Source organism: Gossypium arboreum, chromosome 13, assembly GCF_025698485.1.
Source record: "Gossypium arboreum isolate Shixiya-1 chromosome 13, ASM2569848v2, whole genome shotgun sequence".
In the NCBI taxonomy this organism is placed as follows: domain Eukaryota; kingdom Viridiplantae; phylum Streptophyta; class Magnoliopsida; order Malvales; family Malvaceae; genus Gossypium; species Gossypium arboreum.
In genome coordinates, this window is record NC_069082.1 from 110,362,000 (window position 1) to 110,434,088 (window position 72,089).

The window sequence follows — 72,089 nt, forward strand, 5'->3', positions numbered from 1 at the left end:
AACCTTTGTTTGATATCTGCTAAGATCAGGCTAAGAACTGATCTATCATTTGTATTTGCATGGAATTTCTTTATAATCGTCAATGAGTCTCCCTCAATCTGGACGCGACGAAAGCCAATATCCTGTGCAAATCAAATCGCCTGCTCGTATGTCCGGGCTTCTACAACAAAGGCATCGGCAATATTAATATGAGGGTAAGTACAAGCCCCCATAACTAGCCCTCTTTCATTTCTTGCAATAATGCCTGAGATGGATGTTTTCTCCTGTAAATTAAAAGATGAGTCAAAGTTAACTGTTATAAAATCCAAATCTAGTGGTCTCCAGTGAATTTGCGTAGAGGAGCATCTAGGGTATCCCACTATTTCAAGGGCTTCAATTTTAGCCAAGTAACCTAAAACGAGCACCACCAAATCACTCAACGTTTGACTTGTACACTCGTGAATTAATTTATTTCGTGCAAACCAAATAGACCAAACAGATAGAGTCACCAGCTTTCTATTTCTGTCGTCTGTTGTTTGGAAAACCTCTACTGGCCAATATTTGTAATCTAGATGTTTCGACATAAAGCGCACAGTGAATCGCAAAGAAGTCAAAAACTGGCTTGTTACTGGGCAAAAACGCAGTAGGTGGTCAACAGATTGTAAATCTGTGTGACACAACAGACAAAGAATAGGAGTAGAAATATGTCGTTTGTTTAAGTTAGCATACGTAGGCATTAAAATTGTTGTAGAATTTCCACATTGTAATTTTAATCTTCGCTAGAAGTTGTAATGCCCATAAATCCGAGAGAAGTTCTTTGCGGAGGTAGTCATAGGAGTAGACGAATCTTTTTGTAATTCTGAATTTCCTTGTATAAGTACCTTGTAACCACTCTTCACAGTATACGCCCCCGATCCGTCCAGCCTCCAAATCCTAGAACTCAGGGGCGAAGCTAGAAAAGAATTTTTGGAGGGGCCGAAGGAAATTTTAATTTTTTATAGTCTATATATTTATAATTTTTAAAGGATTAAATTGAATTTTTATAATTTTAGGGGGGGCCAAAGTACAATTTTACTTTTACTAATTTAAAATTTTAAAAAAATCTAAAGGGCCTAAATGAAAATTTTCCATTTTAGGGGGGGCCGGGGCCCATGCCTACCCCCCCTGGTTTCGCCCCTGCTAGAACTAGGTAGTTTTGTCCTGGCCAGGGTTATAGACAAAATGGCTTGCATTGATCCTCAACTTCTATTTCACAAATGGTTGTGTCATTCCAGGTACCCCATTCATGGTTAATTAGTTTAGACACCCTCGTGTACTTTATATTAATTTTTTGATATCGAATTCGACTATATCCAAGTCTTTGAATCCAAGGATCATTCCAAACATTCACAGACTCTCCATCACCAATGCACCAGCCCATGCCTTTCTCCAACAAACCTCGAGCACTCATTATGCCTCTTCAGGTAAGAGAAGGGTAAGAACCTAATCTCGTAGATAAGAAATCATATACGGAAAACAACATGCCAAATGTGCCAACACTATTTAGTTAATAAAGAAATATTAAACAATGCTAAATCATGAAAACCTAAGCCCCCAACGGACTTAGGCAGGCATAAATACCTCCAAGAACTCTAATGAATGCCTTTTAACGATTTAGAAGCTCTTCACTAGAAATTATCAAGTACGTTTTCTAATTTAAAACACAGTTTTCGAAAAAAGAAAACATCGCATCGCATATACAAGTAGAGCTTGCAAAACTAACTTTATCAAAGTTTATTTCCTACCCATAAATAAGAGCCACAAATTCCAACTCTCCACTCTACTATGAATTTTATCCACTTAATGCGCAAAAGTCCATTTTTATTTCCTCCCCACCATCATAGGCAAGCTGAGATATTTTTTAGGATTCAAAGACACCCAAACCCTTAATGTACTACTTACAGTGTTTCTGTCACTTTCATACTCATTTGTTCATACTCATTTGCCTCGAAATATATCTAAGACTTATCATAGTTAATCGTTTGACCAAAAGCTTTCTCATATTCTGATATCACTCTATGGACATTCTTCGCTTGTTCCTTTATAGCTTCCCTAAAAATGATGCTATTGTCTGCAAAAAATAAATGATTAATGGTCACACGCCCTCTCCCTACACAAACCCCTCGTATTAAATTTTCTTTTTGAGCAACGACCAGGATCATTGATAACCCTTCAACACATAGCAGAAACAGAAAAGGACTGAGTGGATCTCCCTGGCTTAAACTCATTGACAGAACAAAACTGTCACTACAGCCTCCATTGATTCCCATTGTGTACGTGACAAAAGCTACACATCTTATCATCAACGTCACCTAATCTGCATGAAATCCCAACCTTAGCATCATCACGACCTTGCACATGTTGAGTTTTAGAGCAAAATTACCTTTCTTACCCCATTTCTTTCTTTTCAAAATGTAAAGAATCTCATAAGCGACCAAGATATTATCAAAAAATTGCCTACTCTATATAAAAGCCCCTCGTGGCTCATAACACAGAAATTTAGGAAATCACTCATTCAGTTTACAATGACCTTAGCAATAATTTTGTATATAATAGTACAGAGGCTAATAGGTCTAAATTGCATAATAGTGCGTGGTTTACTAACCTTGGGAATCAAAATGATATGTGTGGCATTAATATCCTCAACTACAACATCACCTCGAAGCACATTAAGACAATAAGAAGTAACCTCTAGTCATAAGATGTACTAATATCTTTGAAAAACAAAGATGGAAATCTGTCAATCCCGAGAGCCTTTAATGGCCCCATAGTCTTGACTGCATTCCAGACCTCCTCTTTAGAAAATGGTTGTAACAGTTGTTCATGCATTTCATCTGATATCCTACATTATACATTTTTCAAATATACGTAAAGTCTCTCCCTCTTCGGATGTCGTGAATAGCTTATTGAAATACCCCAGATACTATTTTTAGAACACCATCATGATCAGATAGCCATCTTCCATTTTCATTCTCAAGCCCTTTAATTATTTTTTATTTTTTTCCTCCCTATGTCCACTTTGTGAAAGAAAGTAGTATTGCGATCTCCATGAGAGAGCCAATTGGTTCGAGCCCTTTGTTCCCAAAATATTTTCTCCTTGTCTGTCTTTAGATTCAAGCTTAACTGGATTTCGGTAAAATTTAGCAAGATTATTATTAGTCGGTTCTACCTTATGTAGTTCCTTCATTCTATCAACTAGCTTTGGCTTATGTGCTTTTCGATTTCTCTTTATTATTGAATTCCAAACAATTAGTTGTTTGCCCAACCTTCAAGTTTTGTAGGTAGTTTCTCCGAAATAGACTCCCAATAATTCCTAATTACTTTCTCGTTGTCATCTTCTAAGCACCAATTCACATTAAATCAAAACTGCCTTTTATTATTCCCATGATGTGAATGATTCTGTCCCCTTGTATTTACCAAAAAAGGACAATGATCAGAAATTGAGTGACATAAGTAAGCTACAGAAAATGCAGAGAACTGTTCCCACCATGCCTAATTAGCAACCTTTGCTCGGTCTCACATATATTTGTTTCTGCAAATATGCCTCTTTTCCAAGTATACCACCTTTCAAAAAAACCAGGTCATTAAGATTCCAATCGGATAATGCCAAAAGAATAGCTAACATATTTTTCTCTACCCGTATACGATCTCCATTTTTCTCGAAAGAAAAAGCAATTTCGTTGAAATCACCAACAATCAACCAAGGGAGACTTTGATCACTACCCAACTGATAGAGCAAATCCCAAGAATATCCTTTCAATCATTCATCTAGATTTCCATAGAACTCGATAAATTGCCAGCTCAACTCATCCTATTCTTCTTGGATTTCAATGTCGATATGGTGATGTGAAAAACTTCAAAGAATGACCATATCATGTTACTTCCACCCTAGACATAACCTACATTTCGAACCCTCAACACCTACTTCATACTATTATGAAATCCACATTTTCGTCAAACACCTTTCATTTTCCTCGCACTTATTTTTGTTTCCATCAAAAACAAAATCTAGGGACGAACTTCTCTCAGGTGATTCCTAAGATGGTGAATTGCCCGTGGATTTCCCAGTCCACGAACGTTCTAGCTGAAAATTTTCATAATGCCCGACTGTCGTGCCTAGTAGAGCCAATGATAAATCATGTTGTCCATGTGACACAATTGAATCTCCTAAAATCACAGAAATGCTAACCAAAGTCCCTTGATGCTTTTTTACGTCATCAATATGAGTGGGACTACTTTCTCCATTAGACTCCAAATCCATGAGCCCAGTAATAGTATCTCCGGGATCGCTTGGCCCCATTCCATCTTTAGGACCCACATTAATTATAGACAACATCCCCACATTAGTGGCAACAAATCCCTGATTAGAATAAGAACCCATATAACATAAGAAATCCCTTGAATTATGCATGGTCAAACCTCTTTCCTTTTTTGGAATCTGGCTACTCGTTCTATCCGGCTACTACAATCATCTGTTAGTCTTCGTCAACCCTCCCCTTGTTGATGTTCTTAGTGTGATATCCCAGTCGAAAACAATCTTATTTGAGTCTACACAAACTTTTATCGGACAAAAACTTTCCCCATGGTCAAGCTTTCCACAAATGAAACAAAATAGACTCAGTTTTTCATTCTTAAACATGGCATAGTACATTTTATCCCCCAATTGAACCTTTTTTTTTTCCATTTAAGGGCTAATCTCACATCCAACCGTGCCCTTATTCGCATATACTAGTGTGTCCCTAAAGATGGGATCTTGGTATCATACCCGAGAAAGTCGCCCAAGAAAGATCCAAATCACCTTGCCATTGTTTCTGCCTTCAGACCCGATGGCAAATTATGCATTTGTATCCAAAACACAACATGGTTGAGATTGATTGTTAAGGGATCATCATTTAGTCGTATTTTGTGAAGCAGAAGAAGATTATTATTTAAAAAAACCACGACAATCCATCTAACACCCTTTTCATATCAACTGCATAAAAAAATTTAGACGGATATCGTTTTTCACCCAAATCTGTAATGGCAATTCTTCCAATTGGGTGCCAGAGGTCGACCATTGTGTTTCAAGAAGATGGAAAGTGGACAACAATGTCCATTAGGCAAGTTCCAACGAGATGGAATTGAAGATCATGATCAGACGCCTTAGGATCCTCCTAGAAGGCAACTTCTTCCTCATTAACGAGACAAAGATCCGCCATCTCGTCCTCCATTGGACCCTAAAAAACTACACAAAATCGAACTAAAACCGCAAAAAAATTGAAAAGAAACAAGCATGTCAACGAGGACGGATGAAAACCCATGCTAGAGAATGGCAGACAAAATTTAAATTTAATTTCAACATATAAATATATATAATAAAATTTAAAACATAATATAATAAAATTAACTATGTAATCGTTCTATTTTAATTTTTCTACCGCATAAATATATTCTCAATTAGGTATTTTAAAGATTATGATATTTATATAAATGTTTAATTTTACTTACTTATTTTAAAATTGTAATTATAAAATTTAAAATTATATTTTATTATTAAATTTTATATTATATACCATTTATTATTTGATGCATAACATTTTTCACTTGTACTAAAAATTATTTAGGTTCTATCAAAAGAAAATTATTTATGTTAAAATGTGCTATATGTCCATGTACACTTCACAAATTTGGAATTTAGTCCCTATACTTTTATTTATAAGAATTTAGCTCTTCTACTTTTATATTTCAAAATTCAAGTCCAATTATTAACACTGTTAATTCTTTTGTTAAATTTATTAGTATGACATTTTGAAATAAATTAAAACACTTGGTAGTAATGTAATTTAAAAAAATAACGTTGCATTGAATTTGTATTTTACAAAATAATCTTAACAAAGATTAATAGTTAAAGTTGAATTTTGAAATCTAAGAAGTAGAGAACTAAATTTCTAGAAATAAAATTATAGAGACGAAATTCTAAATTTACAAAATATACATGAACTTATGGCATATTTTAACCAATTATTTATTACTACTTTTGCATTTATGTTATTAATTGATTATAAAATTTTATTATTTAATACTATAATATACATAATTTAATAATTAAATATATGTTGATTGAGTTTTAATTGATTGACATTGGTATTGTTGTCGTCAGGGATGTAGGTTCAAGATTGGGGAGGGTTATGAATAGCTCTAAACATTGTATCTAAAAGAGTAGATACAATAATATTAATGTTAAAAATAATTATCACTTAAATTAATAAAATCTAAAGTATTCCGCTTAGTATATTATAGAAAATATGGTACATAATTAAAATTTATTCCGATGCAATCAAACGTGTATTATTATAACATCTTTTCTACATTTTTGTTAGCTACTATTAACATTACTTTATTTATAAATTGTTTTAATATTATATTTATGGGATAATGACAATATTTATCCCTGTACTTTAATAAAAAATTGTCAATGTGATACTTGTACTTTTAAAATTTTGATTTTAGTAATCGTACTTTTTTCTATCTAACACTTTGGAACTCCGATGTTAATTCCTAACAAAAGTTGACATGTGGACCAATCACGGGCTACTACTTGGCATCGTGTCTAGAAAAGAAAATTCAACTAGTCAAAGCTAAGGACTTAAAAATAATTACATCAACAATTACTTTAAAGTGAAAAAATTAAATATTTAAAAATTTTTAAATTAATTTTTAATTGATGATTAGTTAATGCAAGTAAACGATCAGTCAACATTAATTAACGATAGTCAAAGTCAATGGTAAATTTCTAAATTTTTAAGTTATTTTTATTTTTAAATATTTTGGAGAATTTAAATATATTTCTAATTTCAATACATATGGGAAGCACATGATACATTTTAATTGGTTGAAATAATAATGTGAAATGTTGAATTGGATCACACGTCAGTCGGTTTTTTAATGTCATTAGACTAAAACAGTTAACAGATTGTAACTTTAGATAACATTTTAAATAAAAACAAAAGTTTAGATATTAAAATTTAAAAGTAATATAGTTTAGAGGGAAACCATGTTTTAAGCTTTTTTTATATTTATCCTATGTTTAGTGTAATCAAATAATTTATTACCTTTCATATAAATAAAGTTAGTATAACAAAAACTTAAATATTAATATCAATAGGAATTAAATATATAATATTTCGCTATTTTATTTTTATTTGTATTCGTATTTTATGTGATTATTTAAAATATGAATATTATAATATTTAATAATAAAAGTATATTAATTAATTTGATGTATTTTTAATCAAGTATTATAAATCTATAAAAATATTTTTTAGTCAATTAATTAATAAGTTATATTTTATATAATCATTCCTTTATACATTTGTCTACTATAATTTTATTTATAAATTATTAAACGTTGAAAATTTTCTTCTATTAAATTTTATAAAAAATCAAATTAAAAGTTTAAAAGTTTGGAATTTAATATCTAAGTTTTACGTTAACAGAGTATATTTTAATGTAATTATTTTTACATAGTTAAATGGATAAAAGTTATTAATTTGAAATTACAATAAATATATTAAAGTTTTATATTTAAATTTTATTAATTTAAAGTAAATTATATTATCTCTACTCTTTTTAAGTCTACATGGAGAGTATCTTGATTGTAAAAAACCACGTTCTTTAATATTAATTAATTTAAATTTAAAAATAATAATTAAATTACATAGATAACATAATTTTATTAACTTTAAAAATTATATATTTAAGTTGCTCACTTTTAATAATTAATTTGATGTTGACATCTACATATACATAGAAGATTGTTAAGGAAAATCGACTCCTCTAAGAGTAGTCTTTGAAGTGTCGTTATTTAGACAGTTGATTTAGACCACAACAATCGAATGTATTGTCCTCGTGTTGAGGTTTTGCTTCTAACCTTCGCGGAGAACCATGTATGGTTCACGAAGGGGGATGCCTCGTTTGTTAGAGATAGATATCTGTAATACTTGAAATAGGTGTTAGTATTAGGTGTGTGAATTGCAAGTATCTATCTCCACCGACAGAGGTGCCCCCTTCGTGAATTGTATATAGCTTTCCACAGAGACTGAGGACAAAACCTTGACATGGAACAATACCTTTGATTGTTGAGGTTTAGGTCAGCTTTTGAAGACTACTCTAAGAGAAGCCAGTTCTACCTCAACAATGATTGATATATATATACATAAGGAAAACTACACGATTGTTTTATGATGGAAGAGAGATTAGTGCTCTATGATGATCATCTTTCTTAAAATATAAGATAAATTACACAATTGGTCTTCAAACTTTCATGAGTTTTTATTTTTAACACCCAAAAAAAAAAAATTTAAAAACTATTTTCATTTTAGGCATTATTGTTAAAAACTATTCTCATTTTAATCATCCACCATTAATTCAATGTTATTGTGCACTCATTTTAGTCACTCAACTTTAATAAAATTTCATTTCAGTCAATAATTTCTTTTTCAATTATTTTATTTTTATAAAAAGATTTTTTTTTTGAATTTTTACAAAGAACTGAGCTATTCAACTGCGAAGATGAAATCACCAGTTTTTTCTTATAACTCTATTCCTTGTAAAAACTTAAGTTTTCCTCTGTACAAACCCAGGTAATTCATTGAAAAAACCTAAGTTTTTCCCTTGTTACTTGAAAAAAATACTAATTTTTTTTTTTAAAAGAGGGAAAAAGGTAATGAAATAGATAAAATATTTTTCTTGTAAAAACTCAAATTTTTCTATAAAATTCCAAGTAATTCCTTGTAAGCCTCTAAGTTTTTCGATTTTACTCTAAAAAGTTTAAAATTAATTCTACAAAATGAAATATAATCAAAAGATAAAATAATTATTATTTTTAATAATTAAAATAAATTACAGGTTTTTGATAGAGGTGTTCATTTATTGGGCTCAACTAAAACTCGTGTTCATTTATTGGGCTCGGAATCGGCAATGAGCTCAAAAATAGGCTTAAAATTTTGCCCAAACTCGGCCCGAATAAAAATACTAAAACCTGGGCCCGGCCCGCCTACCAGTATTAATTTTTTATATTATTTTTATATTATTTATATATATATAATACATCAAAAATACTAAAAATATCAAAATAAATATTTCCCAATAAATTGAAAATAAATTTTTAAAAAAATATTTAGACTTAAATAAAACTAATATAAATGCAACTTAACAAGCAAATGCTTCTAAAATAATAATAAAAATTAACAAATGCCTTTAAAATAATAAGAAAATTAACAATAAAAGAAATTTTATACAATATTCAAACAATGACAACAAAATTTTATACAATATTCAAACAATGACAACAAAATAGTAGCTACATAAAAGTAAAATGGTAGCAAAATAGGAAGAAAACAACAAGAAAATAACATTCAAAAATTTAAAAAAATGCAGATTTTTTTTGTCCTTTAGTGAATTCAGGCCGGGCTAGGGCTAAAAATATCTTACCTGAAGCCCGGCCCATTTTTTAAACGGGCCTTATTTTTTTGTCCAAGCCCGTTTTTCGGGCCAATATTTTTGCCCAAACCCTCCCACATTTCGGACGGGCCTTCGGACCGGGCCGGGTAGCCCGGCCCATGCACACCTCTAGTTTTTGATGATTTTTAACTTTTAATTATTAATTTTTCAAAGTTAGAATAAAAATATTTTTTTTATTTTTTTATTTTTTTAATATATTAAAAGTAATCATATTTCATATTTTTGCGTATTGACATTTACAAATATTGAAAGCAAATATATTTTAGGATAAATTGCACAATTAGGCACTCAACTTTCAAAAGTTTTATTTTTAGTACTGGAAAATAAAAGTTTTCATTTTAAGCACTGTCATTAAAGAGTCCATACATGTTTTCAATGACTCTAACTTCCTTCCTAGAAAAGAATTTTTGTGATGATGATGACCATGTAGAAATATCGAACAATGATGAGAAAAGTGATCAATCATCAAATGAAAGAATCCAAGAACAAACGCAAGACGCTCTAAAGGAGCTCACCTTAGAGGAAAGGGAAATCCATCATTCAAGAGAATAAAACTATGTGAAGGATGGTAAGATTTTGGGAGATCCATTCAAAGGGGCAACTACTAGATTTTCTCTTAGAAATACATGTAATTATGTAGCATTCATTTCATGCATTGGGTCTAAAAATATCAAAGAAGCATTAAATGATGAATATTGGATATTAGTCATGCAAGATGAATTAAATCAATTGAGAGAAGTAAAGTATGGACCCTAGTTGAAAGACCTAGTGAAAAAAATCTAGTATAGGTACTAAATGAGTTTTTAAGAACAATCTAGATGAAAGTGGTAACATAGTGAGGAACAAGCGTTAGACTTGTAAAATAAATCTGAAATAAAATTTAATAAACCAGGATCTATCATGTCAAATCATCAAGAACAAAACTAAATGCGGAAGCGTACTTGAATCTATGAATTTCTTGAAGTTTTACCGAATTTTGGGGATTTGATATTCCAAATTAGCACATAAGAAATTTAGAGAATATCTGCTCTCTCTTTCCTAATGATGAGATATTAGGAAAGATATCTTGTGTATAATTTGGGGACCATAACCCTAATATTTATAACCTTGGCATATTAGTTCTAATCAAATTCTAATTAGACCATCATTAATTAGAATTTGATTAGAATTCAATTACTAAAGTATCTACACATATTTGACCCATACTATATTTAATAATTAAAGCCCAATAATATTTTAACCAAATTAGATCACTTTTAATTTGGACTAACCTATCATGATAGTAAATAATAACATGTAATTACCCTTATTATATATGTGATATCCATATTTTCCAACAATCTCCCACTTGGACCACATATATATACTAATTACTCTATAATTACAGGTCATTATATAACCTTATGAGCTCAAAATTTTACTATCATATCCAAAAGGTATTCCGAACAATCTCATCCATTAGTTATGTTAACATAAAACCAAGGAGACTTTCGTTACATATATCGTAACTAAATCCATCCATGATCACGTATATTAACACAACCAAATGACATAGATCAAGTATGGATGTGTAGCATGAAAATTACATGCAATATGGTCTAAACATGTCTATTTCCAACTGGTCCTCTTTAAACTTAAGTGAGGTCAGTACCAAAATAATAAACATAACGAATAGACTGAATACTTTATTTCTGATCAGAAAATAACCAAATACATAAATGTCTAAAAATAAACATAAAACAAACAAAATATAAACTCCCACTAAATCATGATATCCTCAAACAATGTAACACCCATATGAGCAGTGTGCTCATGAAGACCTTGGGTGGTAAACTTTTGTGAGCGGATCCGCTATCACGGAGTTTGTCCTAATGTGTTCAATGGATATTTGATGATTTTGCACTCTTTCTTTTACAACTAGGAACTTTATGTCAATATGCTTTGACTTAGATGAACTCCTATTGTTATTGGAATACAGCACTGCTGACTTATTGTCACAAAATAATTTGAGTGGTCTTTCTACATTCTCCAAAATGCGCAGCCCTGTGACAAAGTTCCGCAACCATATTCCATGGATTGATGCCTCATAGCATGCTACAAACTCTACTGCCATAGTGGACGAAGCTACAAGTGTCTATTTGACACTTTTCCAAGATATAGCTCCTCCAGCTAATAGGTAAATATAGTCTGATGTATATTTCCTACTATCTTGGCATCCAGCAAAATCAAAATCAGAATATCCTATGACCTTCAAAAGATCTGATCTCTTATAAGCAAGCATGTAATCTTTTGTTCTCTGAAGATATCTTATAACCTTTTTGGCTGCTATCTAATGGTCTATACCAGGGTTGCTTAAATATCTGCCTAACATCCCAACAATGTACTCAATGTCCGGACGGTACAAACTTGAGCATACATTAAACTCCTAATATCTGATGCATAGGGAATCTTTTGTATTTCTTGAATTTCAAGTTTACTTTTAGGGCATTGAGTAAGACTAAATTTGTCTCCTTTAGCGACAGGGGTGTCACCTGGTCTACAACTCTGCATGCCAAACCTTTTGAGTACTTTATCGATATAGCTCATTTATGATAATCCAAGAATACCTCAAGATCGATCTCGATGTATCTGAATTTTTAAAACAAAATGTGCATCCCCAAGATCTTTCATCTTAAAATTCTTAGATAAAAATCTCTTGGTTTCATGAAATAAGCCTATATCATTAAAGGCAAGTAAAATGTCATCAACATATAGAACCAAAAATATGTACTTATTCCCATTGAATTTGTGATACACACAATCATCAACAATATTCATCTCAAAACCAAACGAAACAATTATTTGATGAAACTTGTAGTACCATTGACGGGAAGCTTGTTTGAGTCCATAAATGGATTTTGTTAATTTGCAAACCATATTCTTTGAGTCTTCCGACTCAAAATTTTCTAATTGCACCATATAAATTGTTTCTTCAATATCGCCATTAAGAAACGCAGTCTTAATATCCATCTGATGTAACTCAAGATCAAAATGAGCAACAAGCGCCATGATTATCCTGAAGGAGTCTTTCGATGAAATAGAAAGAAAGTCTCTGTAAAATTAATACCTTCTTTTTAAGTATATCATTTAGCTGCAAGACGCGCCTTATACCTCTCCACATTACCATTTGCATCCCTCTTGGTTTTAAATATCCATTTACAACCAATTGGTTTTGCACCTTCAGGTAATAGGACAAGTTTCCAAACTTTATTGTCTTGTATAGATTTATACTCATCTTTCATGGCATCAATCCACTTTTAAGAATTAGAACTTTTTATGGCTTGATGAAAGTTGATTGGATCATCTTCTATCATTTTATTATCATCCTCATGTTCTTGGATAAATACAATATAATCATTTGGAATAGCATTTCTCATTTCTCTTGTGGACCTCCTTAATGGCATTTGTTCTTGAAGTTGTTGAGTTTGTTCTTCTGGAACAATTACCTCATTTTGAATTGGGAGTTTTCAACATTGTCTTGTAGAGGTTCTGGATTCACTTCTTGATTAATGATAGGTATAAGAACCTGAACATCATCAAAAGTGATAGTAGGAATTGAGTTAGAATCTAATTCCTCCTCAAAAGTAATGTCTCTAACTTTATTTCTCCCCCCAAACCCAACTTCCTCAAAAAATGTTGCAGTTCTCATCTCAAAAATATTTATTATTATGGGATCATAAAATTTATGTCCACTAGATCGCTCATAATAATTAATAAAGTAACTGCTTACTGTTTTGGAGTCTAATTTCTTTTCATGTGGCCTATAAGGCCTTACCTCAACTAGACATCCCCAAATGTGAAAATGCTTTAGACTAGGCTTTTGACATGTCCAATGCTCATAAGGTGTTTTTGCAACTACTTTATTAGGTACTCTATTCATAATGTAAGCTGCTGTCTTTAATGCTTCTCCCCAGAGGGACTCAGGTAAGGTAGAATGAGCAATCATACTCCATACCATATCCTTAAGGGTTCTGTTTCGTCTTTCAGCTACACCATTCATACTAAGTGATCCTAGCAAGGTGTAATATGGGACAATATCACATTCCTCTAGGAATTTCGCAAATGGTCCTGGACATTGTTCACCTGAGCCATCATATCTACCGTAGTACTCACCACCATGATCAGATCTGAGGTTTTTAATTCTTTTGTTGAGTTGATTCTCAACTTCAACTTTATAACGTGAGTAATCATTTATGAATGTTATGAAATATTGTTGACCATTCCAGGATGTCGTAGGGAATGACCCACAAATATCTGTATGAATTACTTCTAAGACGTCTGAAGATTTGTTGGCATCCAATCTCTAGGTTTTGGTCTATTTTCCCTTAATGCAATCGACACGACATCAAAGTCTGTGAAGTCAAGAGACTCTAAAATACCATCAGACACAAGACATTCAACTCTAACTTTTGAGATATGACCTAAGCGCCTATTCCATAATGATGCTGAATTTTCCTTATTTAATTTGTGTTTAATACCACTTGATTCTACATGCAAGTTTTCATTATAGGATGCAACTGTTTCTAGCAAATAAAGGTTGTCATAAGTATTTAAATAAGCAGTTTCAATAACATTTGAATTTAAAGACAAATTAAATCGATTGTTTCTAAATGAACAATAATATCCAAACTTGTCCAACGAAGAAACATAAACTAAATTCGTCTAAATGACAGTACAATAAAAGTGTCTTTTAAATCCAAATAAAAACCAGTTCCTAATAACAACCTAAAATACATAATCACTTCCACTTCTACTGATTTTCTATCACTCACAAAGATGTGTCTTCCACCATCACTTGGCTTTCGGTAACTCAGACAACCCTGCATAGAAACACTTATGTGAGTAGTAGCACCAGAATCTATCCACCAAGTATTTCTAGGTACTGAAGCTAAATTAATCTCAGAACAGACTAAATTAAGAATTATAACTTTCTTTGCACGCCAAGTCTGATATTTGGTACAATCTTTCTTTACGTGTCCAGACTTGTTACAAAAGAAACAACTCACTGTAGTTTGTTGTTGTTTCTTTTAAGCTGGACCCTTAGCAGCTTCATTCTGATATTTTCTTTTCTTGCCCTTGTCTTTAAGGGTATTGGCCAAATGAGCACTTTCAGACTTATCACGCTTCAACCTTTCTTCCTCTTGCACACAATGAGAAATGAGCTCATTTAGGGTCCATTTCTCCTTTTGACAGTTATAATTAATTTTAAATTGATTAAACTGTGCAGGAACCGATACCAAAACCATAAGAACAAACAATTCCTCAGAAAGCTCGATCTTAAATGCCTTAAGTCTTGAAGCAATATGGAACATTTCCATAATGTACTCCCTTACGTTTCCTTGACCTTTATACTTCATAGACATCAAAGAAGCCAGAAGTGATGTCATCTCAACCTTATCGTCTTTAGCAAAACGTTTTTCAATTTCATCAAGAAAACCCTTAGCTTGGGTAATCTAATCAGATTCTGTGCCCCTAAAGGCTTCTGGAATGATGTGTTTCATGATCATTAGACTCGTGCGATTTGAACGATCCCACCTCTCAAAATCCCTCTTAACATCAGGGGTGCTTTCCGCAGTGAGAGGTGCAGGTTGTTCTTCCCTTAGTGCAAGGTCTATGTCCATACAGCCAAGCACTATAAGTAAGTGCCTTTTCCATTCCTTAAAATTAGTCCCATTAAGCATGGGTATAGAATTTATATTAGCAGATATTGTGGCAGCAGAAGATGAATTGGCTGAATATAGAACAAAAACAAGTTTAAATTAATATTCATAAGTAAACAATAAATTCAAGATAATGGTTAATCCCATCTCAAGATACCAAACACAACATTAATATCAAGTCTTTGGACAGTAATATTAACAGTAAGCGGTGCTCTTGTTGTATCAATCAAACATTGACAATAAATTATGTCAAACAATAAATTAATCTTTGGACTAATTATTACTCACATAAAATACCTTATAATTGTCACACATTTATCACCACAGATGTCATTGAAATTCTGCCAAAAATTAACTTACCTTTGGGTCACTTAATAAACGCATAAATCACAAAAACATATAATTATCTTAATATTTCAAATAAACTAATCTACACAAAAGAGATCACTTTGGCGGCATTTTGTTTCAACTAATTTATTTAAAATATTAGGTATCCTTAATGAAAAGTCAAAATCAATTTATTTGTTTCAAAATATTTACCTTAATTTCATCTTTCAATCAAATTAAAAGATAATTATATATATTTATATAAATTTTAGAACAACATGCATTTATTATATATTTATATAATCAATATATATATATATATGAATTAAGTTATGCCTATTTACTTTTTAACTTTTTTAATCCATCAAAAAATAAAAGAAAAGGAAAACCTTTAAAAATTTTATAAATTAAAAAATATATACTTTAATATAAGCCTTCAAATATCAATATATATCCGAAATATAAAACCCATAAAATTTTATGAATCAATCATTTCAAGAAGAAACTTTAATAAATTCCCAATTATTTAACATGACAAGGCTCAAATGCCACTTGTTAAGTTTGTAAAATAAATCTGAAATAAAACTTAATAAACCAAAATCTATCATGTCAAATCATCAAAAACAAATCAAGAACAAAACTAGATGTGGAAGCCTACCTAAATCCATGAATTTCTTGAAGTTTTACCGGATCTTGGGGATTTGATCTTCCAAATTAGCACATAAGAAATTCAGAGAATATCTGCTCTCTCTTTCCTAATGATGAGATATTAGAAAAGATATTTTGTGTATAATTTTGGGACTATAATCCTAATATTTATAACATTGACATATTAGTTCTAATCAAATTCTAATTAGCCCATCATTAATCAGAATTTGATTAGAATTCAATTACTAGAGTATCTACACATATTTGACCCATACTTTATTTAATAATTAAAGCTCAATAAAATTTTAACCAAATTAGATCACTATTAATTTGGGCTAACCTATCATGATAGTAAATAATAACATGTAATTACCCTTATTATATATGTGATGTCCATATTTTCTAACAACAAGGCTAAGCTTGTTACTCAAGGTTACACTCAAGAAGAAAGAATATATTATAATGAAACTTACACCACGTTTGGTTAAAGGGAGTGAAATAGGGTTGTAATGAAATAGATTTTGTAATAGCATAAAGAAAAATGTTTAAATGACCGAGTACCCTTAGCAGATTTTTCCTTTACGTAGATGATTATTGTTATTGTTATTAAATTTTAATAGGATTATTATTAAATATAATTTAATAAAATAATAATAATTAATTTAATCATATTTTTATATAATTAATATAAATATTCATATTACTTGAATAAAATAGTAAAATATTTAATAAATATAGTAATTTTTAATTAATATGTAAGTTATTTTTCCTTTTATTTTTTTACTTTTTCTTGTTCTCTCTCTAGTTTATTCTCTCCCTGAAATGCTCTCTCCCTCTCACTTTGAAAAAGATGAACGTTCGTCTTTTTTCAGAAAACCACCGTTCACCACTATGCACCGTCGCACCAACCAACCCTATGTCGCCATCGTCTAGCAACCTTTCTTTCACAAATTTTCAGATTTGGATGATTTCAACATCCTTTTCTTTTATTCTTTTATTAGTTTTCTCTAAATCAACCCCTAATACAATAGATCTACAAAAAGATTTTGAAGTTGTCACACACATTCTATCATCTTTGGTCGCTTCGACAGCCACAATTTTTTGACATTTTATTCTCCCTTCCCATTATACCTCCCTCCCTAAGCTACAAGCCCCAAAACAAGTAACCAAAAGCAAACCCAAAAAATCATTAAAGAAAAAATCAATAAGCTTCAAGCCCCTCTCTCTCTGTTTTAGATTTATTTCTTATTTAGTGTTCGGTACCATGGAACCAAAAGTCTCTCTTCTTTCTCTCTTTTTTTTCTTTTTTAGATTTTTTTTATTTAGTTTTGTGCACCATGTCGAATCTCTCTCTTTTTTGGTTTAGATTAAATTAACTAAAAATCTCTCCTATTTTTACTTTTCGTTTCAGATTTATTTGTGATTTGAGTATCATGTTCAATAATGGTGAAATGTAGGTTGGAAATTAATGAAATGGTGATGGGTTTTTTTAGAATCAGAAAATATTTTCTTATTTGTTGAAGTGTCGAATGGCTATTCTGAGAGGAGAGATCAGAATAGTCATTCCGTGATTTTGTCGAATGGCACTGAATTAGGGATTTCATGGAAATTGACCAAACTCTTGAATAACAAGACTATATGGATTCATGCGTGATTTGGTTGTCTATTACAACAAACCACACACACTGTTATGCTCTCATAGCTAGGATGGAAGCCATTAGGATACTTTTAGCTTTTGCATGCTTTAATCATTTTAAATAATATCAAATGGATGTAAAAAATGTCTTTCTAAATTATTTTATAAATGAAGAAGTGTAGATTGAACAACCACCTAGTTTTGAAGATTCAAAATTTCTAAATCATGTTTTAAAACTTGCAAAAGTCTTATATGGCTTAAAACAAGCTCCTAGAGCTTGGAATGAAAGACTATCAAATTTTCTTGTTGAAAAAAGTTTTTGTAAAGGGAAGGTTGATACAACATTTTTTTCTCAAAAGAAAAGACATATTTATTAGTGGTACAAATTTATATTGATGACATTATCTTTGGTGCTACTAATGATTTTCTTTGTGAAGAGTTTTCAAAACTAATGCAAGGTAAATTTGAGATGAGCATGATGGGAGAGCTAAACTTCTTTTTGGGACTCCAAATCAAGCAAATGAAGGATAACATCTTCATCAATCAAGCTAAGTACACAAGGGAAATGCTCAAGAAGTTTGGGATAAACAATCTCAAATCACAAGCTACACCCATGAGCTCTTCTACAAAGCTTGACAAAGATGAAAAAAGTAAATGTCTAGATATAAAACTATATAGGTCAATGATTGCTTCTTTATTTTATCATACCGCAAGTAGACCCAACATTATGTTTAGTGTTTGTTCGTGTTCTAGATATCAATCTTGTCCATAGAGATCTCAATTACAAGTCATTAAAAGAACCTTTAGGTACCTAAGAAACAAACCTAATTTAAGCCTTTGGTATCCTGGAGACTCATCATTTAGCTTCCATGCCTTCCTGGATGCAGATTTTGGAGGTTGCAAATCAGATACGAAAAGCACATGCGATACTTGTCAATTCCTAGGCAACATGCTCGCATCATGGTTATCAAAAAAATAAAATAGTGTTGTAACACCCCAAACCCGGCCTAGACGTTATGGCCGAATCTGGGAATATTACGAAGAAAAGTTATAATCCAACCATTTTCATTTTGAAATCTTCGTGTAACTTGTTACTAAAAGAGTCCACATATTTAAAACATGTTGTTATACTTATCAATTTAAACCGTCAATTATTTACATTTTCTAATAAATAAGATAATATGCAGCAAAGTTTAAGTGAACTAAATTATACAAAAAACTGAAACAAAAAAAAAAATAGTCTAAAAAGTCCAAAGAGTCCAAATTATACAAAACTCTCAAAACAGAAAATTCAAGTTAACCAAATTAAAGTAAAGTAGTTTTACGACAACATGGATACAACCGAGCTCCTATCGCACCAATCCGCCTAAGTCTGAGGGATACCTGAAATTATCAGACAGACAAAGAGTGAGCTTTGATAAATCAGTGTGAAACGTATACATAAACATAAATTCAGATTCAATCTCATGGGAAAACAGATGCAGGCATAAATCTTTTTCAGAATCAGAATTATAACAGATTCACACAGATACGGATATGCAAAATCCTACCCCCATCCTCTACACACCAACTCCAACCATCCCAACAAACCACGGGAGGTATAAAACACCCACCCAGCCCTACACACCGCATAATGTTTATACAACACTTTCAGAATAATCACAGCATTGCTGCCAGTATATTGGTGAAATATTTCCTTTCACAGAATACTTCCTCCTCATAATACATAACCCGCCCCATAGCCAAATACAAACATACCATCAAATAAAACAGAATAACATATACCAGAACTTATATCACACGTATGCTTGTATAACAAATACTAAACATGCTCATACATAACAGAATATCTCATACATATCATAATACACAATACTTGTGTAGATGTTATTTTTGTCAATTTCAATCTAATAGAGTGACAAATTTCATGCTTTAAGGCTTATACCACGCATGTCGACCAGGACGACATGTACGACCCTAGGGAAAAATTCTGAAATTTGGGTCCATATGCCCAAAATGACCTAGCCTTTGTGGCCCCTATACATGTGTGGTCCACACGGCATAAAATGGCCTAGGCCGTGTGTCGTACACTATCGTATAGCGTCAACAGGCTCCAATTAAATTTTCACTGATCGTCATTTTTCAAGTTTTTTGTTATACACCTAGCTCGATTTTGATACGGAAGCACCTATAAGACTACCAGTACATAAAAATTGACAATAAACGTTCCAATTAGCCATCTTTTCCCCCAATTAAGCAACATAATACACTAACCACAACGAAAATCTCAAACGTTCAAACATTTACCCAACTTCCATAACCATTCTTAGCACCACTAATCCACAAGGAGGAAGTTTCGATCCTCACAATTCACCGCTGTCAACAAGCCCAATAATATAATCAACAAAAAGATAACAACACCGATTCCACAATGAACTTCAAAATTACCCCTAAAATGAATGAAACCCCATAAACCCCACTTACCAAACCGCGAGAAGAAACAAAAGAGTCCATGTCACAATAATTCAATCGAGTAGAAAGATGACAGAATTAAAGAAAGCAAACAAAAAGAAGAAGCTAAAGGAAGATAAAAAAGAAAACATTAGAGGAATTTAACATAAAGAAAAACATGGAAAAGAGAGGATTTTTCAGAAAAAATAAAAATAAATTTTAAAATAATTCCATCAACTCCCTACTATCCTCACTAACCACCAAATCCTTCAAAATTCTCCTCCAACTACCACAGAATATCAATTCCATCCAACTTCTAGTACACAAATGACACACACATGCCAAAGTAAAAATTATTGCCAAACGTACACTTAGGGAGTCGAACACAATACCATAAAATAAGCTAACACTTTACCACCGAACAAGCAAGCTCATTCTGACATGAGTTGACCAAAAATATAATATAAGTGAAACTTGAACCCAAGACCTTCAATACACACCCACAACACCTAACCACTAAAGCAGATACTTACTTATGTCAAAATTTATAGAAAGAGGGTTTAATAAATCAAGGCATTAAAACTCTACCCCCTAAAAGAAATTTCAACCTCGAAATTTACCTGATTCAAACAGATACGAATATTATAGACAGATTGAGTCCTTAGGTTCCCACATGGCTTCCTCAGTGCTATGATTCCGCCATAGAACCTTCACTAATGGAATAGATTTCCTCATCGAAACCTTAATGTCTCGATCTAGAATCTGAACCAGCTCCTCCTCAAAAGTCAATTCTGGTCTATCCTCAATTTCCTCAACATAAACTACATGAGACGAGTCCGATTGATATCGCCTTAAAATAGAGACATGGAACATATCATGGATACGATCTAACTCTGGAGGTAGCTCTAACTGATAAGTAACTGGTCCTATAAGCTTTAGAATCTGATACGGCCCAATGAACCTAGGGCTCAACTTGCCCTTACGTCCAAACCGCAAGACCTTCTCTTATGGCAATACCTTGAGAAACACATAATATCCCACAGAATACTCGATGTCTCTCCTTTTCAGATTAACATAAGACTTCTTCATGTCAGAAGACACCTTAAGATAATCCCGAATCAGTCTGACTTTATCTTCAGTCTTAGAAACCAACTCAAGACCCAAAACCTGTCACTCACCCAACTCAGTCCAACAAAAAAGAGTACGACACTTAAGAACATACAGAGCCTCGTAAGGTGCCATCTGAATACCAGACTGAAAACTGTTATTGTAGGTAACCTCGGCTAAAGGCAGAAAATCCTCCCAACTACCTCGAAAATCTATCACACAACTCTGAAGCATATTCTTCAGCATCTGAATCACACTCTCAAACTGACCATCAATCTGAAGATGGAACGCAATACTGAAGTCCAATCTCAAACCCAGAGCCTCATGAAGTTTTTTCCAAACCCAAGAACTAAAGTCAGGATCTCAATCTGAAATAATCAAAATCGGTACTCGCATGAAGTCTCACAATCTCAGAAATGTATAGCTCAGCCAACTTCTAAAGAGAATAATCTGTCTAAATAGGTATAAAGTGAGCAGACTTGGTCAATTGATCTACAATGACCAATACAAAATCTTTCTTAGTAGGTGTTAAACGAAACCTACTAACGAAGTCCATAGTCACACGTTTCCATTTCCACATGGGAATCTTAACGGGTTGAAGCAAACCCAAAGCCAACTGATGCTCAGCCTTAACTTGTTGGTACATTAAACAATGAGAAACAAAGTCTGTTACCTCCCATTTTAAACTAGACCACCAGTATAACTCACGAAGATCCCGATACATCTTATTCCCACTGGGATGCATAGCATAAAGGCTACTATGTGCTTCCCTCAGAATACACTGTCTGAAATTAGAATTATTCAGTACACAAACCTATCCTCTAAAACACAGAACCCCATCACTATTTAGCCTCAAATCAGAAGTACTATCATCCTCCACTTGACGAAACCATAGAACTAGATAATCATCCCCTAACTGTTTATCCCAAACCTGATCAATCCAAGTCGACTTAACTTGCAACTTGGCTAACAGACTCCCATCATCAAATAGACTTAGGCAAGTAAACATCGCCCTCAAATAAGACATTGCCCTACGACTAAGAGCATTGACCACTACATTGGCCTTACCGAGATAATACTTTATAGTGCAGTCGTAATCCTTAAACAGTTCAATCCATCTACACTGCCTAAGGTTCAACTCCTTTTGGGTAAGGAGATACTTCAGGCTCTTGTGATCGGTGTAGATGATACACCTCTCACCATACAGATAGTACCTCTAGATCTTTAAGGCAAAAACAAGGACAGCTAACTTGATATCATACGTCAGATAATTCCCATCATGTGCCTTAAGCAGTCGGGACATATAAGCCACAACCATTCCATCTTCCATCAGAACACAACCCAACCCAACATGTGACGCATCACTATACACCACGAACTCCTTACCAGATTCAGGTTGTATCAAAATAGGAGCTTGAGTCAAAATAGATTTAAGCTTCTGAAAGCTCTATTGTTGTTCATCAGTCCATACAAAAGGGGCGTTCTTATGCAATAGCTTAGTTAGAGGAGCTGCAATCAACGAGAACACCTTGACAAATCTTCGATAATAGCCAGCAAAACCCAGAAAATTGAGGATCTCAGAAACATTACTAGGCTGTTTCCAATCAAGTACAACCTCAATCATTTTAGAATCGACTCAGATCCCTTCAGCATAAACTACATGCCCTAGAAAAGCTACTTCCCTTAACCAAAATTCACACTTGCTCAACTTAGCGTAGAGTTATTTCTCTCATAGAATCTAAAGAACTACTCTAAAATACTCATCATGATCATCTTCAGTATTAGAATATATGAGAATGTCGTCGATGAAGACTATGAAGAACTGATCCAAATACGACTGGAAAGTTCGGTTCATCATATCCATAAATACAACCAGAGCATTCGTCAAACCAAATGGCATGACTAGGAACTCATAGTGTCTATAACGAGTCCTAAAGCGTCTTGTGAACATCAACTTCCTTAATCTTAAGTTGATAATACCCAGAACAAAGATCTATTTTTGAAAACACAGATGCCCCAAAAAACTAATCAAACAGGTTGTCGATCTTAGGAAGTGGGTACTTGTTCTTCACAGTTAACTTGTTCAACTGATGATAGTCGATACATATTCTCAGGGTTCTATCATTTTTCTTTACAACAAAACTGGTGGCCCCTACAGAGACACACTAAGACGAATGAACCCACGATCCAAAAGCTCTTGAAGCTGAGCTTTCAGCTCATAAGCTCTTTCGGTCCTATGCGATAAAGAGTAATGGACACTAGAGCTGTATTCAGTAGAAGCTTGATACCAAACTCAACTTCCCAATTCGAAGTCAAACCTGGTAATTCCTCAGGAAAAACATCTGAAAATTTCTTAACTGTTCACATGTTCCCAACAAAAGAGTCCATAGAAGTTGAATCACTTACAAAAGCCAAATATGCTTCACATCTTTTTCAAACTAGTTTTCCAGCCACAAGAGCAAAGAGCACATTGGATAAGTAATTTCGACGCTCACCGATCGTAACCACTTCCACATCATTCTCATATCTAAAAACTACCCTCTCAGTAGAACAATCTAAGTTGACTCGATGCTTCACAAGCCAGTCCATTCCCAAAATCAAATTAAATTCTCTGAACTGTAGTTCTATTAAATTAGCTGAAAACACAACCCATTGTACCTCCAATGGTATATTCCTATACAGTCTATTCATTCGAATAGATTGACCCAACAAGATTAGTACAGAAATCTCACCAGAAGTGCTCTTAAGAGGAATCCCCAAGTTTACAGAAATAGAACTAGGTACATAGGGGTTGACCCTATGTCTATCAGTGTAAAATAAGAGGCATCAAATATAAAGAATGTACCCGTAATCACATCAGCAACGTCTCTATCCTCATGACATCGAGTAGCATAAACCAATGTAGGTTGCTTCGCCTCAGCTTGATTAGTACCTCTGCCCAATGCTCTCTGTGCTCTCTGTCCTCTACCCATGCCATTACCACCTCTGGCCAGACGATGGTCTCTGGGCAGCTGCTGAACTGCCTGCTGAGGCTGAACAAAACCCAATGCTAAAGCTCGCATCTGATCAAAATGTTGTGGGCAATCTCTAATACGGTGCTCCATCGACCCATATCGCAGACACAGTCCTAACCTCCTCTAACACTCACCTGAATAGCGTCTACCCCAATCACTACATGGCTGAGACACAATAGGAGCAACTAGAACTCCAACTCTAGAAGGCCCATCAGATCTGACCCACTTCTTAAGCCTCTGAATAGAACTAGAGGCCTCTGAATCCCTCTTATTCTTACCCTTCTCACGGTCACTATTATGGCGCTCAATGTGCTTAACCTTCTCTGCGATCCTCGCCTTATCCACCAAAAAGGTGAACTTCTGCTCCCTCTGCGAAGTTATCAAAACTCTTAGATTATCCTTTAAACTATCCTCAAAACAGACACATTTCTCATACTTAAATGCCACCATCCCATGAGCGTAACGGCTCAATCTCAGAAATTCAACTTCATACTCGACCACTATCCTATCCCTCTGAGTGAGGTTCATGAACTCAAGTCTGCGAGCATCCACAAAACTTGACCCCACATATTTCCTCTGAGGCGGTTTAAAAATATTCCCAGTTAACCCGATCCGGCTGAGTACCCTCCTCAACCGTTAACCACCACTGGTATACCTCATCGCGAAGTAGAGATACTGCACCCTTCAATTTCTATTTAGGGGTGCAGTCAATATCATTCATTATCCTCTTAGTGGCCTCCAATCAATATTCAGCCACAAGTAAACAACTCAGCACCATTAGACTTGAGTTGTTCAGTTACTAACCCACGGCTCCCAAAACCAAAATGGGGTCCAGCGACCCTCTCCAACACTCTAAGCATGGCTTGAGACAATGCGTCGTCCTCAGCCAAGCGACTTTGAGACCTAGTCTCAGCTGTAGGTGTAACCGATATCTCGCTCATATCTAAATTAAGCATACTTCCCATCAAGAATGACTTAGCTCGAGTCCTTCTACGGCACCCACCACACCCATGAGTACCACGACCATACGTTTTACGAGCACTTATTGTTTTCAAAATTTTATCTACATTACAAAGTTTTATACGTCAGTTTCAGTGTTTATCAGCAAGTATTTTATGCTTCAAAAAAATTATCAGAAGTTTCAGAAGTTTTCAATCTCTAACTAATTCAGTGCAGTTTTAATCATTTCAGAGTTTTCTAACTAAAGTATAACTAAGTTAGAAGTACTTACAGGATCGGCGCCAGAGACTCGGTATACCACATACTCACTATTCAGATTTAAAAATAAACATACTCGAAAATATAATTTTTGCAAATACAATTTTGAACCCAAAATTTTCATAGCCCGAGTTTTGTAACTTGACTCTGATACCACTAAATGTAACACCCAAACCCGGCCTAGACGTTATGACTGAATCTGGGAATATTACAAAGAAAAGTTATAATTCGACCCTTTTCATTTTGAAATCTTCGTGTAACTTGTTACTAAAAGAGTCCACTTATTTAAAAATGTGTTGTTATCCTTATCAGTTAAAACCTTCAATTATTTACATTTTCTAATAAATCAGATAATTTGCAACAAAGTTTCTTAAAACGTTATATTTTGGTAAATCGATTTTGTTTCCTTGAAAATAGTTATTTTCAGAAAATATTGTTGTTTTCATAAAAACCGTTTTATCAATCGTTATGCTAGAATACCAAAATAAAAATCTGAAAAAAAAATAGTCCCAAAAGTCCAGAGAGTCCAAATTATGCAAAACTCTCAAAACAGAAAATTTAAGTAAACCAAATTAAAGTAAAGTAGTTTTACAACAATATGGACACAAATGAGCTCCTGTCGTACCGACGCGCCTAAGTCTGAGGGCTACCTGAAATTATCAGATAGACAGAGAGTGAGTTTTGATAACTCAGGGTGTAATGCATACATAAACATAAATTCAGATTCAATCTCATGGTAGAACAGATGCAGACATATATCTTCTGCAGAATCAGAATTATAACAGATCCACACAGATACAGATATGTAAAATCCTACCCCCATCCTCTACATACCAACTCTGACCATCCCAACACACCACGTGGGATACAAAATACTCACCCAGCCCTATACACCGCATAGTGTTCATACAACACTTTCAGAATAATCGCAACATTGTTGCCAGTATATTGGCAAAATATCGCCATTCAAAAAATACTTCCTCCTCATAATACACAATCCACCCCATAGCAAGATACAGATAGATCATCAAATAAAACAAAATAATAGATACCAGAACGTATATCACATGTATACTCGTATAACAAATACTAAACATGCTTATACATAATAGAATAGATCATATATATCATAATACACAATACTTGTGTAAATGTTATTTACGTCAATTTCAATCTAACAGACTAACAAAATTAATGCTTTAAACCTTATACCACACATACCAACCCTACAGAAGGCCCAAAAATTGACTGGGACGACATGTACGACCGTAGGGAAAAACTATGAAATTTGGGCCAACATGCCCAAAATGGCCTAGGCCATGTGTCACATACAACCTATCACATGACCTTGTGCCGTACGGCCAACCACACGGCCGTGTGGCGTCAACAAGCTCCAATTACGGCTTTCACCAATCGCCTTTTTTGAGTTTTTCATTATACACTTTGATTAATTTTGATATGAAAGAAACTATGAGACTACAGTACTTAAAAATCAGCAATAAACGTTCTAATTAACCACATTTTCCCCCAATTAACCAACATTATACATTAGCCACAACAAAAATCTCAAAAGTTCAAACACTTACCCAACTTCCATAACGATTCCTAGCACCACTAATCCACAAGAAGAAAGTTTTGATCCTCACGATTCACCACTGTCAACAAACCTAATAATATAATCAACAAAAAGATAACAACACCAGTTCCACAATGAACTTGGAAATTACCCCCAAACTGAACGAAACCCCATAAACCCCACTTACCAGACTGCGAGAAGAAACAAAAGAATCCAGGCCACAACGATTCAATCGAGTAGAAAGATGATAGAATTGAAGAAAGCAAACAAAAAGAAAAGGCTAAAGGAAGACAAAAAAAAAATGTCGGAGGAATTTGGCAGAAAAAAAAATAGAAAAGAGAGGATTTTTCGAGAAAAAAATAAAAAAAATTTTAAGATAATGCCCTCAACTCCCCACTATCCTCACTAACCACCCAACTCTCAAAATTCTCCTCCAACTACCACAGAATATTAATTCCATCCAACTTCTACTACACAAACGGCATACACACGTCGAAGCAAAAATTATTGCCAAACGCACACTCGGGGATTCGAACATAGGACCATAGAATAAGCTAACACCTTACCACTGAACCAGCAGGCTCATTTTGATTTGAGTTGACTGAAAATATAATACAAGTCCCGCAATTAAGAATAAAGCTAGGAACAAAAATAACAAAATTTACAAAAATGAAACTTGAACCCAAGACCTTCAACACACACCCACAACACTTAACCACTAAAGTAGATACTTACTTATGTTAGAATTCATAGAAACATGGTTTAATAAATCAGGACGCATTGTCCATCACCGAAGCAAAATACATTTTCCTGGTGATATGGTCGTAAACCAACTAAAAATCTGACTAAGGTAAGTGCACCTATCAATTAATAGTATAGCTATGGTGAGCAAAGATATTATTCCCATGAAGACTAAAAGTACTAATAATTATTGTCTCTCTATTATTTAACCAATAAATTCGGGCGATTGATTAAAACTCAAATTAATTAGATTAATTAACTATGAATGCGACAGAGAACAAATTAAGAAAATAATCGAATAATAACCAAAAAGTGAAACAACAGCCAAGAAAGAATTCACCTAGATTTAATCTGTCATTATCAATCTAAATTACATCATTTCTTCACTTAGTATTTTGATCAGTAGAAATCCCTAAATTATGCTAATATCTCTCTTCAAGAATCATAGTAATTAAGTCTAGGTTGATTAATTGAAATTTATTTCTAATTAAAACACTTATTATCGCATTAACTCAATTTATGGATTCCCCTATTAGATTTAACTCTAATCCGATAGATTTATGTCGTCCTATTTTTAGGATTACATGCAACTCCACACAATTACGCTAGATCTACTCTTATACAGGGTCTATTACTCCTCTGATTTAAGCACATCAAACATGGATCAATAGTTTAGAAATATTAAACCAAGAATTAAGCACACATGATTGAGAATAAGATCTAAGTCTTTATTGCTTAAAATAAAAACCAAACGACAGAATCCATCATACGGTTTATCTCCCTAGGTATTTAGAAAATTAGTAGCAAATAAAAACATCCAAAATACAGTATAACCACAAGAAACAAAGAAACTCATAATAATCTCCAAATAAATCAAAAGGGAATCTTCAACCTTAATGGAAATCACTACTTCAGAATCGCTTCAATGGTGTTTTTCGAGTTGTTTTCTTGAATATTCTATAATGGCTCTCTCCTATCTCCTTATTTTGTCATATATAGGTCTTAGAATACCCGAAAAACCCTGAAAATCGCATTTTTTTACTATTTAGATTGCAGTTCATGAAATCAACACGGTTTGCCACATGGCCATGTGAAATGGTCTAGCCCGTGTGGCTCTTGTAACTTGCTCCGATTTTCTAATTTTCACTTGTTTTTCACTCCTTTTGCTCCTAAATGTTCTCCTAAGTATAAAAATATGAATTTAAAGGATTAGAAGCATAAATTTCACCATTAACATCAAAAATAACCCAAAAATGCATTAAGAATGTAACACCCCTCACCTGTATTCAATGCCAGAATAGGGTTAGGGAGCATTCCCGAACTTATCATACATTAAATATACATTTCATATACAACTTAAAAAATTCATATACATTTCAATCACAAACAATCATATTGTCCCTAATATGAGCCTACGAGGCCCAAAATATGCATTGGGAGTGGTTCGGGACTAAACCGATAACTTTGAAAACTCATAGAATACTTAGAAAAATTTCTTTAAAAATAGGGGACACACGCCCCTGTGGCCCAGCCGTGTGAACAAACACGCCTGTGTCACAAGTCGTGTGGACATTCGAAATAGGAGCACATGGTCGTGTCCGACCCTGTGTAACTCTCTGACTTGGGTCACACGGCCAACACACACACCCATGTGGATAGCCCGTGTGCCCTAAAAATAGCCATACACGCCCGTGTACTAGGCCATGTGCTAGGCCATGCCAAACCTGTAGGGTATACTGACTTATGCCACACGGCCAAGTCACATGCCTGTGTGAGAGGCAGTGTGGAGCATACTGACTTGATTTCAATTTCAACACCAGTGGACACACGGTCGTGTACATAACCATGTGTCACACACAGCTGAGACAACTCATATGGCATAAAACATAGCATCAATAGACATATATTTCAATTCCAAATCAATTATAATTTATACCATTTCCAACACCAACAAATACAAAACATAATTATCACATTATGCCATCTAAGTTCATACCAATCTTTATCTTCTCAAATCATCAAAATGACCATTAACAAATATGCATCATTTAACCTAATTTTCCAAGAAAACCAATATCCACAAATCAACCATTTGTTACACATAATGCCTAATACCATTAAGCATCACACAACTATCATATACCTATCCATGAACTCACAAACCAAGCCATATATATATATATACATGATTCAAACATATCAAAACAACCCAAAATGAGCCATCACTCATGGCTATATATATATAAACCAAAACACATACATTTACAAGCCAATTCAAATGGCTAAATTCACTTCCAACACATAACCAAAATGACCAAAGTTCCTATACATGTCATATACTTAAAACATAAGCTCAAAAGTACCAAATTGAAAGTTGGACAGTGTGACGATGTCTCCGACGATCCTCGAGTTCGAGCCAGCTTTAAACTCACTATAAAACATGAAAAATTAAACAAAGTAAGTTATATAACTTAGTAAGCTCGTATGAAATAAACTCAATCTTAACATTAATATACAAATCATCAATTTGAACAGATCAATATGTAATTCATGTAACTAACAAACTTTCATATTTTCAAACATAATCTTAAACATGAACTTTACAACTCCTTCTATTTAAGTTTATACGGTTCATGTACATACATGTGCCATCTCGTATCAATCTCATACACAATCACGTCTTTTTTTTACCAGTTGAACCATTCAGAATACTATCAGATACTCAAAAATCTCACACACTAAGTTCCAATTTCATAGCCCGAAGCTAACTCAATCTCATATCACAATTACTGCTCACACTAGAGTTATCAACGGGCCCGCTCACACAAGCTTTGGGTTAAGACATAGCTACACGGTGCTACTCACACAAGTTGTCAAGTAACCGCAACAAATGACGGTATACTCAGCCATCGGTAGGATGTACAGGACCAGCACCCGGATCACATAATCATAATAATCCTCTAATGACATGTCACTAGTATTGTAACACCCCAAACCCAGCCCAGACGTTATGGCCAAATCTGATGTGTCACATTGGAGTTAAAAATCCGTGTTTCATCTTAGTGTTTTAAAAGCCATATATTTTGCTGAGTTAACAAAGTGTATGGAAGCTAGGCACCAGGTAGGTATCCGAGGCAGAGGAGGTGAGCCATGAAGGCTGCTTAAGTACCAAGCTCTTTGATTGGATCCAATCCTAGACATGCCCACAACCATAGCCACACTTTGTTATATCGAGTTTAAATTTGTTTAAGTGAACGACTTTGATAAATCGATTAATCGTGGTGTTGAACCCTTTTGAAAACAAGCCTAAGTCTAGCCCATTTGAATAATTATCAACCAATTTAAAGTTGTTAAAATTAAAATAATCCCGAAAAGAAAAAAAAAGAAAGTTGGAATGGCCTTATTACAACCCAAAAATAAGTAATAATTAAAGGAAATTAAATGAAAACCAACGCTTATTTAAAAGTCCAAAGACAATCACCGTGGCCACTCTGAATCCCTTCCGGGCCAAGTCCCCACATCAAGGCTCACCTGCAAGGTTAAGGAAAGGGGGTGAGTTTGGAGACTCAGTGTGCAACAAGCCCCCTTCAGAGCCCAAAACAATAACTGCCTGTTGGGTCTAAGCCCAAACCCAATCTCAAACATATACTGGGCCATAACCCTTTTCATATTTCATATTTCATAACACTGGGCCGAAGCCTTTTCAAGTTTTATATTCTTGGGCAAGCCTTTTATCAGAAACGGTATGGCCCATAGGCCCATTTTATATCACATGTAATGTCAAATGAAAGAATGCAACCCATTTGGGAGACTACTCAACCCACCATCCGCTACTCTCCACCGTACCAACCAACACACCATGTGGGATTAACTCAACCCACCCCGCCATAACTCTCCCTTGGCAAAGATAGTTGCTTTATCATATAACCGAGGCCTAGCCTCTTTTAATAATCGGGCAAAAGCCCTTTGAATAAGCAGGGCATAAGCCCTTTTGATAACTAGGGCATAAGCCCTTTAATAAGCAGGGCATAAGCCCTTTTTGCACTTCCTCCATCCATATAAATTCCCAACCCAATGCATTTATGAACATCTCATGTGCATATCATACATATCATGTGCATATCATACATGTCATGTGTATATCATACATATCATGTTTATTAAAATCCCATGCATTAAGATCATACATAAACCCTAGGGGTATAATGGTCATTTTACCTAAGGCAAAAGCAGTCATTTTCATACTATAAGGGTAATCTTGTAATTTTACCAAAATTAGGGTTTCCATGTTCATTAACGGTTACAAATAATTCATGGGTGCAAACAAGTGATTCGGCCCATTTTATGCGAAACGAGTTATTGGGCCAAAAACCATTAATGGGCCCTACTTAGCCAATTTCGTCATCCAGCCCATTTAGCCTATATTCCATAATGGTTTTATCGGTCTCGATCATAATTTAACTAGTTTTCATATTCTACCAATTTTACCCAAATGGGCGAAAGCTTTGTTGGGCCCTATTGCAGCCCCTCGAGGCCCAACTTACCGTGAATGCCAAAAATCATGTTCTTACCGTTTCCAATGTTCCCGATCATCATCTCAACGAATCTAACTAACTAATGAGCGTTCGCTTGCTCACGAGTCCTCGAAATGCGAATTTGGCATTTACTTTTAAGCATTTATCGCTTTAAGCGATGAAAGGGTTCGTTTACACACCTGATTTGTGATATTCCTCGATGAGATCTCCTACACGATTTCTCCTATCATCAGTTGTTAAATAGATCAGCTCGCAATAATTGAACCAAATCAAGAACTATCCAATATTAACACTTACACATTCGGCCACCATCCATAATGGCCTTAGGCACCTTACCTTTGTCGCGATTGATGACTAGGCCTAGCTACTCCGGTGATCCAAGATACTCCAAGTCGACACTACACCTTGCTGCTCCTTCAATAAATAAACCAAAAATATTAAAAGAAGACCCCATAAATTCTATGCCCATATTCGGCCATCTTCCTAAATTTGGGGTTTCAGCTTTTGGCCAAAGTTACACTAGGAATTGTTTAGAGTTTGAACACTTACCACAGTCTTTCTCCTCTTGAATTCGGATGCCTAAAAGGTAAAGGAATCGAACACTAACTATTGAAAAGAAAAGAAAAGGTTGCTGGTCACAAAGAATCGGCACCCCTATCTTTCTTGATTTGACTTTTGCGGTATTTGGTAGAAGTAGAGATTAAGGAAAGAAACAATGGTGAATGGAGGAAATAGTGGGCTGATTTGAAAGAAGAAAAGGAAGAAAAAATGAATAGGAGGAGGTAGATTCGGCTGGAAAAGAAAAGAGAAAAAGGCTACACACCAAAGAAGAAATCGGCACAACTAAGACCCTAATGCAAATTACTAACCTAATACCCTTCTGCTGAAAATCCCTCTCCAATCTCCCTTATTCGCCAACTCTATCTCCATATCACATCCCTAAAATCTCTCCCTTATCCCTCCTTAATCTATGCATTTGACTTGATCCAACTCTCCTCTTCTGAGAATCCACTTAGGTTCCAACACTAACCCTTCCCGCACATAAAATAAATACTCTTATTTGCCAACACAGGAATCGAACCCAGGTCTTCCTCTATGCTCCACACGCCACCTTTTTAGGTGCTTAGTGGCGTCACCCTTGCCACTTTACCAAAGCTCTTTTTGTGATACATTTCACCCACAACTTAATATAAGGGCACCTAGCCAGAACCCCTAACTCCTAAGTCCAAAATTTAAAAATTCTACCGAATTTTGGCCAACTCATGGGTCTTCCATAAGCCCATTTACATACCCAAATTATGAATTCTATAATCACATACCAAATTTTAGAAATTTACTTAAAATATCAAGAATTACAAAAAACCCGAAAATCAGGATGTTACAAGTATCCAAATTTATTCCTAAGGTTCAACAGGGATTTCAAATACCGAATCATCGTTGAATCATTGCCGTACATGTCCGTAGTCTCGTAATTATTGTTTATGCAATATCAAAGCATTTAAAATACATCTATAACAAAATTTATTACATACAAACTTACCTCAGATGCTAAAACAGCGAAACGAGTTAACTATTCTGTGACTTTGTTCCTTCCCCGATCTAAGTTCGTATTTCGCCTTTCTTGATCTAAATATAATCAAAATTAACTTATTTAATCATATCTCTATTCAATTTAGTCCAAAATTCACTTTAAATCACTTTTACTGTTTTCCCCTAATGTTTCACAACTTTTACAATTTAGTCCTTATTTCATAAAATCACAAATTAATCCAATTCAACCACAACCCATGCTAGCTGAATTTCAATTAGGTCCCTAGCAGCCCATATTTTTCATTTATTTCACATTTTACCTCAAATTTTCCACATTTCACAATTTAATCCCTAATTTATATTTTCACTAAAAATCACTTAACAAAACTTGTATCACTATCATCAAACATTCAAAATCTATCATTAAACATCAAAATACTCATGTATTCATCAATGGAAACATTCAAATTTTTTAACATTTTTACAAAATAGTCCCTAGGCTAGCTAGACCTAGCTGCAACGATCTCAAAAACGTAAAAATCAATAAAAACGGGACAAAAACAGACTTACAATTAAGCTAGGAAGCTTGGCCAAATGAAAAATCTCAACAATGGTTTCCAAAGACCTATTTTCTGTTGAAGATGGAGAACATTTTACTTAATTAACCTTAATTAATAACCATCAAAATCACTTAATATATACCCAAAATTGTCCACTAACAATTAAAATGGTCTAATTTACCACTTAAGGATGTTAAATTTAAGGTTATATAGCTATTAGACACTTTTAACTAATAGAACAACACTTTTGCACTTTACGCGATTTAGTCCTTTTTACCGAATTGAGCATTCAAATGATTAAATTTCTAAATGAAACTGTCACACAATCATTCAATCATGTTGTAAACATTAAAATAATAACAAAAAAATATTTTAACCTCAAATTTGTGGTTCTGAAACCACTATTCTAATTTGACTAAAAATGGACTGTTACAAAGAATGAGAATAAAACCTATTACTTTTAGCACCTATCAGCTAGTAGCTGTTATACTCATGTTTTATGGATGAAACAACAGCTTAAGGACTATAGAATTTATATCGATACTATTTCTATCAAGTGTGAAAATACTAATGTTATTTATCTCACTAAAAATCTCATCCAACATTCTAGAACTAAGCACATTGAAATAAGATATCATTGATTAGAGATCATGTCTAAATAGGTGATATTGTTCCAGAGTATGTAGACACTTTGCATCAATTAGCTGATATTTACAAAACCTTTAGATAAAGAAAGATTTTGGATACTTATGAGAGAATTAGGTATTACTATCTTGCCTTGATTTTGTGTTCAAATTAATTTGTACACTTTGATGTTTTCAAAATGTTTATGACTTAAAATTGACTGAAAAGCATGAACAAATAATTTCTACAGCTCTTATATACAATTAGTTAAGGGAGTTAATGTTGCATGTTTAATCTATTTTGACCTATTGGGTGTAATATACAATTTTTTAATGTCTTTAAGTATGTTAAATTAGACTTTATTTGATGTAAATTTCAATTTTATTTCATATTTTTATGATTCATATACATCATGCTTTAATTCTATACAATTAGGTGTATGAAATCTTTAGAAATTGTCAAAGTGATTGCATCATTTTAATTATTTTTCTTTTCCTATTTCTATGTGATTACACCTTAATGTTTATTTGGTATTTTAAGATACTTTAATGATTATTTTGCAAATATTAGTTCACTTGTTCTTTATTTTAAAATCTACCTTTGGACTAACAACTTTCTTTTCCTTTTAAGCTTTATTTTTTATATATGACAAAAGGGAGAAAAAAGGTAAATTGGTTATTGGTTGATAATATATTTAATCTCAACAATTTTGTGACCATTTTAAAAAATCAAAACTAGTCTTAAATTGAAAATGACTTTTAGAAAGGGGAGCAACTTATTCAAAGACAAAATTACCAAATGTTTTGTTATATCAAAAAAGGAAGATTGTTAAACCAAGATTTATTTGATAATGTGTTTTGATATAACAAATTAAAATATTTTTGGATAAAAGTTAAAGTTAAACAAAAATCGGCAAAATTATATTTCAAATGATGTCTAAGAGATATAATTTTGAACATCCTATGTTAAACTCTTAGAAAACTTTTTGAATCAACTTTTAATCATATTAAAATGGTTTCAATCAAGTTAAACATTTTCAGTCAAGTTAAAATTGTTTTAAAACAAGGCAGTATTGCTCCAAGTCAAAAAGTATCGATACCTTTTGGTCAATATCGATAGTTTCTAAAATATTGATACCTCTCCAAAAATATATACTAAATTGGCATTCTAACTTTCAAACAATCTAGCTAAGTGTCAATCCAATATCGATACCTTTTATTTGGTATCGATCATTCTTATTTGGTATCGATATCTCTGGCTCCAACAGTCACTGAATTTTTCATTAATTGCTAAAATATTGATACTTTGTTAGCAAGCATTGGTACTCACTGTTGCTGGTGAATTTAGTGATATGATATTTTCATCTCCAATGGCTCTATTTAATTCTTCAACAACCACAATGGTTAGAAATCAATTAGAGGGTATAAATTCCAACTGCCAAAGGTCCTACAACATGAAGTAAGATTACAATATATCAAGTGCTTCAAGATACATCAAAAAATCCATTACCAATCACTCTGTGCTTCAATTCTTTATCTACTTCTTGTAAACACTTGTGAGTTTTCATTGTCTTCATTCAACTCAAGTGTTTTTCTTTGTATTTGTGCTTAATTGGCAAGCATCCTAATCTTGTGAGGATTATTCTTGGTTTGCTTATTTGTTATTCTCTTTGAGAGGGTTGAGTCTTAAGGTTTGGGTAGAAACCTTGAGAGAGTTGCAACATTAAGATTTGGATAGAAATCTAAGTTGTGAAGTTAAATATTGTCCTCAAAGATTGTCAAATTAGTAAATTTGAAAAAAGTCAGTATTTGTAGAAAGCTAAGGTAGTCGAGTAGACAATTGGGGTCGAACCACTATAAATCATTATATTCAATTTTTTTATCCTTTCTTTCAAGCTTCCACAAATTTTTTAAAGGTCAATTCACCCCCTCCTCTTGGCTATTTTTGGTAATCAATCAAGCTAACATTATATTTTGCTCAAATTTGATATTTAGTCTATATATTTTAATTTTGATATAATTTAATGCCTTAACTTTTATAATGTCATTAGTTAGTCTAAATATTTTGTAATTAAATTGATGATGTGATTTTTTTAAGAATTGTTAGTACTGATAAAATTCTTTATTAAATTCAAGTTCGGTACGATTTTTTTGTTACGTGGATGCCAAGTGTTTTTTTTTTTCAAAATATCACACCAACACAAAAGAATTTTAATAATGTTAACAAAGAAACCTAAATTTTAAATTTAAAAAGTAAAGAGATTAAATTCTTGAAAATAAAAGTCTAGAAGTTAAATTTCAAATATAAGAAAGTCCAAAAACTCTAAGCAAATCGAAACCGTTAAATTTTTGAAACTATAATTGTTGAAACCATACTAATTAAATTCATTTAAATAACATAGTTTAATTTTATGATACTATGCTTCTAATTTGTGGTTTGAAAGCTCTTTCAACTTTTTTTTTCTATTGGAGTGAATTTAGTGATCAATCTATATAAACCCATTAAAAGAGTATACGCTATCTGAAACTCTTTCAACTCTGATCATTATAGTTACTTATAATAATATCAAATTAGAACATATAAAGAAATTTTAGTAGGAAATTTTAAATAAATTTGATAGGGTTTGGTGTAGAAATAAAGTTTCCATAGTTTTAAATTTTATCTTAATAAAATTATATTGTTGGCACATTTTAAAAAATTTTGAAATTCATAAGATGATTTATATTTAGATTAATTTAATCTGATTGTTTTGAAACAGTTATAGCTATTTAGGAGGGATCTTCTGAAGGTTCTCACTCTGTATTGGTTCGAAGTATTCATCAAATACTATCTCATTTTAAACAATGAGATATTAGGCACATTTGTAGAGAGGAAAATTAAGGCACTAACCATTTAATCAAATTGGTCCAACATTGAAATTATAGGTTGTTTGTTTGCGACCTCTCCGTTAGAGGGGAGGGTCTAGTTTTTGTAATTTGCTTTTATTTCTACTTCTTCACTTTAGAGTTTTAGCAGTAAGAAGTGGATAAACTCAAAGTTAGGTTGTGTACGGCTGACTCAGTGTTGCTTTGTGGTTATCAACGTAATTTTGTTGTCATGGTGAGAAAAGACAGAATGTGGCCAAAACGAAGAAAAGCTTCGAAGCCGCCAAACATAGGTTTTGTCCCAATATCTTATCACTTCTTCATTATGATGTTGCTCACAGATTTCCTTACCCAAAATAATCACACTAACTAATAGTTTTAGATTCTTGTCTGCAGCTTAATTGAAAACAAGACTGATATTGCGAGCATGATATTGGAGTGGTCACGGACTTGGGTGTGAATATATGTATCCTGTATAGTTATGCACATGAGCACGAATACTTTTTAAAAAATGAACAGTAGGAGTAACATAGCTTAATAATATTCCAGTACGAGTGTAGCATCTCATTGAAGATGACGAGTTACTCGAAGTTCATCCACATTTTTTTTGTATAATTTAATAGGAAGCTTTGGAAACTAAGACAGAAAAAAATGTCCTTTTTCAGATATATCAAAAACAAGGAGGAAGGAACAATGATCCCTTTGAAGTAACTTTTAACCAAGTTTCCATTGACTTGAAGAAACTTTGTCCAAAAATGCAGAGAAAGGGAGGGTTTGATCTGTTTCTCAACAGGCTAACATGCATTGCAGTTGTTTCTGCATTAATCAAAACCTGTATGGGAGGTGAGTTATATGAATCCAAATCCTTTTTTAGCTTCATTAGATCTGTTGATCCACAAAACGAACTTGGGATTCAATGGAACCACTTGTCACAGAATCCATGCTTGCATAAGCCTAATGGTGTGAAGTGCAATCTGCAGGCTACCTCAATATTAGAAATAAGGCTTGAAAATCTGAATCTTAGTGGTGTAATAGATGCAGATGCCCTCTGCAAACTTCGAAAGCTTCAAGTTCTTAGCTTATCGAGGAATCTTATACACGGAACGATACCGAGCTCGATATCGTACTGCACTAGACTGAGGTATCTCAACTTAAGCAGCAATTCGTTAAGTGGGAGAGTTCCTCACACTCTAACCAAGTTGAAGTATCTCAAGAGTTTGGACATCTCAAACAATCATTTTACCAACATCGGTCCATCTATTGGAAAGGAATTCGACCACTCTAATAAGTATTTAAAGAAACCAGTTTCATTACAAAGTGATGGTCATTTAAACACAACAAGAAAGGATGAACACGCTGCAGGTGCCTCAAAGGATTCCAGTGAAGATAATTCCATCGATCTATTGGTTGTTTTGATCCCTTTATATCTTGGCTTTGGGTTCCTCTTTGTGTTCTTATACTATATGAGAAAGAGGGCTGATAAAATAGCGAAAGAGAAAGAAGCACAAAAGGTGCTTAAAGAAACACCGCTCAAACTCTCTCCGATCAATGCTATACAGGAAGTGAAGCAAGAGGTTAGAAACCAAGAGCTAGTTTTTTTTGTTGAGGACAATCAAAGCTTTAAACTAGATGATCTCCTCGAAGCCTCGGCTGATTTACAAAGCCAGGGCATTTGCAGTAGCCTTTACAAGGTAATACTTAAGAACAATGCCACTTATGCTGTCAAAAGATTGAAGAAGTTGCAAGTGTCTTTTGAAGAGTTCAGCCAAACAATGACGCGAATCGGGAACTTGAAGCATCGAAATATCCTACCCCTTGTTGGCTACAATTGTACAAATGAAGAAAAGCTTCTGTTCTACAAGTATCAGAACAATGGAAGCCTCCTAAACTTGCTACAAGGTATGTCGAGAAACTTAAGATCAATGAGGCCAGTCATCTCGTCATCAAAGTTTCGGACTTCGAATGTTAGTCTATATAGTTACCCCATTGAAACTCTCTTAAAAACTGTTTTTGTTAACTTGCAGGCTACATTGAAGGGAAAAGAGAATTTCCATGGAGACTTCGATTGACAATAGCAAGTGGACTTGCAAGGGGTTTGGCATTCATATATCAGAATCCAAATGATGCAGACGAGATCATTCCTCATGGAAATCTAAAGCTCTCAAACATATTGCTGGGTGAAAGCATGGAACCATTGATAAGTGAATATGGGATTTCAAGGCTTTTAGACCCCAAAAAGAATTCCCTTTTCTCCAATGGTTATACAGCACCCGAGAAAAGTTTATCGGAAAAAGGCGATGTTTTCAGCTTTGGAGTCATCCTACTGGAATTACTAACTGGTAAGACAGTGGAAAAAACCGGAGTAGACCTTCCGAAGTGGGTGAAGTCCATGGTGAGGGAAGAATGGACTGGAGAGGTTTTTGACAAGGAGGTCACTAAAACCGCATTGCAGTGGGCATTCCCTTTGCTAAATATTGCTCTGAAGTGTGCATCTTATTCACCACTAGATAGACCAACTACATCAGAGGTCCTAGAAACAATCGATGAGGCTTTGTTTGCACACGATGATCGTTCGGTTTCTTCGATGTCTTCCTGGGAATCAGGCCACCCAGATTGCTGTATACTTCACACAGTCATATCTGAAACTTGGGATACTCCAGGATCAAATTGTTAGTAGACACTTCAGTATGTTCTTATATTCCATTCTCCCTTCAGCACCAGAACAATCTTTATCATTTTGTCGATTTTGCAGGAAGAAGCCCCTCCATGTTAAGTTCAATAATCCATCTATCTTGAATATTTTGTGGCCTAAATTATATGATCGTGTATTTGTGTCATGTTTGTAATATTTTGTTGAAGGAATATAGGTTCACTGATATCTTGAATTCTAATTATGCAGAACAGGCAAAAGCAAAATCTTGGATGGTCCCCCATCACCACCACCACATCCCCCCCCCCCCTTTTTATGTGCCTGAAATCACCATGTGAAAGTGGGTCCAATTATTACAGTAGATGATAACATGCATAATTTGGATATGGTTTACATACACGCAATGTAATTTGCAATTATTGAAACAGTTGAAATCAGTAGTAACAAAGACATGTTATAAAAGGTCCATATACACCAGCAGTTGCAATGGTACAAAGCTAGTTAACGGTGCAAGTCATGATTTTACCACTCATCTAAACCATGTACAAAGAAACACAATACATTACAATGATACATGTTACACACCATTAAATCTAAAGTCACCTGTATGTCTTCCTTTGATCAGAGGAGGCTTAGAAAAATGCCCTACTTCCATAGACCACCCGAGAGCCTGTGGTTTTCGATGCCTGTATTTTTTTATCAGTTGTAGTACTCGAATTCTCCAAATTGCTTGCTCCTTTGTCAATGTCCAGAGGTAGTTTCATCTTAGCCAATGACTCAGTAAATTGCTGCATGCTTTTCATGTACATGTCCACTATCTCTTGCTGCACCACCTTCTGATCAGGCTCAATGTTGACAGAAACAAAAGGTTTTTCAATGGAATCACTACGTGCCCTGGAGGAACTACTGTCAGCGTCTCTAGCATCAGCAGTTTTCTTTTTTGGGGTTGAAATGTGCTCCTCCATAGAAGTCTTCGAAGCAGCTGGACCATCACCTGATGGAGATGAGACCCAATTAGTTGACACAGTGCTTGGAGGAGACTCTAGCTTGGGAACTGGAATGGAATTAACTGTAGCAGTTGAGAAGCTTTCCACTACATTAACAGCCATATCCAAACTAACTCGGTTTTCAGCATTGGAGATGACCAGGCTTCCAGAACTTTCAGATTCTAAACTGGAACATGGGATCCCAAAATACTCAGAAACCATCATTTGGTTTTCATTCACAATTTTTGGATCTGGAAACTCAATCTTCTCTAATTCACACTCACTTATTTCTGAATCCTACAGGTCTTCTCTGCAACTAAATCCGTATGCATTGTTGGAATGGCCATTACTTCAGGTGATTATCCAACAAATGCAAGAGACAGTTGGACAAAACCAGCAGGTGAATGGAACAGATCGGTGGAAGAGAGAGAGAATTCTTTCTCTAGCTTTCCATTCTTGAGGATTACTTTAGACAGTGGCACCAACGCCCCAGCAACTGATCTTCAAGATAGTTCCTAACTCTACTCATCATGAATATCTCGAATTTGAGAGAGGAATCAATGGTTCGAACTTTGAGGCGAAGGTTTTCATTGAACATCGGATCTCTCTCACCACCATTGATGATCTTGGTGGAAACTGTGCTTTCAGGATCACTGATGAGACAAAGCTTAGCATAGACATCCTGTTGTGGTAAATGCAGATGTTATGGATGTCTCTTGCCAGATAAACATAAACCTCAACAACGACAGCTTCCTTTGTGTTAACTTCAGAACCATCTGATAAGCCACCAGAGTTCCTAGTGAAAAGTTCAGATTTCTGCTGCTGCTCAGACTCAGCTACAACATAGCTTTTGAATGGTGAGACAACTGACTGTGGAGAATCCATGAAAATACCAAGAAAATTAACCTGGCAGAGGAAAACAAAATAACCCTTTTGAAATCAGCTTCACCCAGAGGAGATAGAGGGCCCGCCCGAAAAATGAGAAGGTTCGGGTAAAAATATAGGCTCGAAATATGAGTTTGGGCAAAAAAACAAGGTCGGTTTAAAAAACGGGTCAGGTCTTGGGTAAAATTTTTTTAGCCCGGGCCCTGTCCAGTTCAGCCCGAATTATATACTAAATATATATATTTTTATTTTTAATTATATTTACATTTCATTTTTAATTTTAATATAATTCTTTTTTATTATATTTTTAATTTGCGTATTATTTTAAAAATTATTTTAGTCTCATTTTTTTATTTGTTTCTTATTTTAATATTTATTTTTATGTTTTAAATGTATTTAATTTATTATATTTTAAAATTTTTATTTAATAAAATAAGTTTAAAAATTTAATATGAGACGGGCCGAGCTCAGGCTTAATAATTTTATTTCGGGTTGAGCTTGAATAATTTTTTAAACTCATATTTTGGACTAGACTAGGCTTAAGCCTAAAGACAGACTTAAAATTTTGTTTAAGTTCAACTCAAACTCAACCCAACCCGACCCGACCCATGCACACATGTGGCCAGAGATCAAAAGATAGAATATTTTAATTTTCTCCAAACTAATTCCAAGAGAAAGCTTTCGGATTTAGCCAAATAGAACTCAAGGCTGAAACTACCAAACAAGTTCTAAATCAAGATTCAAACCTAAACCCTCAGTTCTTCAAGAAAAACCCTAGTACATGAGAATTTGAAATCGAAGCCGGGCTATTAACCTCTTGAATTACTACAAGAAACCAAGATTATTAAAATCCAGTATCCAAAGTGTCAAAGATTTTTTTTTTTTTATGTGTGTGTTAAGTTGGCAACTTGAAATCACACTCACCTCTAAAAAATTATGTAAATAGCTGAGAGGTAAACCCCCAATCTGAAACCTTTGTAGACCTTACTTGCAAAAAAAAAATCCTTCAATACTAATCCCAGAAACCAGAAACTAACAAAGCAACAAGCCCAAAAGCTGAAACCCCTTTCACTAAACAGCTTCCAAGGCATAACCCAGAAATAACCCAGGCTTGAAACTGAACTGACACCCATTAACAGTTAAGCTCAGAGTCCGATAAAGCAACGAACTTTTCTTCATAGGAACTGGAATCCAAGGAATATATATATATATTATATATATATATATTAAAAAATCAAAAACTTAATGAAACTTTCCCAACTTTGTTCTCAGTTCAAAGCAATAAAAACAAGAAAAAAAATATGAATTGTATTCACCTTGGCCGCTGGCTTTATGACTTCTTTAAAGAAAAAAGAAAAATAAAAAGACTTCTGTTGTAATCTGTGGCTCCAATCTGATATCTGGACTCAATTCACAGTTCCAATATGCAGGAAAACTTTTTGGACTTCTTTTTTGGGGTTAAGAACTGAGCTTCTTTTTTCTTTGTTTTGTGTGTGTCAATGTGGGTGAAGAAGAGAGCGGGGGAGTTCAAAACAAGTGAACTGCTTTGCACAACAGAACAAAGATTGTGTTAAAAAAATATTAACAAATAAATAAAACTAAATAGAAAACTGAGAAAAGAGCAGTCACTTTTAACTTTTAAAAAATAATAATACAAATAATAATACACTTCTTAATTTTATTGAAAGGTGATAAATTATTAATTTTTTCTGTTACAGATCTAGCAGGACAGGTGACTTAACTAGTTAACTTGTTAGATTTGACAAGACAAAGTCAGTGACTATTTATTTTTCGTCCTCATTTTTTCGTTTTTAATAAATAACTTAATATTTTTTTATTTTTATGTAAATAGCCTAATATGTTTATACTTCTTCTTCTTCATCCTAAGAATCTTGCCGTCAATACCTCCACCACAACCATCTTTAGCATCACCATTGTTGACCTCAAAACCACCACCACCTTATTTCAATCATCCAATCATCCATTCATCAATCAACAATTTAGATGAAAAGATGTTTGGAAAGCACCTAAAAAGAGCTCTTCTTCTTCTTCTTCTTCTTCTTCTTCTTCATCATCTTCTTCTTCTTTTTGTACTTCTTCTTCTTCTTCTTTTACTGCCCAACCCAACTAGGCTTTTAATGTTTTGTTATTTTTTGAAAGTTGAGTGATTATTTTGTCAACTACCCCAAAGTTGAGTGATTGTTAGTGTAATTTACCAAAAAGTAAATCACAGAGGGTTCTGATTATTACAGGCAGGGCCGAGAAAAAAATATAACCTAATCCACAAACCAAGTTGAACCATCAATTCGATTCGATTTAAATTTTTTATAATTTGATTTGATTTTGGTTAGATAATATGATTCAACTACATTAACTTGATTTAGTTTCGGTTTATTTTATTAAATATCAAAAATTTGAAAAAAATTTAACATATAAGTTGAATTTATAAACTCATTTAAATCTGAAAACAAAATTCATTGCTTCTAAATTCTAAATATAGCTTTATTTATACTTTTACATTTGTATAATGAAAACATAATTTTAGCCACCAATAAAATAGTGTTATATCATTAAATTTTAAAGATAACAAGTATTATTATATACCCATCTATAGCGTTTTTACCTAAATAATACAAAAATAAAATTAATAACTAAAATAGTATGCCCATAAGATTATTTACCAAAATGGTATAGTTTTTATTGGTGCCGCCTGTCAGATTGGCATCATCGGATAACAATAGGCGGCACTGGACTGAATGTAATGGTCTAAAGTATTTAGGGACCTGCAATATAATTTTTCCATTTTAGTATGGCTATTGAAAAGGAAGGGAAAAGGTGAGTGGGCGGCACCACACTTTACATAGGACTAATTTCCTTTTAAGCCCTCCTTATTTATTATTTTCTTTTATTCCTTCAACTCACTATAATGTGTTTAAACAAACCCTTAACCCATTTTGTAGTTAAATAAGCCCTTAACTTATGGTTTTTACTCATAAAAGCACTATATTTTAATATTAAAGTAAATATATTTAAAAATATAAACTAATACACATCTTATGTTTATGTGAATTTGAGGAGAATAATTTATTAAATAAAAATAAAAATTTTAAATTTCTTGAGAGTGCTTATATACATGATATTCTTAACTACTCTTTGAATTTTTTATTACTTTTTAGTTTTATGTTGATGTTAAAGTTGTATATAATTTTATTGCATCAACAAAAATTAAGATAAGAGCTTGAAATTCAAAATATACATTTAATTTAATATTAAAATAAAGGGTTTTATGAGAAAAACCATAAGTTAAGGGCTTATTTAACTACAAAAATAGATTAAGAGTTTGTTTAAACACAATATAGTGAGTTGAAGGGGAATAAAAAGAAAATAATAAATAAAGAGGGCTTAAAAGGCAATTGGCCCTATTTAAAGTTTAGTGCCGCCACTCTGTTAGACAGCACCCTTTCCCTTTCTTTTCAGCAAGCATACTAAAATGGAAAAATTCCATCACAGGTCCCTAAATACTTTAGACCATTACATTTCAGTCCAGTTGTAACGCCCCAATTTTCGGGAATCCTGTGAATGTTGGCATAGGTTTAATTATGTTAGTGGGCCTCTAGAAGGCCCAAGCTTAAGATAGAACCCGGTAATTTTAGTTAATTTTTGTTCCATAAGAAAAAAGGAGTGAAATTATGAAATAGGACCTATGTGAAAATGTTTGAAAATGCTATAGGCTAAATTGAAGTGGCCAAATAAATAGGAGTGCAAAACAGGAGGATTTGCATGACAAACCTCCCATTTTACATGAAGTGGCCAGCCATCATGTTGTTGTAGACAAAATGTGCACTTGATATCCATAATTTATGGTACAAATTGATACAAATTGATAATAGGTTAGGTAAATGTTCCATGATAATGGGTTAGGTAAATGTTTCATGATAATGGGTTAGGTAAATGTTTCATGATAAGAATTTCATGTCTTTTGTATTAAAGAATTAAATGGATGAAATATGAAGTTTTATTAAAAGAAAAAGGGGTGAAAAGAACAAAGTTTTGTCCATCTTTGCTCATCATAGCTGAAAGTTAAAGAAGAGAAAGGAGAGGAGAAACCTCTTGAGTATTCGGTCATTAGGAGGAGGAAACTTGAAGGTAAGTTCTTGGTACCTTGCTTCTATTTTGAGGTTCATGAGTTCTTCTTGATTCTACCTTAACTCTTGAAGTATATTTTGATTTTTAGTTGTGTTGTGAGCATTTGGTCATGAATTAAAATGAAGGAAATGGTTGTTGTTTCATGTTCTTTTGATGAAAAATGGAAGATATGTGAAGTTGAGCCAAACAAATGAGCATGCATGTGCCTTAGATGCTAAAGGAAAAATCGGCTAACATGTTGTGCTTTAAAATGATGAAATGGAGATTATGCTTAAGTAAAAATCATAGATATGTGATGATTGATTGGTGATATACATGTTTAAATAACATGCATGCAAGATAGGTGTATGAAAGAGTGATTTGGTAATAAATCTGCTTGGGACAGCAGCAGTAACGTGACTTTGGAAAATCACCATAAATTGTGGGAGATGAATTAGAAGCTGAATAAATTATGTAATTAAAGCTTATTGAGTCTAGTTTCTAATGAAATAAACAAGAACATATTTTGAATTCTGTACAATGAGAAATTTGATTCGTAATGAAGAGTGGTCAGATTAGTCAAACAGTGAAACATGGGAAACTTTGAGAAAAATCTGGTATTGATTGGCTAAACCAAAAATTCTGAAAATTTTTTGGATAGAAGATATATGAGTCTATTTTCAAGGAAAATTAATGGAACTTGATTTGGAGTTTCGTAGCTCCAGTTATAAATGATTTAGTGACTGTTGCTCAGGAAGACAGCTTGCAGTGAAATTATGATTATGTGGTAAACATTGACAAAAATTTGTTAATGAGTTGCTTATTGTTTTCTTATAAGCTTACTATGATCTGTAGGTGTGGTTGGCCGAATATTGTAAGGGGTTAATCGTAGTTTGTATTTGAATAGTTAGATTAACGTGTTAGTAATCCAATTGTAGGCGGTTCGTGTGTGGATCTCGTCGAAGATATCGTCACAAACAGTGTGTAACTAACACCTCTTTCTTAGTCTAGATCGGCAAAAGCGAAAAGCGAAAAGCGAAATGTCAAAACCGGTATTTTGTAGATTTGCGAGTGTGCGAATGCTCGTGAGGTAAATCGATTAATGTTTTTGGTAAGCTGCAATGTTTGGACTGCAAAGTGCATGATTTCTGTGCCCTCGATATTTTTGGGCTTAATGGGCCAAAATTGGAATGATGGGCCAACGGGCCCAATTCAGTAAGAACCCTCGGTAGTGATTCTGTTAGTACGTGAAAGGTAGGAATATGCATGAAAAACCCTAAAATAGATAAATTACTGAAATACCTTTAAAAGTGGAAAATTTACAGTTTTACCCCTAGTAGATAAATTATCGAAATACCCCTACGGTTAAATTGACCTAAATGCATGTTTGACTGTTGTTATTTACTGCATGCCATGTTGTTATTATCTGATGCATAGGATTGAGATATTGACGGAGGAAGTACTAAAAGTGGCTTGTCTACATACTGGAGGCTTTGCCTCAATTTCTTTAATAGAGCGAAAGCAAGGTCGCAACTATGGAGTGTTAAATTTGGGTGGGTTAAGCTATTCCCCACATGGAGTGTATGGCTGGTACGGGTGGAGTGTAGTGGTTGGTGGGTTGAGTAGTCTCCCCAAATGGGCTTGCATATGTTATTGATGTTGCATGTATTTCCAAATGGGCTTATGGGTCATACTGTTATCTGAATAAGGGCTAAGGCCCGTTTATTGTATGTCTGAAAAGGGCTCGCCCATACCCTTTATTACTGAATGGGCTTAGGCCCAATGGGCTTGAGTGACTTGGGCTTTGAATGGGTTTTCCTTAGACACTGAGTTTCCCCAAACTCACCCTTTTATTTTCATCCACGCAGAAATCCCCAACCATAGTGGGCTTGGAGTCGTGAGGAATTCGGAGTGGCCACCGTTCGAAAGTTTGATTTTCTTCCGTGAACTGGACATCCTTTTATTTACGTTTGAAGTTTTGGGCTTTTAAATGTAATAAGGCCGCTTAATTATTTTTGATGGTTTTAATATGTATTATTAAGATAGGTAATACTTATTTTAACTGTTGAAATTGGATAGCTTTTAGTAGCGTTTTCAAAAAAACAATTGATTTCAAAATAACACGACAACAAGCAAAGCTTCCATAATGAAAATATTTTCCAAAATTAATCACTTTTCCTAAAATGACTTAATCAAATCGGTTTCCTAGAAATATCCATGACGTTAAGGTGTGGCAATGGCGGTATGCATGTCTAGGATTGGATTGAAGGAGATTGGTACTTAAGCAGTCCGATGGACTCACCACCTCTTTTCCGGTTTCCTACCTAGTGCACAGCTTCCATTCACTTTAACCTTTAATGAATTAATCTTTTGAACATCAAGTACAATTTTCTGGACTTAGAATGGAAAAAAAATTTTTAACATTTTTGATGTGGCATGTCGGATCCGGCCATAACTTCTGGGCCGGGTTTGGGGTGCTACACCAGTGCCGCCTATTGTAGTCCGGTGACGCCAATCTGACAGGCGGCACCAAAAAAAACTATACCATTTTGGAAAATAATCTTATGGGCATATTATTTTAGTTATTAATTTTATTTTTTGTATTATTTAAATAAAAAACCCATCTATATCTACTATCTTCTCCAACTTAATTTAACTTTAATTAAATTACTTAAAATAATCTCTCTTTTTTTGTGAGAAATACAATGCAAAAGAAAACTAACTTAAATCATCAAAAGCTAGAAAACCGTTAAGTTTATCAACACATAAAATAGTTCCAAGTTGTTCAAGGGTGTCTTTAAAGATTGCACTTCAGTTTTCATTTTGAGAGCCATCTTAGCAATGCAGTCAGCCACTTGATATTCCTCTCTTGAGATGTGTCTAGTATTCGATCGATCCAAAGTCTGTGATACATGATAATACCTTCTCATTAAAGTTGATGCTGCTCTACCAAATGCCTATCTTGGAAAGCGTTAGACACCTCAAGATTGTCTGTATGGATCAAAACCTTATTAAACCCCCATCTTTAAGGAGAGTCAGTCCATTAATAATACCCTAAAGCTCTGCATCAAAAACTAAACAATATCCTAAATAATGGTTGAACCTGAAGATCCAATCTCCAAATTGATTTTGAACTACACCACCACCAGCAGCAAAACTTGCAACAACTTTAACAAATCCATCAGGGTGTAAAAAATCCAGTCACCTAATAGAGGAAGGTTAGACACATTAACGATCTTTCTTGATGACCTGTTGTTGTCAGCTAAATCAAATTGCTTGGCCCAACTCACGGATGTCCTAATAATAAATATTAACTTTTGGAAAAAACCAAAATGATTAAAAATTGTAAAAGAAGAAAATATGTTTGTTTATAATTTAAAAATTAATTATTTTAAGTAATTTAATTAAAGTTAAATTAAGTTGGAGAAGATAGTAGATATAGATGGGTATACAATAATACTTTGTTATCTTTAAAATTTAATTACGTGACTCTATTTTATTAGTGTCTAAAAAATGTTTTTTAAGATAATCCTAATATAAGTTATTCTCGTATAATAATACTTTGTTATCTTTAAAATTTAATGATGTGGCACTATTTTATTGGTGCCTAAAACTATATTTTTAGGATGATCCTAATATAAGTTATTCTCATTTTTAACATTTTTAAAACTTTCTAATATTTTGACTAATTTTTTATATATTTTTATAATATTTTATAATAAATATTTTATTTATTCTTATAAGAATTAATATGATATAAAAACTTATGCAATATTTTAGGTTCGGTTAGGGTTAAGTAATTTTTATAGGGTGAAGTGTTATATTTTAAAAGGTAAACTATATTCATGGTCACTTTTGTTTACCTAAGGTTACATTTTAGTCATTTATGTTTCAAATTTTATGTTTTAGTCACTTATGTTACCGTATTGTAATATTTTAGTCACTAAGCCATTAATTGTTGTTAATGGGGTAACAGGAAGTTGAATGGGCATTCTGAAGAAACTTAAGTTTAGTTCTGCTATAGAAAAAAGAGGATTCTTGGATTGAACTTTTTCCTTCCAGTGAGAAAGCTTTTATTCTACAATTCATTTCAAAAGACTTCTATCAGTACACACAAAAAATAGGCCAATTTAACAGCTTTTTTGTTCAATTTCGCGCGGAGTCAAATTCTCATCAATACGTAAGGGAGCAGCCCCCTGGCCTCTGATTTCCATATAAAGGAAATGATGAGCATAAATACCCTCTTTAACTTCTATTCTGATAGACTGAATATCTTTCATAAGGAATTGTAGAAAGATGCAACGATTTTTTCCAAGAAAACCCCAACGAAAAATACATACTATTCCCTCCTTTCTATCGAATCGATCATAACCACTGCCTACATTCCAAAAAATTATGCACCACAAATAGGAACTAATAAAGAGGCCTGTGATCCTATAAAAAGAACTGATCTTATACAAATGATCATTTTAAATAAAATTTTAGATTAAATTATACAACTAATCTTCATTATTTTTTTCATTTTGAACAATTTAATTTGTTTTCTTTTATGTTCTTTTTTTTTCTTTATTTTTCATTCTCTTCTGTTTCTCCCTTTGTTTTCCTACCTTCTTCATTTCCTTTAATATATTAGGAAGTCGAATTGGCAGTGAAAAATGAATAGGAAGTCGAGAGCCATCATTGCATATAACCAAAACCCATACCATCTGCTAACTATCAAAATCCTCCACCAACATCCATTGTCTTCATTTCATCCACTAACACCTTCACCATTATCATGACCTCCTTTCAAAAACATCTAAAAAAATCCTTAACTTTTGGACTACCCGAGATCAAATATTTGTCACAGGCCATTAGATCAACTCAATTTTCTAATATGTGCTCATCCATCAATGATCATTGTCTAATCTTTAGTTCTCTGTGATTTTTAGGGCTTATTAATTTTTGTTTACTTGAATTTTTGATTGATTTGAATGTGGGTTTATTTGGTGAGAGGATGATATTTTTGGGTTTGTCATGAATAAGGTTATGATAATGGTGAAGGTGTTAGTGGATGAAATAAAGATGATGGGTGGTGGTGGAGGGTTTTGATAGTTAGCAGACGGTATGAGTTTATGGGTTTTGATTATAGGTAATGATGGCTTTTGACTTCTTACTTCTATTTTCACTATCAATTCAACTTCATAATACATTAAAATAAATGGAGAAAATAGGAAAATAGAGGGAGAAGCAAAAGAGACTGGAAAATAAAAAAAGAAAAAAGAAAGTTAAAAGAACATAAAAAAAATTAAATTACTCAAAACGAAAAAAATATGAGGGCCAATTGTATAATTTAACCTAATTTTTTTTTAAAATGATGATTTAATGTGCTACGTCAGCTTACTGTCACACCGTTAACGATAATTAACAATTCAATGACTAAAATATTACCTGAAGTAAATAAAAGTGACCATAAATATAATTTACCCTATTTTAAATAAAATTAGGATCAATTACGACAGGAGGTTTAAGAAAACCTCGCCTTATTGCCTGAGGCCATCTTAAAATTAGGGTGTCATTGAAATTTAAATGCATAATTCTATTAATATATCAAATATAAACCCAAAATATTAAAATATTTCTTTTGATTAAAATTAAAACCTTAAAATCTAATATTTTTTTCAAATAAGTATTTGTAATTAGGGTGGCAATAAGGCACTCAAATAAAAATTTGTTCCTTTAATCCCTTCAAAAATTAAAAAAAAAAGTTTATCTAATGGTAAAAATGCATTTTGACCTTTTCTAATATTTAAATTCAATTTTGGCCCTTCCAAAGATAGAAATTTTATAACTTAATCCCTTGAGAAATTATAAAATTTATGTTAATACAACAACAATAAAATTACTTGCTAACTCTCATAAAATTTATAATTCAAATTTTTCCCTCGAAAAAATTTTCAACTTTACACTTGAGCATATTATCTGTTTAACCAAAAAGGAAAGCTTAAAAAGCAAACTTCTTAACAATGTTCACATTTAAGCCTCTAAGCCATGCTCGGTTGAACATTTTAATAGTGGAGTGAACATAAAAATCCTACCAATTTCCAACATTAGCTCTACAACTTTTTGCTTAGTTGTATCTCTTTCTGACTTTAAATAATTTGTGTTAATTGCCAAGAAGCACTTCATGTTAATTAAGGAGCACTAGATAGTGTTGTTACGAAAAATGATATTTCTTGGCACTAGCATTTATGGAAGCATTAGTAACCAAAATGAGTATTTACAAGAGGCTTTTTAGACCTTTTTTTTTTTAAATTTAAGGGAATAAATCATTCTTCAAGAGAGAATGAAAGCGTGTTCAACTAAGCGCATTTAATGTAAGTTGATAGAAAAATGCGCACGGGCCCAATGGTAATTTTTTTCTATAAATACCATACCAGTTTTCACTCTTTTCACTCAAATCTAACTCTCTCAATTCTTTCTAAACTCTTAACTCTCTCAATTTTCTCAAATTTTGTTCTAAGTTTTTTGATACGTTTGTTTAAAAATATTATAGTTTTATTTAATTATTTCGTATATTATTCGTTTCGATTAAATTTTCACGAATAAAAACTTCTTTAATTCGTTTTAATGACAAACACATTTCCGCCGCTCAAGTAATAATAGTAAGACGAAAATTTAAATTTTTTTATTTTCAATTGAATAAAATTTAAATTATTTTATTCTTGACAATATTTTAGATCAATTTTTTTCAATATAAATATGCGGATGATCGTGTTTTGGCAGGGTTCATACATAACATGTCAAAGAGCCTAGATACTGAAATTCGTCATTACTTGTAAGACACGAGATTCTTGCATGCATCCCCTATGCTCGGCGGTTGCAAACTCGTTCCTACACTCATCAACGCGTTGGTGGAAAGATGAGGCCCGAGACACACACTTTCTATCTTCTATGCGGCAATTGTACAATCACACTTGAGGACATAGCTTTATAACTCGATTTACCAATGGATGGGCTAGTCGTCACAAGGTCAACGATCATTCCCGATAAAGAGTACATTTGCAAGGTATTTTGGGGGAAGGTGTCTAATAAATTTTACGGTGGTCGGATAGATATGAAATGGTTGAAAACCAATTTCAAAGATCTTCTTCCGAACACGCTCGACGTTGCCAAAGAACAATACACATGAGTATTCATCCTAAGGTTAATCGGGGGCATTCTAATGCCCGATAAATCTCAAAATTTGGTACATATAAGGTGGCTACTATACCTAATTGACTTCAAAGAAAGTGAATGAATAATTTAGGGATCAGCCGTGTTGGCCACATTGTATCCGGAGTTGTGTCGAGTGATGGAATCAGATAAGATGTCAACTGATGGTTGCTTGCTCCTACTGCAATTGTGGGTCTGGTGGCGACTGCCATTTCTATGTCCTAAGTGAACAACCCATATATGTTCCCATTGGTGACAAAGTAAAAATCATTTCCTAATAAATATGTAGTTTGTATAGTAAATGTTGTTTATTTATTTTATGTTTGAATTAACATATCCCTTGTATAGGTAAAACCATGGTTCAAGTTAAGTAGGAATACCCAAACAGCTCGAAGATATCCAACTTTTATTAAATCAACGTTCGAAAGTCGAGGTTAGTTACTTAATTTTTCAAACTTATTATAATTACACAATAATTTGTAAAATAAAATTCGGTACATAACAGAATTTACAATTGTGCACTACAATTTAAATAGATGTCATACGTCAAGCCAGATATCATAGACTGTGTTCCGATGGAAATTTTTGACTAATCAAAGTATGTGGGATGCGAAGGTGTCGTTGATAGTGTATGCAACGGTGGAAATGCATGAATTGGATTGATTGATGCAATAGTTTGGGTGGAGGCAACAAATTCTGCGCCACTGCGAGACATGGAAGCACTGCACAAGTTGGATCTGCGAAGGTGATTTGCCACAAATTGATGTGGAAAATTAGGCTTTTTGACACACTTAAGGATCTTTATGTCGAGAAAATGGAGTTTTTAGCTTAGTTTTTCGTTATTTTTATATTTTTTGGGTAATAAGTGAAAATATCTCATTCTTGTCTATTTACCCAAATAGGCTAATAGTGCCATTGGGAGGTCTAACGTGTGTTTGAATGATGCATAGACGTGTCAGAGTTAAAAATGAGTGAGTATGGCATCTAGGGAAAGGATATCGCGATATCTAACCCTTGGAATTACGACACCTCTTACAGTATAGAAAACCAAGAAGACCCATCAGTTGCATTACAACATCCTCTTTGGGTATCGCAATATCCACCTCTCAAGGAAGACTCCCAAGTTCATCACTGCCTGAGATATCGCGATATCTTCTTCTGGGTATCGCCGTATCTCCTTCGTTAGAGGAACAAACTTGGACAAAAAGGGCAACATTTGTTTACTCAATCCACCAATCACACAAGGCTTGTTTAGGGCCAATTTTGGCATAAAAAAGTCATCACAACATCCTTCAAAATAGCCAAAAATTGCTAAGAAGGAGAGAGACACATTATAGCTTAGTTTTAGGTTTAGTTTTCTCTAGGTTTTCTTTAGTTTTTCTCTGCACTTTTCTAGCATTTTTATTTTTATCTTTTTCTACCTTAGATTAAAGTTTATTTTTCAGCAATTACTTTTTTTTTCTTGATGTTCTTTATGTTAGTTAAGTTAGTTAACACTGTAGCTAAGGTTTACTTACATTTTTCAGTCCCTAATCTTACTTTCAAGACTTTTTAAGCTCTAGTTTAATGTATTTCAGTTTATTTCACTACAAATAGGTTAAATTTTGTTCTTTTTATGTTTCTTGCATTTGATTTCTTTGTTAAATGCTTTTGGTTTCATGTTATTTAAGTTTTCTTGTATAAAAATCTTAACTTTCACATTTTTCTCAAGTTTTACTTTTATGGCTACTTTGTTTTCCATTATTATGTTTATTTTCTTGACTTTGAGCATGTGTAGCTAACTCTTTAAGGAGATTGGTTGATGGAGATGTGGATAAACTAAAATATTTGGGGCAGAAGACTAAATTGTAACAAATTGGACTAATTTGAATAGAACTAATAACTTAGTAGTGACGCCCCTAAGAGAATATTAAGACCGGAGGGTAATCTTGTCGCGTACATGTTCAACAGTCCCGGATTAACCGGCGAGATTGGAAGATAAATCAGAAGACCTAATTTGTCTAAGTCGGTAAAATTGAGATCGGAAGATAAAATTGAGTCACTTGGTAATTTACGTGATTTATGCCCCGAGTCCGAGGTTTGGTGAATCACATCGAAGTCAACCAATCCCCATTAGTCATTTTCTATATAGTCCCACTAGTTTACATTTCTTGCAATTTAATCCCTAAATTAGAATATTTAATTTTCTTACAAAATTATCTTTTATGAATCACCGTAATATAAAATCATATTAGTATCTACTTAGTCTCTATTGTGTTTGCTACTTATCGCTCAATCGCCTCTTCCTCTGGTTCGATCCTTAGAATACTTTAGTATTTCATTGTAACACTATAAATATTACAGCTGACTTGCATACTTGCAATAAAACCAGGCTTTAAAAATTGTTTCATAAATTAGTTATTTTAATGCAACTGACATAGCCGGTCAGGGGGAAGAACAACGAGAATTGGCAAGATTACCACAATGAGTACATCGACATTTGAGATCGTAGGACGAAATTCTTACCCATTCACGAATCAATTTTCTCATCAGACATGGCTGCTATTTGGAGTACATGCTTTATTTTAGAGTCACCGACAACTCGTATCCGCTATCGATAGAGGTGAGGAGTAGGGAAGTTTGTCAAAAGAGGCAACAACGAGAGCCCTAGCAATGTAGGTCCGGAAGAGGTGCCACGATGGGTTCGTCATCGACTCCGACCCAACATGCGCCACCGATGTCTACGCTAATTCCCTATCACTTCACTCCACTTATTCCTATTCATTTCACTAAACCCATGTTATTTTTCACAAGCACAACACTATGCACCACCGCAGCAACCTACCTCTACCCCTCTCGCAGGTACATATTTCAAGGCACCTCCATCCCCAGCATTCTTCGCTTCTATGCTGACGTCGATGCTGACATCAATGCCGACGTCAATGCCAATACAAATGTCAACCCAAATATCAACATAAGTATAGCCATCTATGATGACACTGATGGTGATACCGATGTTATCATCAATAGCTGAGTCAACACCAACATATCTAGATTTTGTGACATCGTATAGTTATTTGCCGATAATATCACAAGCAGCCATCGTGTCATTATTTTATCGAGGTGGGTCATCAGTGCAATCACCTTCTCGTGGAGTGGTGGACACGCGATGGGAGGTTAGGATGGCACTGCACTCAAGCACAGATGAAGGCAATGGAGACGAAGACGAGGCTAAGGGTGGAGACGATGCATTCAAAGATATACACAAGAGTGGAGATGAAGACGAGGAACATGAGGATGTTGGTCACGATCCAATAGAAGAGCTGACACCACTAGTTATGCATAGAAATCCTACGTACAACCATCAACCATCACTCTACGGCACACATTCGGCCCGACGACGCTAATGATTTATTTATTTATTGTGATATAAATATAGATGACATCGATAAAGAAACAATAATTCATTTTTATATTTCTATTGCAACTTATATTTGTCTTTGTTAAATTCTAATGCAAATTATACGTAAATTTCCATATATTTAATATTTGATATGAAATATGTAACTTTGGATAGGCACCTTTAACAAACTAATTATTAATAAAGGTACAGAGAGTAACTCTTAAAAATGGAAAAAAGTTCAAGCCCCTGAGAAATTGTAATTGGTACCTAAAGATGTGCTTAAAATAACAATTACTAAACTATGTAAATGTTAGTGGACGGTGGCAAATACAGTTGAAATGCAAGTTAATAAAATTTACACAAGAAAAAAGAAACATTATAATCAATCTTTTATCATACAAAAAAATGAATGTTAGTGACGTTGAGTCCCCAATGTAACCCTGAACACAGAACATGTTGCATTCGTATGTCCTAGGTTTCTACAGTACCTGCATAACCTCTGTTGATTGTCTCTCTCCCGAATACCCAAATTGGTGTTTATTCGAGTGGAATTCGGGCAACTTTTTAGGACACGATGCAAGTTAGTGTTCAGGGCCAGCTCAAATGGCGTGCTGGACACTGTCGACCACATACTCTCATTTCGAATGGGTCGGTCAGGTCTTCATACAATGTGTATGCATTCCATTCTATACACGTAACTTATATAGGGCGTGTACTGAATTCGTACATTCGCACATGCGACAATTATATGTACGCATGAGAATTGAAGTATCTGGATTCTCCCACAATCACAAGTCCCTTCTAGTAGGTCGACACGATATGATGCCCCTAACATGTCCTTGTTGGGCTTAGCGTACACCATGACCAAAAATTGTAGGTTCCGATGTGAATGACACATTACATACATAGTGTTCACTCTCATTGTATTTCATCTAATTACTTTCTTTACATCCTTGCACCAAACATGTTCGCCCATAATCTGCCCAGCATATGCTGCCTCCCATTTTGGAAATAAAGTAGGTAAATGAAAGTATATTTCTTTGACAACTGAGGTTATCGATAAATGACAAGTGTCCTTCAATAAAAAATCGATGCATTCGACTAAGTTCATCCTTATGTGTTCGTACCGTAGACCCCTATCATACGATTGAATCCATTGTTCAAACGATGTATTGGCGAGGTACGTCCCACTATAGTTGTTGATGGCATTCAAATTATACAACATTTCATAGAAATGATATTGGATGAGCTAGTACCCTATCGAGACAAGTATACTCATGAATGCAAACAACTCACGATATATTGTATAACATGATTGTGGAAATAGTGGCAACTACATACCTATGTCAATGACTTAATCTCGCTCACTTTTCGAACACCATTTTAAGTAGAAGTTGGAGCCGACATGCCATATACAGTACCTATGGTGTACATGATCCCAAACACTACCATGTCATTCAATAGTTGCCAAAGTTTTCGGTTTCTTATCGGAGATGACACATATGTTGGGCTGGGGGCAAACATGACAACACAATTGGCTAAGGAAGAAATCTCAATCATTTGCCTTTTCTCTCGAAGTTATTGCAAATGCTATTAGCGAAACCTTTCGATTAACATATTGGGCAATGACCATCAACAATCGATGCTCATATCTCTCGTACAGTCAAGTGCTGTAAATTTACACCAAAGGCTTGTAGTTCTAGAAAGCTTTCCTACATTAATCGAATATTCAAAAGAATCAGTGGAGTACTCTTTTTTCAAGGATCAGATGATCCTTAAAGTACGCTGGGTATGTTTCTAGATCAATTACAGAATCAGATACGTATCAGTTTAGTACTTGATACGATTACCATAAATCCTTGTATGACCTGTCCCAGTCGTTATGCAACTTATCCATAATCTTTTATTTTACAACCCATATTTTATAGTATAATGGCGTGTAATTGTGTTGGTTAAGAATGTTGGTAATCAACATCAGGACAGGAATCATATAACTCGCATTCACTATAGGTAGAATAATGTCAGATATCATGTCAGAGTTTAGTCTCGGATGATCCTAACTTACACTTGCAAAATACGAGTTAAAGTTACATTATTGGGAAAAATAAAAACCCCAATCAAGGCACATTTTGTCAAAATACCGGGTGATCGCATCGCACACCTTCTGCAACACAAGTATATAGACTAGAATATTTTTTTATAATCCACAAGCATGTCTTCTTTCGAAAAGATGCCATGGTTTTCCATTTGCACCTCCTGTCTCACATTGCGCGCTTTCCTTCAAATTTCCTAAAACGAGATTTTGTGACATGATAGTTCACGTCGTTCTTAAAGCTATACCAATTTAGTGCAGTTAGAAAAATATCTTTGTTATGATATTCCATGCCAAATTTCAATACTCGGACATCTAACAATGAGCTTTCATGGTCAGGTGTTTTATGCAATAGCTGCGAAAGTCTAAACCACCCTCGGTGAAGAGGTCGATGTTTGGTAATGTAGGGCAGAGGCTCATATGCCTTAAATCGTAGATTTAGAATCAGAGCATTGTCAGAACTGTAATCGTCAGAACCACAAGGTTCTGGTTCAGTTGGAACATACTCTGGTTCAAAAAAAGTTGCTACTTCTAAAGATCCGGACTGAATTTTCAAATTGGATCGAGGTTTGACTCTGATCCATCAACTGGATCTGTTGCCCATTCTTCCTCAGCTGCATCTTCTTCCAAATTTCTGCCTTCATTATTACCTTTAACTAAATGGTTGGATTTACCCTGGTCGGACCTGATCGTAAGGAGCAAGTTATTTGTTCTTTTATACCCCAAGTGCTCGAAAAAATTTGTATCGAATTGCAAATCGGTGTAGGTTGATGGCCCTCTCGTATAAGTTTTTTCGCCCAAGGACATCGATCCATCAAATTTGAAATCAAAAATATTGATTGAATTTCATGCCCAAGTGTCGAGGTTCAGGTTACGCTTATACCCTGACTAATAATTGTTGCTAGAGTTTAAATCGATATCGAAAATCGAGAAATATCTACCCATTGATGGTTCGAGGACATTATAGTAAGAGCTTTATAACAAACCAGTGAACCCACCGCACAACCGTGTGCTAGGACTTTCTGCTTCAACTTCAGTTTTAACATTAGTCGCAACGGTGGCTGAAGATAGACTAGTTCTATCAGCCTTGACAAACTCGACATATAACTCTGTTATAGAATTTTCACTTGAGCAATGCAATGATATAATCGCCTTTGTAACATCCTTAACTCGTAACATCGTCGGAACAGGGTTTTAGAGCATTACCGAAACATTTAGAAACATTTACAAATAATTCTTATAATTTACTATTCATTTACTGAGATAATTCATAACGTCCCTTGATTAGGCCATCGAGGCCCAATACGAGCATTAGAATTGAGTCGGGACTTAATCAGGAACTTTAAAAAATTTTCGAGACTTTTCAAAATTTTTCAAGGTGCAGGGCTCACACGACCGTGTGGTCCAAGGGACACGTACGTGTTACCCTGGGACATCCGTGTTAGAGGCCCTGTTCGACCCTGTATAACTCTCTGACTTGCATACACGGCCATACCACATGCCCGTGTGTTAGGCCGTGTGGTCAATTAATTCAATTTGAAATTAGGTGCAAGTTTCACACGGCCATGACACACACCCGTGTTCTAGGTCGTGTGGCACACACGGCTGAGACACATGCCCGTGTCTCTACTCGTCTGCTCAATTCTGAGCATTCTATTTCTCAAAATTAAGGTTCAGGAGACACACGGCCTAACCACATGCCCATGTTACCAGGTCATGTGTCACACACGGTCTAGAAACACGCCTGTATGTCTTCCCGTGTGGACAAAATGAAGCCATTTCTAGCTTCATTTCTCACCCAAAATTTCACCCAAAACCTACACTTGAAACACACATCCAATACCAACCAATCTAAGCATTCAAAATAGACAATTCCATCATTCAACAAGGCATCTCATTACATGCATAGATGGTTATAAACTTACCTTGAATTAACTTAGGCATTCACAACATTGATCACATATTCTTAAATTAACACATGTGTATATATATATATCATAATAATATACTTAATCATACCAAAATGAACCATCACTAGCCATTCCAATGGCTAGGTTACAAAATAACATTTCAAGCCACTATTGGCCAAGTTGTCCAATACATGCCATTATACCAAAATGATTTTTACTAAGTATACCCCAAATTACTAGTTGATGGTGTGACGATGCTCCAATGATCTTCCAACCTTCACGAGCTTCCGAGCACTATAAAACAGGGACAAATAAATGGAGTAAGCATTACATGCTTAATAAGTTCGTATAACGAAAACTAAACTTACCAATCTTGTTTATTAAATCTAAGCATACAATGCTATGTTTCCATCTAATTGGCTAAATTGCCTATTCACATACATTCAATCAAACATGTTAGTCACCAAAATCTTAATTTCAATCAAGTAACATAGATGAGCTCATCAAGCAATATTCTTTCAAGTCATTATCTTTTAATCTCAAGATTTTTATGCCATGTCAAGGGTTTTATATCCGTTGAATCATTTAATTCCGATGGATGCTCAAGTAGTGCACTCGAAGTGTACAATTCAATAATCCGTCAATTTCTTATTCAAGGGTACCCCATTAGGACACTTAACCAAGAAACACTCTCTCGAGCCACATATAACAGCATTACCAGTCCAGGCTAAATCTTTTATATAACATAAGCTCAAAGGAGCTCGATTAGGATTACCAGTCCAGGCTAAACCCTAATCATAACGTACGCTTGAGAGGTATTATATCAGGATTACTCATTCGGGCTAAATCCTTTCTATAACAAGGTCAATGGGATTACTCGTCTGAGCTAAATCCCATCCACAACAAATGCAGGACACTATTAGTTTTGGGAAAGCGCATATAATCATCAGAATTCAGAATTCAATTGGGACTTAACCCTTTATCACCATTTCAAGAATGTATCAAATTTTCCATCATAGTATACAAGTAAAACACATCAATATAAATCACATTACATACGAACACAACATTCAATTAACATAATTACATGCTCGATTAAGTTACACGAACTTACCTCGGCACTTGTTCGCATTAGAAATTTATTAATCCGAAACCTTTTCTTTTCCTCGATCTAACCTCGAATTAGTGTTGCCTGGATCTATATAAATGAATTTAACCATCAATTTCACACATTTCATATTTAAATGGACTCAATTTACATTTTAGGCAAAATTATCATTTTGCCCTTAACTTTTCCATAAATTCTGATTTCGTTCCTAGGCTCGGAAAATGAAACTTGTGTAAATTACTCCCTATTTCAAGCCTAACCAAAGCCCCATTACAAATTTTACAGCATATGTATTCTTAAAATTTCAAAAATTTTCATCAAATTTTATAACTTTTTATTTTAGTCCCTAAATCATGTTTTCATCAAAAATCACTTTGTAAAAGTTGTTTATCTATCAATAATATTTCATTTTCTACCATAAATTTCTAATTTCTAGCATATACATCCATGAGCCATTTTTCATACCTTGATAACTTTTCAAATTAATCCCTCAAATAGATAGATTAAGCTATCCCGGTTTCAAAAATACCAAAATGACTAAAAACGAGACAAGAAAACTTACCCAATTAAGCCTTGAAAGTTTCCCTTCTCTCTTCTAGGATTTCTATAGAATTTTAGGTTGAACATGACATAAAATAAGATGATTTCTTTTATCATCTCTTAATTAATTTAATTATTTTTCTATTTCTAATTTAGTCATTGCCATTTTTCTATAATTCCATGGATGAGTCACTAAGAAAAATCTATATACTTTTCTTAATGGTCTAATTACCATATAAGGACCTCTAGTTTTGAATTTCATATAGCTATTTGATCCTTATAGCTACTAGAATTTAACTTCTGCATTTTATGCAATTTAGTGCTTCTCATAATTAAACACTTAATTGATAAAATTTTCATTTCAAAATTTTCACATGGCATGTCTATTATAATATAGACCTTATAATGAAATAAAAATAAACCTTATTTTTGGGTCAGATGTGTGGTCCCGAAACCACTGTTCCTATTTCACTGAAAAATGGGCTGTTATAACCCCCAACTTGAGCTCACATTTCACATCAAATAGCTCGTACTTAAAGAAGATAACCAATTTTAGATATCTACATTGCAAGCTCAAAATTCTTCCCTAACTCAAACCCCTGATTTTCCTCCTTATTCTAATCTGTAACTCAAGTAATTGAATGGTACGGTTGAAAACCAATTCGACGGTCTGGGATTTTGCAAATACGACATCGACTTCTATATTACAGATTTGACCATCGTAGTAAATGACAGATTTCACTCATTGACTCATTTCAATTTAAAGCGAATTGGATATTTAAAACAAAAAAAATCTTCAAACGATTATCCAAACAAATGCATACGACTCTCGCAACTCAACTCTTAGATGTTTGATATGAATTTGTTGCGTGCCTAAATTTTGAATATTTTGGTGCTTTAATAGCAAAATAGAACAAGGAGAGAGGTAACGTATGGTTCAAGATTCGTTTTTGAGGATGTGCTTTCATCGAGTAATGGTAATGAAACACTCTTCAGTGTTCGAAAATGTGTTTCTCAGATCACTAATTAAAATCAGACGCATGCTTCAAAGGGCATTCAGTGCATCAAAACATGCTTTACATTTTACCTGGGATTCTTGGGGTCAGATACATTTTTTAGACTTTATGAAAATGTTAGAGAAAACCCGTCTAGCTAGGCAAGCTTCCCTACTAACATGGTAGGAAAGCGCGCCTAGCTAGACGTGACTTTCATTTTTTTTGCAAATTTAAAACATGTTTTGAAGATATTTGATGAAAATGATAGTCCTACAATGCATTTTCGACCATGATATTTTTTCCTTTGCAATCACACCCTTCTCTCACGCCTATAAAAAGGGGTTCCCCTTCTAGCCTCTATCCCTCTACTTTACAATATTTCTCTCTTTCTGTTTTCTTCCTCGCTTCAGTGTTAAAAATTTTTATCATTAATATAATTTCTAGTTTGAGGTAGTCTTGAGTCATCAGTGATACGATATCACTCTCAAATGTATACATTTCGTATATCCTACTAAGATGGGACTATTACTTTATAAACCTACCTTGTGGAAGTTGAGTTTTAGGGTTACTTTGCTTTGTACAGTCATGGGTGGAAGTCTATGTAGAGGTTTCAATTGACGGTCATTATACGGTCATGGATCAAAGTATAATGGGGGAGCTATATCGTTACGCGGCCACGAGCTTAAACTTTTTGAATACCCGAAAATGTTGCCTTATAAGTACCATACATAAGTTTGAGGTCATAATCATAGGAAAAACTATGGGGATTCCTATTGTAATCGGCGTAATTCTTTTCTTCATTTCCATACAACTGGTATCTTTAACCTTCCTTCTTATCTGAAGGTTCATAAACCATAAATGTAACATATTTTAATCTCATTTTTAATGCGTTTATGGATGATTAATGATGTAAATTAGTGAATTTGATGCTCCCAATCCCTTAAATTCATGTTTCTATACTTAGGAGAGTATTTGAGAGCAAAAGGAGTGAAAATAAGCCAAAATCAGAGTTTTCAAGATCCACACGGGCAGACCACACGCCTATGTGATCCACACGGGCAGGCCACGCACCCATGTGCCAGTCCGTGTTGATATCGCTCCCTGTTTCCCAAACATGCAGAAAAAGCCAATTTTTAGGGTTTGTGAGCATTCAAAAGTCTATAAATACATACTAGAAGAAGACCTAATGGGGCACCAGAGCAGAAAGCAGAAATTACTCGAAGAAAGCTATTGGAATCATCTCGAAAGCAGATCCACTTCAAGATTGAATATCTCTATTCCAATTTCTCTCGAAGTTTATTTGGGATTTTTATTTCTTGTTGTTTTTCTAGATTTGAGATGTTTTCCTTTTACATTCTGAATTAAACTCCTTAAATACCTAGGGAGGATGAAACCTATGACGGATCTTATTATTTAATTTTCTGAATTATATGATAAATATTTGTTCTTGTTCTTAATTATATGTTATTAATTCTTTCCTTAATATTTACAGGATATTAATTCAAGTTTGATGTGCTTATTTAGTGGAGCAAAAGTCCCTGTTTAAGTGTAGATCTAGCATAATTAAGCGGAGTTGCATGCAGTCCTAGAAATAGAACGACATAAATCTGTCGGATTAGAGTCAAATCTAATAAGGGAATCCATAGATCGAGTTAATGCGACGATAGGGGTTTAATTAGAAAGAGATTTCAATTAATTAACCTAGAGTCAGTTATTCTTAGTCTCGAAAGAGATATTAACATGATTTAGGGATTTCTACGGATCAAGACAAGTGAATAAATCATTTGATTTAGAGTCAGAATAATAAGTGAAGTCTAGGTGGATTCTTTCCTGGGTATTGTCCTCCTTAAAAGTTTTCTTCAAGTATTTTTCCCAATTCGCTCTCTTTCGTATTCATTAGTTAATTAGTTTAGTTAATTTTAGATTAAAACAAATCCCTTTTTATTTTAGGCTAAATAATAGAAAGATAGTTAATACTAGTACTTTTAGTCATTGTGGATATGATATTCTGGACTCCCCATAGCTATACTACCATTCGATAGGTGCGCTTACCTTAGTCGTGATCGTAGTCTAGTTTAGTGATTTATAAAATAATCATCAAGTTTTTGGCGCCGTTGTCGGGGAATAAAATATTGGAACACTAGATTTTTATTACTTTAGCAATTTTTTATTTATTTTATTTTATTTTTTGTTTTACTTTTAATTTACTAACTTTTTCTTTTATTTGCTTCTGTCAGGTTCCTTTAGTTTATGACTAGAAGAAACCCGTCAGGACCTCTAGTATTCGACAGTGAGATCGAAAGTACAGCTCGTAGAAACCGTAGAGAAGCAAGGCAAAGTCAACAAAGTACAATAGAAGAGCAGGAGGATATTATTATTAATACTGAGGAGATGGCAGAAAATCATAATAATTAGTTACCTCCTGTGGTTGCTGTAAATCCTGTAACTCCGAACCTTGCTCCTCGTACTATGTACGATTATGCCAAGCCCAGTTTAACTAAGGCTGGATCGAGTATTGTTAGACCTGCTATTGCTGCAAATAATTTTGAAATGAAACCTAATACTATTCAAATGATTCAACAGTTTGTTCAGTTTGATGGTTTGCAGGACGAAGACCCAAATACTGATTTGGCTAATTTCCTAGAATTCTGTGACACTTTCAACATAAATGGCATTTCTGATGATGCCATTCGCTTACGGTTATTCCCCTTCTCCTTGAAAAATAAGGCTAAGAAGTAGTTAAACTCCCTACCACGAGGTGCTATCACTACTTGGGATCAAATGACCGATAAGTTTTTGCCAAAGTACTTTCCACCGACTAAGACAGCCAAATTGAGGAATGATATCTCTTCCTTTGTACAAATGGATTTAGAGACTTTATATGATGCATGGGAGAGGTATAAGGATTTATTGAGAATGTGCCCTCACCATAAATTACCTCTATGGTTACAGGTTCAGACTTTTCATAATGGGTTGAACCCCTCAACTAGGCAGATGATCGATGCAGCCACCGGTGGTACCATAAATAATAAAACACCTGAGGAGGCTTATGAGTTCATAGAGGAGATGTCACTGAATAACTATCAGTGGCAAGTCATGAGGATAAAGCCTAATAAAGCCGCCGGTGTTTTCAACCTCGACGTGGTCACCATGTTATCAAACCAGGTAGAGCTCTTAAATAAAAAGATTGATAGTTTATGTATTTCTACGCAGGTATATCCGGTGATGTAGTGCGATGCGAATGGATGAGGAATAAACTACATAGAATATCCATCCTACAACCCTAGCACAGAGAACGAACAAATCCACTATATAGGTAATAATTCTAGACTTTAGAATAATCCATATAGTAACAATTATAATGTAGGTTGGAGGAACCATCCCAATTTCTTGTGGGATGGTGGGATGGTAAAGGACATCAAAAACCGCAACCCCCTCTAGGTTTCTAACAACCACTTACTAGCAGGAAAAGAAGCCGAACCTTAAGGAGATGCTAACGAAATTCAACTCGATGTCAGAAACTCGCTTCCAAAACACCGAAACCACACTCAAAAATTAGCAAACGTCAATTCAAGGGCACAAAAATCAAATTGGTCAACTTGCCAAGATGATTTCAAAACGACCACAAGGTAGCTTACCGAGTAATACCGAAACTAACCTAAGGGAGCAACTTCATGCGATTACTGTTTGAGATGAAGAAGGGTTAGTTGAAGATGAACCAAAACCGAGACAAGAAGATATGGTAGGTAAAGGTAAGGTTGAGGTGAGCCACAACGAGCAAAAATCGATCATTAAGGAATATAACCTCATGTGCCATATCCAAATGCAACAAGGAAATACCACACAAATGAACAATTCGGTAAATTCCTTAAACTGTTGAAAAATTACATATTAACTTACCGTTTATTGAAGCTCTTTCGCAGATGCCAAATTCCATTAAATTTTTAAAGGAGCTTTTAGCAAATAAGCAAAAGTTAGATGATTCATCACATGTGGAGCTAAATGCAGTGTGCTTAGCCATTTTGCAGAATAAACTACCCAACAAATTGAAAGATCCAGTGAGTTTTACTATTCCTTGTTTAATTGGTAGTTTAAGTGTTAATAATGCTTTGGCTGATTTAGGGGCTAGTATTAATGTCATGCCTTACAAAATGTTTAAGCAACTAGGTCTTGGGAAACCCAAAAAAACTATGATGAGCATTCAATTGGCAGATAGAACAATTAGATTTCCTAGAGGTATTGTTGAAGACGTACTCGTCAAAATTGATAAACTTATTTTCCGAGTTGATTTTGTTGTTCTAAACATGGATGAGGATAGTGACGTACCATTGATTTTAGGACGGCCTTTTTTAGCAACTGCTAAAACTATCATAGATGTTGGCACAGGTGAGTTAATACTTCGTGTAGGTGATGACATGATTAAACTCCAAGCTCGTGATTTTGTTAGGATATCTAGTGATCGAGATGATATTACGAGCTATTTTAATGTTAATAACCTTGTGGCCCAACATTCTTTATAGGAAATACCTCGGAAAAAAGTGACAGAGCCGCAGTCCAATTTACATAACAAAAACAGAACAAATCATGAAGAAAGAATATTACAAATCGATGAACTAGATGAATGGCGGACACACGTCAAGGAGAAACCTAGAATACATGATGAACCAAAGCGACTCTATCCCGAGCTTAAGGATGAGACGAACCAACTTAAGATTGGCGATCAGGTATTGTTAGATGAAAAGGACCCTCGAATTACCACTACAAAAATGGCGCGACTCCTTTTACGGTACTCAATGTCTTTTCATACGGTACAGTCGAGGTAACTCATTCTCATTTCGGCACTTTTAAGGTAAACAGTACTCGACTTAAACCTTATTTAAATAGAGAAATTGACAGCGAGAAAGAGGAGTCTCGACTCCATGATCCACCGTGACCATGTGAATGAGAGGTAAGTTGAGTTTAGACTCTAAATAAGCGCTTCTCGGGAGGCAACCCGTGTGTTAACACTGCTAATTTTCTTAGAATTATTTCATGATTTTTTTTAAAAATTAATTAATTTTCAAAATCGAAAAAAAAATTGTGTTTTTGACCCACATGGTCTGGCCACACGGGTGTATGGAGTACACGGCCTGGCCACACAGGCGTGTGGGATCTCACATGAACGTGGGAGAAACAAAGGAAAACACACATGGCCCGACGACATGGCCATGTGACCCATACGACCTGGACACACGGGTTTGTCCTAGGCCGTGTGAAACCTGGAGCTAATTTTTTTCAAAGTCAGAGAGTTACACGGCCTGACCACACGGGTGTGTGGAGCACACGGCCTAGCCACACGGGCGTGTGGGATCTCACATGGGCGTAGGAGAAGCAAATGAAAACACACACGGCTTGGCGACATAGCCATGTGACCCACACGGCCTGGACATACGGACATGTCCATGGCCATGTGAAAACTGGGTTAACCACCTAATTTTATTTTATTTTATTTATTTTTAATTGTTATATATTTTTTTATTTTACAAATTAATTAATTAATTATTCTTATACTTATATTTTTAATTTTTTATATTTTAAATTTTAAATTTTTTATTTTTTATTTTAATTTTAATTTTAATTTTTGCTATTTCTATTTTTTTTTTTTTTTCGTCGTGTTTTTTTACTATTATCATTACAATTACCTTTTAAGTTTATTGATATCATTGAGTTTATTATTATTATTATTATTATTATTATTATTATTATTATTATTATTATTATTATTATTATCTTTCTTTTTAATTTTGTTTTAGTTGTTTTATTTATTTATTTATTTTTCTTCTCTTCAACTTATTTTTATTATTATCTTTTGAAAAATTTATGGTTGTTTCTAATCGAGTTATAACCCTTAATATTCTTTACTATTTGTGTTTATTTTCTTGTTAGTTTGCTCGGAATCATGAGTTACATTTAGATTTGACTGCAATCCTGTTTTTCACTATTCTGAAGATTTCATCCAATATTTAAGGCAGTTTCAGTTTTCTCCCTCTCTTTTGATATCTTGTTTATACTGTGATTATATATGTTTGTACATTGAGGACAGTGTACATATTAAGTGTGGGGAGGTTATTTGTAGAATTATTAGAAAATCCCTGAATTATGTCTCGTGTTTAAGTAATTTTCTCACATTACTATTAGAATGAATTCTTATTGTCTTATGATTATCATTGATGTGTTTTAGGTTAAATACATAGGTAATTGTACATTGATTGTTTAAACTTTAAGGCACTAGAGAATCAAGCATGATAAGTGTATTTTCAGAATTAAAATTTTAGGTTGTTTCCCTAAATTGAAGTATTACCTTGAAGTTTGAAATTTGCAAGATTAACATCAAAAACCATAATTTTTGTGAGATTTTGAGCCTTTAGAGCATACACTTTTCTTGCTCACTCTATTATTGGTTATGAGTGTGTCAATATTGATTGGTTATTACCCACACATTTGATCTGATATACTAAGATGATAAAGGCACCTAGGTTTTAACCCACTTATCCCATAAGCCTACCTTCATAATTAACCCTTAGTGAACCCCCTTTAAGCCTAACAAATTGTTTCTTGATTTACCCTTTAATATTAACCCGTAACTTTTTTTTGATTCATTGAGAATTGTTTCCTGTTTTATTGTCTCCTTTTTTATCGAGAATTGATTTGGTTAGTTACTTAACTATGTTCTTTTGTTTCAGTTGTTAAATTTTCTCTTATTATCTATTGTTCTAAAAAAAATGAAAAAAAATGAAAAAAAAGTGAAAAAAAATTACATTTATGTTGAATTGTTACTAGTTCTATGTTTTTGAGTAAGTAGTTAATTTCATATTCTGAGAAGAAGCTCGTGTTATAATAATTTTGATTGATGTAATTATTTAGTATTAGTTTATTTTTCTAGTTAGGTAATTTATCAATTCGATCTCGATTCTAACCTTCTTTTTTAGCCTTTATCCACACCTTTAACCCAAGCTCCGTTACAACCCTTTAAAGACCTTTTGATTTGCGTATCATATCATTCTATAGTGGTGGAGATTTGATTTTCATGCAAGCATATGCTAATGAATTTTCATTATTAACTTTTGAGTGCTTAATTTTTGAACCTTAAACACTTTGAGTGATTTGAGTGAATCTTTAGTGAGGATATAAAATCTTGTCGATTTTTAATTAAAGGTAAATACTTAAATAAGGGAAGATAACTATGTTTTCATGCCTTAGAAAAATGTGTGACTTGGATTGTTTGAATCTTTAGGGCTCTTTTAGTTGAATTTTTAATGCATGATTATTTGTGAATTATTTCGAAACATTATTGATGAGAATTATAAGTTGAGAAGAATTAATTTTAATTGTGAGTTGAGGATTTTGCTTGAGGGCAAGCAAATGCTTAAGTGTGGGGATATTTGATAAACCATAAATGTGACATATTTTAATCTCATTCTTAATGCATTTATGGATGATTAATGATGTAAATTAGTGAATTTGATGCTCCTAATCCCTTAAATTCATGTTTCTATACGTAGGAGAGCATTTGGGAGCAAAAGGAGAGAAAAAAGGGCCAAAATCGAAGTTTTTAGGATCCACACGAGAAGGCTACACGCCCATGTGCCAGCTCGTGTCGATATCGCTCCCTGTTTTCCAAACATGCAGAAAAAGCCAATTTTTAGGGTTTCTGAGCATTCAAAAGTCTATAAATACATACTAGAAGAAGTCCTAAGGGGGCACCAGAGTAGAAAGCAGAAATTACTCGAATGAAGCTATTGGAATCATCTTGAAAGCAAATCCACTTCAAGATTGAAGATCTCTATTCAAATTTCTCTCGAAGTTTATTTGGGTTTTTATGTCTTGTTGTTTTTCTAGATTTGAGATGTTTTCCTCTTACATTATGAACTAAACTTCAAAAATACCTAGGAAGGATGAAACCTATGACGGATCTTATTATGTAATTTTCTAAATTATATGATAAATACTTGTTCTTGTTCTTAATTATGTGGTAGTAATTCTTGCCTTAATATTTTCAGGATATTAATTCAAGTTTGATGTGCTTATTTAGTGGAGCAAAAGTCCCTGTTTAAGAGTAAATCTAGCATAATTAAGCGGGGTTGCATGCAATCTTAGAAATAGGACGACATAAATCTGCCGGATTAGAGTCAAA

At 33.9% G+C, this 72,089-nt stretch overlaps 2 protein-coding genes, 1 long non-coding RNA gene, 1 other non-coding gene and 1 pseudogene across 4 annotated transcripts in view; 2 read left to right on the plus strand and 3 right to left on the minus strand.

Annotated features, from left to right (window-relative positions):
• The window catches only part of LOC128286718 (uncharacterized), a 1,732-nt gene extending 531 nt beyond the window's left edge, over positions 1–1,201 (plus strand). Inside the window, exon 2 of the long non-coding RNA XR_008277355.1 lies at positions 88–1,201. This is a non-coding gene — a long non-coding RNA (uncharacterized LOC128286718). The remainder of the gene's footprint in view (positions 1–87) is intronic.
• Positions 1,202–20,922: 19,721 nt separating this feature from the next.
• Positions 20,923–22,414, minus strand: LOC108462505 (uncharacterized). The gene is made up of 5 exons (XM_017762448.1): positions 22,218–22,414; positions 21,935–22,172; positions 21,559–21,663; positions 21,298–21,447; positions 20,923–21,189 (listed from the first exon to the last, which is right to left on the minus strand). The coding sequence occupies exons 1-5, from the start codon at positions 22,412–22,414 to the stop codon at positions 20,923–20,925; spliced, it is 957 nt and encodes a 318-aa protein (XP_017617937.1).
• Positions 22,415–38,404: 15,990 nt separating this feature from the next.
• On the plus strand, positions 38,405–40,940 carry LOC108462506 (probable leucine-rich repeat receptor-like protein kinase At1g68400). The gene is made up of 2 exons (XM_017762449.2): positions 38,405–39,948; positions 40,074–40,940. Exons 1-2 carry the CDS (start codon positions 38,805–38,807, stop codon positions 40,721–40,723), a joined length of 1,794 nt encoding a protein of 597 aa, XP_017617938.1. The 5' UTR covers positions 38,405–38,804; the 3' UTR covers positions 40,724–40,940.
• Positions 40,941–41,088: 148 nt separating this feature from the next.
• On the minus strand, positions 41,089–44,140 carry LOC108463196 (uncharacterized; annotated as a pseudogene).
• Positions 44,141–66,745: 22,605 nt separating this feature from the next.
• LOC128287475 (small nucleolar RNA R71) lies at positions 66,746–66,852 on the minus strand. The gene has a single exon (XR_008278175.1). It is a non-coding gene; the product is annotated as a small nucleolar RNA R71 (small nucleolar RNA).
• Positions 66,853–72,089: the final 5,237 nt, after the last annotated feature.

Coding starts and splice junctions, on each gene's coding strand:
- LOC108462505 (XM_017762448.1), bottom strand. CDS start 22,414: ATGTCTTATTTGAGGGCGATGTTTACTTGCCTAAGTCTATTTGATGAT. Junction 21,448..21,558: donor ATTTTCTGCCTTTAGCCGAG/GTTACCTACAAT, acceptor GGTGAGTGACAG/GTTTTGGGTCTTGAGTTGGT. Junction 21,190..21,297: donor GATATTATGTGTTTCTCAAG/GTATTGCCATAA, acceptor GTTACTTATCAG/TTAGAGCTACCTCCAGAGTT.
- LOC108462506 (XM_017762449.2), top strand. CDS start 38,805: ATGCAGAGAAAGGGAGGGTTTGATCTGTTTCTCAACAGGCTAACATGC. Junction 39,949..40,073: donor CCTCCTAAACTTGCTACAAG/GTATGTCGAGAA, acceptor GTTAACTTGCAG/GCTACATTGAAGGGAAAAGA.